The 72,089-nt window shown below is 33.9% G+C and overlaps 3 protein-coding genes and 1 non-coding gene across 6 annotated transcripts; 3 read left to right on the top strand and 1 right to left on the bottom strand.

Moving 5' to 3' along the window:
• The first annotated feature begins 35,663 nt into the window (after positions 1-35,663).
• Positions 35,664-37,244, top strand: LOC107894936 (uclacyanin 1). Of its 3 annotated transcripts, none has more exons than XM_041084913.1 (3): positions 35,664-36,058; positions 36,149-36,812; positions 36,927-37,244. In XM_041084913.1, exons 1-2 carry the CDS (start codon positions 35,899-35,901, stop codon positions 36,763-36,765), a joined length of 777 nt encoding a protein of 258 aa, XP_040940847.1. In that variant the 5' UTR covers positions 35,664-35,898; the 3' UTR covers positions 36,766-36,812; positions 36,927-37,244. The 3 variants fall into 3 exon arrangements, with proteins under 3 accessions (XP_040940847.1, XP_040940846.1, XP_016675591.1); XM_041084912.1 differs by having other exon boundaries at positions 36,921-37,244; XM_016820102.2 differs by lacking the exon at positions 36,927-37,244 and having other exon boundaries at positions 35,665-36,058; positions 36,149-36,919.
• Positions 37,245-38,279: 1,035 nt separating this feature from the next.
• TRNAA-AGC (transfer RNA alanine (anticodon AGC)) lies at positions 38,280-38,352 on the bottom strand. The gene has a single exon. It is a non-coding gene; the product is annotated as a tRNA-Ala (tRNA).
• A 1,375-nt stretch (positions 38,353-39,727) lies between these two features.
• Positions 39,728-40,591, top strand: LOC121212272 (agamous-like MADS-box protein AGL104). Its single transcript, XM_041084718.1, has 4 exons — positions 39,728-39,903; positions 40,012-40,126; positions 40,312-40,380; positions 40,496-40,591. The coding sequence occupies exons 1-4, from the start codon at positions 39,728-39,730 to the stop codon at positions 40,589-40,591; spliced, it is 456 nt and encodes a 151-aa protein (XP_040940652.1).
• Positions 40,592-44,954: 4,363 nt separating this feature from the next.
• On the top strand, positions 44,955-46,601 carry LOC107894935 (uncharacterized). Its single transcript, XM_016820101.2, has 3 exons — positions 44,955-45,298; positions 45,391-45,596; positions 46,249-46,601. The coding sequence occupies exons 1-3, from the start codon at positions 45,200-45,202 to the stop codon at positions 46,433-46,435; spliced, it is 492 nt and encodes a 163-aa protein (XP_016675590.1). The 5' UTR covers positions 44,955-45,199; the 3' UTR covers positions 46,436-46,601.
• Positions 46,602-72,089: the final 25,488 nt, after the last annotated feature.

Below are 72,089 nucleotides of genomic sequence, written 5' to 3'. Positions count from 1 at the left end.
CAGGCTTCTCCTCAAAGGTCAAATCAGTCTGAACTTCAATTTCTGCAACTGGCAGGACATAAGCAGGGTCAGCACGATAACGCCTTAACATGGAGACGTGAAAAACATCGTGAATCCTGTCTAACTCTGGAGGCAATTCCAACTGATAAGCCACTGGGCCTACTCGCTTCAAAACCCGATAAGGCCCAATGAACCGCGGACTCAACTTGCCCTTCTTACCGAACCTTAATATCTTCTTCCAAGGAGAAACCTTTAAGAATACCATATCACCTACTGAGTACTCAATCTCCTTACGCTTCAAATCTGCATACGACTTTTGCCTATCAGATGCTTCTTTTAACCGGTCCCTAATTATTCTGACCTTATCCTCAGTATCAGCTACCAACTCCGGTCCAAAAACTTGTCGCTCTCCTAGTTCGATCGAACAACTAGGTGTACGACACCTTCGTCCATACAGTGCTTCATACGGTGCCATTCGAATACTCGCCTGGTAACTGTTATTGTACGCAAATTCTGCCAACGGCAAGTAATCCTCCCAACTACCTCGAAAGTCAATCACGCATCCCCTCAACATGTCCTCTAGAATCTGAATAACCCTTTCCGATTGACCATCAGTCTGGGGATGGAAAGCTGTACTAAAATTCAATCGCGTCCCCAACGCCTCATGCAACTTTTTCCAAAAGAGAGATGTGAATCTGGGATCCCGGTTAGAGACAATCGAAACTGGGACTCCATGAAGTCGTACAATCTCCGCCACATACAGCTTGGCTAACTTTTGAAGTGAAAAGTCAGTACGTACAGGTATGAAATGGGCTGATTTGGTCAACCTATCCAAAATCACCCACACCGAGTCTTTCTTTGATGGTGTCAAAGGCAACCCACTCACAAAGTCCATGGTTGCCCTCTCCCACTTCCAAAGTGGTATCTTCACCGGCTGTAACAGTCCAGAAGGTAATTGATGCTCAGCTTTCACTTGTTGGCATGTCAGACATTTTCCTACAAACTTCGTTACTTCTCGCTTAAGTCCAGGCCACCAGTATAATTCTCGCAAGTCGTGATACAACTTATTCCCTCCAGGATGCAAGGCACATAGTCCCCCATGAGCTTCCTTCAATATTGTCTGCCTTAAATCAGAGTCCCTCGGAACACAAATTCTTCCTCGGAAACACAGAACTCCTTCGCCATCTAACCCAAACTCAGAAGTTTCCCCTTCCTTAACTTGTTGGAAACGAGCGACCAAAGACTCATCATTCAACTGCTTTTCCTTAATCTGATCCACCCAGGTTGGCCTCACTTGCAACTCAGCCAACAGACTTCCATCATCATACAGACTCAAACGAGCAAACATTGCTCTCAGATCAGATACAGCTCTACAAATTAGAGCATCGGCTACCACATTAGCCTTGCCTGGGTGATACTCGATCGAACAATCATAATCCTTAAGCAACTCAATCCATCTCCTTTGCCTAAGGTTCAGCTCCTTCTGAGTCAACAAATACTTAAGACTCTTGTGGTCTGTGTATATAATACACCTCTCCCCATACAAGTAATGTCTCCAAATCTTAAGTGCAAATATCACTGCCGCCAACTCCAAATCATGAGTAGGATAGTTCCCTTTGTGAGGTTTAAGTTGTCGTGATGCATATGTAACCACCTTACCCTCTTGCATTAACACGCAACCCAAACCCACGTGTGATGCGTCACTATACACACTAAAATCCTTCCCAGACTCCGGCTGAATCAACTCAGGTGCTTCAGTCAGAACTTTCTTCAACTTCTCAAAAGCTTCCTGCTGCTTCTTAGTCCATACAAACGGTACTCCTTTCCTTATGAGTTTTGTCAAAGGTGCTGCCATCATAGAAAAACCTTCCACAAACCTTCTTTAGTATCCTGCCAGTCCTAGAAAACTCTGTATTTCTGACACTGACCTAGGCGGCTTCCACTCCAAAATCGCTTTAATTTTTCGAGGGTCCACCTTAATCCCCTCAGCAAAGACCACATGTCCTAATAAGGTTACCTCCCTCAACCAAAATTCACACTTGCTGAACTTCGCAAAGAGTTCCTTCTCCCTTAATACTTACAGCACTATACGGAGATGCTCATCATGTTTCGTTTCAGTTTTAGAATATACCAGGATATCGTCAATAAAGACGACTACGAACTGATCTAAAAATGGTTGGAACACACGATTCATCAGATCCATAAACACTGCAGGAGCGTTCGTCAGTCCAAATGGCATAACCAGAAACTCGTAATAACCATACCGAGTCCTGAATGTCGTCTTTTGGATATCTGCCTCCTTGACCCTTAACTGATGATATCCAGATCGAAGGTCGATCTTGGAAAATAAAGAAGCTCCTCTAAGCTGGTCAAATAGATCATCAATCCTTGGCAGTGGATACTTATTCTTAATCATCAGTTTGTTCAACTGGTGATAATCAATGCACATCCATATCGTACCATCCTTCTTTTTCACGAATAGCACCGGTGCTCCCCATGAAGACACGCTTGGCCTAATAAAGCCCCTATCCAACAACTCTTGAATTTGAGCATTTAACTCTACTAACTCCTTCGGTGCCATCCTATACGGTGTGATAGACACAAGCGCCATTCCAGGCAACAAGTCTATTCCAAACTCAACTTCTCGATTCGGAGGCAATCTTGGAAGCTCCTCCGAAAAAACATCTTGGAACTCCTTTACAGTCTTAACCTTATCCACTGCCAGTCCCTCCTCTTTCGACTAACTTACAAATACCAATTAGGCCTCACAACCTTTCCGAATCCATTTTTCTGCTCTTAATGCCGACACCACATTAGACAAATAATCCCTTCTCTCACCTATCACCATAACCTCCTCATCCTTTGTAGTTCTTAACACCATTCGTTTAGAAGCACAATCCAGAGTCGCCTTATGCTTAACAAGCCAATCCATTCCCAGAATGAGGTCAAACTCTCCGAACGGTAACTCCATCACATCTCCAGGAAAAACCTTGCCTTGAGTTTCTAAGGGTACATTCCTATACAGTTTGTCTACCCTAACCGAGTGACCCAAAGGACTTAGTACAGATACCCCACTCACAATCTCCTCAGAGCAGTCCAAGTTGTCCATAATCCGTTCTGTGGCCTCCAACCAATATTCCGCCATATTCGGCGCTATACCAGACACGCCCTTAAAGTTCTTCGTTCCGTTAGTCCCGAAGTCATTCAGAAATAGATCCCTGAATTTCGTTGCCCGAACTTGCTCCGGCAACCCTTTCCAGAACACGAAGCATTGCCTGTGACAGGGCATCATCCTCGGCGGCCCTATCATACGGCTCATTCTCATCCGTCGGTGGTGGTCGTGCTACTCCAGTGGGTATGTGTTCAGAAGGCGAAGTTCCAGCTTGAGTACTACCTCGGCCTCGACCACGACCTCTTCCCCGAGTAGCTCTCGTACTCATATCGATTTATCTTGATTATGAATTTTTATGCATCAATTCAATATTCCAGTGTTTATTACAGATGTTTTATGAATCAGACAGTAGTTCAGAGTTTGTTTTCGCAGAATCGAAGTCTAGCTACAGTTTCAATCTCTTATCAGATTTTCCTATAGTTTTAGTATCATCCTATCTAGAGTGTCCTAGTAGGGTTTCAGTACAGACAGATAATTCAGGAAAATATTCAGAAAAATTCAGAATACTTACAGACTTGAGCCGGAGATTCGGAATGCCACCTTCTAAAGATCTAAAATTTGAAAATCAAGTTTTTCGCATTCTTTATAAAATTTTCGCTTCCAAAAATCTTTATTTTTGTAAACCCATTCCAGAGCCGAGTTGTTGTAACTGGGCTCTGATACCACTAAATGTAGCACCCCAAACCCGGCTCAGACGTTATGACCGGATCCGACATGCCACATCAAAGCGTTCAAAACATTTTATATTGTTGGTCCAGAAAAACTTACTTAGTGTTTTAAAAGATAATTTCATTATAGGTTAAAGTGAATGGAAGCTGTGCACCAGGTAGGAAACCGAAAAAGAGGTGGTGAGTCCATCAGACTGCTTAAGTACCAAGCTCCCTTCGGATCCAATCCTAGACATGCATACCGCCATTGCCACACCTTAACGTCATGGATATTTCTAGGAAACCGATTTGATTAAGTCATTTTTAGGAAAAGTAATTAATTTTAGAAAATACTTTCATTGCGGAAGCTTTGCTTGTTGTCGTGTTATTTTGAAATCAACTGTTCTTTTTGAAAACGAGCCCTAAAGCTATCCAATTTCAACAGTTAAAATAAGTAATACCTATCTTAGTAATATATATTAAAACCATTAAAAATAATTAAGCGGCCTTATTACATTTAAAAACCCAAAACTTCAAACGTAAATAAAAGGATGTCCAGTTCACCAGAAGAAAATCAAACTTTCAGAACGAGTGGTCACTCCGAATTCCCTCACAACTCCAAGCCCACTATGGTTGGGGATTTCCTGCGTGGATGAAAATAAAAGGGGTGAGTTTGGGGAAACTCAGTGTGTAAGGAAAACCCATTCAAAGCCCAAGTCAACTCAAGCCTATTGGGCCTAAGCCCATTCAGGTAACAGTGGTACTGGGCCAGAGCCCTTTTCAGATTACAATAAAATGGGCCTTAGCCCCTTATTCAGATAACAGTATGGCCCATAGGCCCATTTCAAAATACATGCAACATCAATAACATATGCAAGCCCATTTGGGGAGACTACTCAACCCACCAACCACTACACTCCACCCGTACCAGCCATATACTCCATGTGGGGAATAGCTCAACCCACCCAGCCCAACACTCCACAGTTGCAGCCTTGCTGCTCAGTTAACAGTAAATTGAGGCAAAGCCTCCAGTACGTGGACAAGCCACTTTTAGTACTTCCTCCGTCAATATCCCAATCCCATGCATCAGATAATAACAACATGGTATGCAGTAAATAACAACAGTCAAACATGCATTTAGGTCAATTTAACCCTAGGGGTATTTCGGTAATTTATCTTCTAGGGGTAAAACTGTAAATTTTCCACTTTTAAAGGTATTTCAGTAATTTATCTATTTTAGGGTTTTTCATGCATATTCTTACTTTTCACGTACTAACAGAATCACGTACCGAGGGTTCTTACCGAATTGGGCCCGTTGGCCCATCATTCCAATTTTGGCCCAGTAAGCCCAAAAATATCGAGGGCACAGAAATCATGCACTTTGCAGTCCAAACATTGCAGCTTACTAAAAACATTAATCGATTTACCTCACGAGCATTCGCACACTCGCAAATCTACAAAATACCGGTTTTTGGCATTTCGGCTTTTCGGCTTTTGCCGATCTAGACTAAGAAAGAGGGTGTTAGTTACACACCTGCTTGCGACGATATGCTGACGAGATCCACACACGAACCGCCTACAATTGGATTACTAACACGTTAATCTAACTATTCAAATACAAACTACGTATTAGCTCCTTACAATATTCGTCCAACCACACCTACAGATCATAGTAAGCTTATAAGAAATCAATAAACAACTCATTAACAAATTTTTGTCAATGTTTACCACATAATCATAATTTCACTGCAAGCTGTCTTCCTGAGCAACAATCACTAAATTATTTATAACTGGAGCTACGAAACTCCAAATCAAGTGCCATTAATTTTCCATGAAAATAGACTCATATATCTTCTATCCATAAAATTTTTAGAATTTTTGGTATTGCCAATCAATACCAGATTTTTCTTAAAGTTTCCCATGTTTCACTGTTTGACTAATCTGACCACTCTTCATTTCAAATCAAATTTCTCATTTTACAGAATTCAAAATATATTCTCGTTTATTTCATTTGAAACTAAACTCATTAAGCTTTAATTACATAATTTATTCAGCTTCTAATTCTTCTCCCACAATTTATGGTGATTTTCCAAAGTCACGTTACTGCTGCTGTCCCAAGCAGATTTATTACCAAATCACTCTTTCATACACCTATCTTGCATGCATGTTATTTAAACATGTATATCACCAATCAATCATCACATATCTATGATTTTTACTTAAGCATAATCTCCATTTCATCATTTTAAAGCACAACACGTTAGCCGATTTTTCCCTTTAGCATCTAAGGCACATGCATGCTCATTTGTTTGGCTCAACTTCACATATCTTCCATTTTTCATCAAAAGAACATGAAACAACAACCATTTCCTTCATTTTAATTCATGACCAAATGCTTACAACACAACTAAAAACCAAAATATGCTTCAAGAGTTAAGGTAGAATCAAGATGAACTCATGAACCTCAAAATAAGAAGCAAGGTACCAAGAACTTACCTTCAATTTTCCTCCTCCTAATGACCGAATACTCAAGAGCTTTCTCCTCTCCTTTCTCTTCTCTAACTTTCAGCTATGATGAACAAAGATGGACAAGACTTTGTTCTTTTCACCCCTTTTTCTTTTAATAAAACTTCATATTTCATCCATTTAATTCTTTAATACAAAAGACATGAAATTCTTATCATGAAACATTTACCTAGCCCATTATCATGAAACATTTACCTAACCCATTATCATGGAACATTTACCTAACCCATTATCAATTTGTATCAATTTGTACCATAAATTATGGATATCAAGTGCACATTTTGTCTACAACAACATGATGGCTGGCCACTTCATGTAAAATGGGAGGTTTGTCATGCAAATCCTCCTATTTTGCACTCCTATTTATTTGGCCACTCCTATTTATTTGGTCACTTCAAACATTTTCACATAGGTCCTATTTCATAATTTCACCCCCTTTTTCTTATGGAACAAAAAAATTAACTAAAATTGCCAGGTTCTATCTTAAGCTTGGGCCTTCTAGAGGCCCACTAACATAATTAAACCTATGCCAATATTCACAGAATTCCCGAAAATTGGGGCGTTACAAAATTTGCTAAATAATAATATGTATGTCAAATATTGGCATAAAGAGGAATAGTCATAATAATAACTTAACACAAATTAAATTAATTGAAATTTCTTTTAATAAAAAAAACATGTATATATAATTATCATTATTAGATTTTAGTTGTAAAAATAAATGTGCAAATGTTACCCAAAGCAAATATTTCATCTAGAAAATAAAATAAAAGAATTATAAAAATACGTATACCGTATATAGTTTAACGAGAGTTATACGGCCAAATTATATAAAGTCGAAATGACGTGAACTTCACTATGAACTCGTAGAAATTCGTGCTGATAACGTGTTATAGAAAAATTAATAAAACAATAAATAAAAGTGGATGAAAATACAAGAATTTTTTTCTCGTCTTCTTTTATTTCACTCAAGTAAGGAGTCTATTTATAATTTATAATTAGCATTCAATGCAATAAATGAAGCTTACTTAAGTGCTTCATTAACTCATATTAAACATTGTATAATGAATGCTAGGTTTTACCTAATAAATGGGGGTTAGAAAATGGACATTCACATTTATTTATAACATAAACAGATATATACAGCAATATTCTTGTTTAACTGAAATAAATGATTATTGAAAAAATTCAACAGTTCTTTCTTTAATTGAAATCAATCCAAAATGCAAAATGCCAATCATTTTTCCTTTTTTTTTTTAACATTTGAATATTATATGAAAAGGTTTTATTAAAGCAAACATTATTTTATATGCCTTTCCAATTATTTAATATATATCATTTTCTATATAATTGATATGTTATTTTTTTAATCTAAAACCTTCAACCATGTCATTGATATATTTTCGCAATTTTATCTGGGTTTAGGATATAATAACTTATTTTTTAGTGATGTTGAAAATAGTGCTTCTGAAACCCTATTTTCAATGTTCGAGTCCATACATGTTATTATTTAATATTTACGAGGTTAATATCAAGTTTAATTAGAGTTTGGTTCTTTAATTTTGTTAATTGAATAGTTAACTAAGGTGCAAGTGTAATGAATCTAACGTAAGTGGTGTTGGAAAATGAGATACCAAGACCTCGTTTCCTTAAATCGAGCCCATAAATATTTAATATAAATATTTGACTTATTGTATAGGTGAATTGAATTTTGAATAGGTCATTTTTTCGAATTAGTGACTAATCGTAAAAGTGATAAAAGTTAATCGCTATGAAATTTTAATTAATAGGAGGACCAAATGGATAATTAGTGTAACACCCCTCACATAATCTAGTTGTCGGACACGAGTTACAGGATGCTACGTCTGTTATCGGAACAGTTCGCGTCCAAAAACTCAACATAAATTCATTCAATCCTCATTTCTTAATATAAATACATGTACCATACGTTAGTCAAGTAAAATCGAACTCAATTGAGCTTAAAGAAGCTCTAACTTTGACTCGAGCATGAATAAGGACCGAACTATAAACTTTTCACCTTTGAGCATAGGTATCGATACCCAAATCAAGTATCGATATTGTCTTTAACTTCGAAGTTCCAAAAATCAAGTTAAAATACCCAAGTATTGATACCAAAATTAAGTATCGATACCGTTATAGCATTCTGACATTTTCTAAATTTTGGACATAAGTCAATTAGTATCGATACCAAATTGGTATTCTGTCGATTTTGTATATTATTCATTTGGTAAATTACCAATACTTTTGCCTATAGTATCGATACTTTTTGTTAAAAAGCCAAGTAAATCACATTTTGGTCACATTCCATGTCAAAAAAAAATTAAGATCATAAAGCACTTTTGAGCACATTATTACATGTACAACACCAATTCAAAACATACAAATACACAACAATCCATTCATTCTTAATGTATCATACTTAACACTTAAACCATCACCTATTCATATACAACTATATCGAATAAACCATACATTTCATCATCTCATACCATCATATTTCATATCATATCATACTCAAATACCATTTAGATGCCATTCACATATCTCACTATATTATCAACATAACTAACACATATTTGAACCTTGAACTTATAAGATTTGAACATTTAACAAGGGCTGATTCAAAAAAATCCAAGTGACAAAAAAAACAGCTATATACATGCCACATAATTTTGTCTAAAACATTTAAAAGACTACCAAATCGAAGGTTAGATCGTGTGAGCTCCAAAGTGATCTGATCGCCATATTCTGTAAACGATAACTACAAATAGAGAAAACATAACAGAGTAAGCATTACAAATGCTTGGTAAGTTCATAGGTTTTAAAACAGTATACTCACCTCAATTCACAATTAACATATCAAATTAGCTATATGAATATTGTTTCCTATTACCACATTTCACAATAACAAGGTGAATACACCAAATAATTGTAATACCCCAAACCCGACCTAGACATTATGGCTGAATCGGGTGATGTCACAAGAAATGGGTTTTGGAAATCATGTTGACTTGGTATAACATCAATCTTTGAAATTTACTAAAAACTACAAATTAGTCAGTTTCTTTACCAAAATTTATTATAGCGGAAGCATTTATCGTTATGGTTTGAAAACACAGTTGCGTTTTTAGAAAAACCCTTATTTGCTTAAAAACGTCGTTTAATAAACCAATTTTACCAAAGTAATCGAATTGCCAACAATCTAAAAATAACAGTTAAAAACCAAACAGTCCAGAGAGTCCCCAAAATTACAACTCTCAAATAGTCCAAAACTTAAAATGAACCAAAAGTATTAAATTTAACTGTTTTACGACATAATGGTCACCGTTGTGTCATTATCGTACTGATCCACCTAAGTTTGTGGATTACCTAACAGAACAGACAAACATATGTGACTTTACGTAAACTCAGGTTGTAACCCAGCAGAATTAGACAAGTAAACATACAGAAACATTTCAGACAATCAGATACAGAATTGGCTTATGCCCATCTCAGATAAGTTACAGAAACAAATGTTCAGATCAGATAATAGATTCAGATATGAAAAGTCCTATCCCCATCCTCTACACACCAACTTTGACAATCACATCACACCATGTGAGGTTAAAAACACCCACCCACCTCTACACACCACATTGTGTCATTACGACACGTATCAGATATAGTGCATCCATGCTGCCAAATAATAGACGATGATCGCCATACAGAACACTTCCTCCATCAAAATAGAACCCACCCCACAATCACATACAGAACAGATACAGAATACATATTAGACATGCTCAACATGCTATGTATAGATATCAAAATAATCAGATATGCATGGCATAATCATACTCAGAACAGATTATCAGTCTATCAAATCTACAGTTTTGGGGTTTGGTTAGCCCTTACTGACCCTAAGATAGGCCCATAGTCGATTAGGGCGACCCATGCGAACATCGAACAAATTTTAGAACTTTGGGCCCACATTCCCATGTGGGCCCACACGCCCAGATTGGTCTTGCCCTTGTGGCCCACACGGCTTGGCCTAAGATTCCACATACTCATGAGTCATACCTGTGTGGGCCCATACGCCCAACTTGGCCAAGCTCGTGTTGCCCACACGGCTACACTTGAGCCATCACACGGCCGTGTATTGCGCACAGTCATGCCTTCGTCGACCACACGGTCGTGTCTCGTACATGGCCTTTCACACGGGTGACCACACACTCGTGTGGCGCCGATAATGCAGTTTTTCAGCTTTTGTCAAAACCTTATTTTTTGCATTTCGGGTACACACCTGGTATGATTTCGCAGCAAATGCAATTCCAAGACCACCAGAACCTAAAATTGATACAGAATACCAAGTCAAAATCAGAACAAACGCAAAACTAAGAACCCCTAAAGTTAAGGTGCTCACTTTAAGCGAACGATGTTCCACAACACCTAAATCACTGAAGAATTAAATGCCTCTTGTGATCCCCCCTAAACCGTTCAATAGCAATCACAATTAATCTAGCATTCAGATAGTTGTAGTGTACTCTCCACAACAGAAATTTATGAGATCATAACGAGCTTAACAAAAATAAAACTACTTATAGAATACCCAGAAGCAGATCGATTACCCTTCTACACTTCAATCAAAAACACAAGAACAAAAGAACCCCAACCAAGAGAGAAAGAAAAGGGGTGGCAAAAGATTGAGAAGAAAAAGAACTTGAGAATTTGGGAAAAACGTCAAAAATAATGCACATGAATTTCGGCATGAGGGAGAAAAGAATTTTGAAAATAAAATCAAAATAAAATATTTTGATAACTCCCCACTAACCCACTACATCTCAACCACCTCAGAAGTTTGGCTCGACCGAAACTCTAACGCATAACCGAACAAAAATATAATATCCTTGCTCACGAAAGGATTCGAACACAAGACCTCCAACACACTAACTCCTTACCACTCGAACCAACAGGCTTATTCTGATGTGAAATTATAGGCAATTAAGTATAAGCCTACAGAACAAAGATAGGGCTTAATTCCAAAAACAACAAAATTTGCTAAAGTTAATGTTTGAACTTAGGACCTCTCAGACACTCTCAGAACACTTGACCACTGAAGCAGATACATATTTATGTCAAATTTATACAGAAGTAGAAATTGGAAAAATTTACACAGAACCCTCTAAAAGATATTTTGACCTCGAAATTTACCTGATCAGAACCGATAAGGATACTATTGATGCATCGAGTCCTCAGGTTCCCATGTGGCTTCCTCAATTCCGTGATTCCACTACAGAACCTTCATTAACAAAATGGACTTCCTCCTCAGAATCTTAACATCATGATCCAGTATCTAAATCGACTCCTCCTCGAAAGTTAAGTCCGATCTAACCTCGATCTCCTCAATAAAGACTACGTGAGATAGATCTAACAAGTATCGCCTCAACATCGAAACATGAAAAATATCATGGATATGGTCTAGCTCTGGAGGTAACTCCAACTAATAAGCAACCGGTCCCACACGCTTCAGAATCTAATACGACGCAGTAAACCTAGGGCTAAGTTTGCCCTTACGACCGAATCTCAGAACCTTCTTCCACGGAGAAACCTTAAGAAAGATAAAGCCCCCCACAGAGTACTCAATATCTCGTCTCTTCATATCTGCATAAGATTTCTATTTGTCAGAAGTTGCCTTCAGATGATCCTAAATCAGTCTAACCTTATCCTTAGTCTTAGAAACCAACTTAGGACCCAAAACCCGACGTTCACCCAACTCAATCCAACAAAGTGGAGTAGGACACTTACGACTATACAGAGTCTCATAAGGTGACATCTGAATGCTAGACTGAAAACTATTATTTTAGGCAAACTCAACTAGTGGCAGATAATCTTCCCAACTACCTCGAAAATAATCACACAGCTCTGAAGCATATCCTCCAATATTTAAATCACCTTCTCAGATTAACTATCGGTTTGAGGATGGAACGCAGTATTGAAGTCCAACCTCGAACCTAGAGCCTCATACAACTTTCTCCAGAACCAAGAAGTGAAGCGATTATCTCCATCAGAAATGATTGAAACAGGAACCCCATGTAGTCTCACAATCTCCAAAATGTAGAGCTTCGCTAGCTTCTGCAGTGAATAGTCTGCCCGAACCGGGATAAAGTGAGCAGACTTTGTCAATCGATCTACATTGACCCAAACAGAATCCTTCTTAGTAGGTGTCAAGGGCAACCCACTAATGAAGTCCATCGTTACACACTCTCATTTCCATAAGGGAATCTTAACAGGTTATAGCAAACTCGAAGGCAACTGATGCTCAGCCTTAACTTGCTGACACGTTAAACATCAAGCAAAAAAATTAGTAACCTCACGTTTCAAACCCAGCCACTAGTACAATTCACAGAGATTCTGATACATCTTATTACCACCGTGATGCATTAGCATAAGGACTACTACGTGCCTCCTTTATAATAAATTGTCTCACATCAGAATCATTTGACACACAGATCTACCTTCGTAAACACAGAACCCCATCATTATTTAACCCAAAATCAGAAATAGTACCACTTTCAACCTGACGAAACTGAACACCCAGAGTCTCATCCACTAACTGTCTATCTCAAATTTGATCAATCCAAGTCGGTCTAACTTGCAACTTGGCTAACAGACTCCCATCATCAAACAGACTAAAGTGAGCAAACATCACCCTCAAATCAGACATTGCTCTTCAACTGAGAGCATTGGCCACCACATTAGCCTTACTAGGGTGGTACTCTATAGTGCAGTCATAATCTTTGAGCAGTTTAATCCAATGGCACTACCTAAGGTTCAACTCCTTCTGAGTAAAGAGATACTTGAAGCTCTTGTTATCGGTATAGATAATACACCTCTCACCATACAAATAATACCTCCAGATTTTCAATGCAAAGACTACTGCAGCCAATTCTAAATCATGCGTTGGATAGTTTCCTTCGTGTCTCTTAAGCTGACGGGATACATAAGCTACAACCTTGCCATCTTGCACTAGAACACAACCCAACCCAATGTGCGAAACATCACTATAAACCACAAACTCCTTACTAGATTCAGGCTGTATTAGAACAGGAGCCTGAGTCAGAACAGACTTAAGCTTCTTAAAACTCGATTACTGTGCATCAGTCTAGACAAACGACACATTCATATGCAGAAGCTTAGTCAAGGGAGCTGCAATCAGAGAGAATCCCTCAACAAACCAATGATAATAACCTGCCAAACCTAGAAAGCTACGAATCTTAGACACGTTCTTAGGTTGTTTCCAATTCAGTATAGCCTCAATCTTCCTCGGATCTACAAGAATCCCCTCAACGGAAACCATATGCCCCAAGAAGTTTGCCTCTCTCAACCATAACTCGTACTTACTCAACTGAGCATAAAGCTGCTTTTCTCGGAGAATTTAAAGCACCACTCTAAGATGCTCGTCATGTTCATCCTCAGTCTCAGAGTAAACCAGAATACCATCAATGAATACTACAATGAACTGATCCAGATAGGGCTGAAACACTCGATTCATTAGATCCATGAATGCGACTGGAGCATTCGTCAAACTAAAAGGTATAACTAGGAACTCGTAATGTCCATAACGAGTCCTAAATGTAGTCTTATGAACATTAACTTCCTTAACCCTCAACTGATGATACCTAGATCGAAGATCAATCTTGGAGAATACAGAAGCCCCTCGAAACTGATCAAACAGGTCATTGATTATCGGAAGTGGATACTTATTCTTTACAGTCAATTTATTCAGCTGTCGATAATTAATACACATCCTTATGCTCTCATCATTTTTCTTAACAAACAGAACTGGTATTCCCCATGGAGACACACTAGGATGGATGAAACCACAATCCAGAAGCTCTTGCAGTTGAGCCTTAAGCTCAGTAAGCTCTTTCGACGCCATACGATTAGGAGCGATAAACACTGGAGCTGTACCCGGAAGAAGCTCAATCCCAAACCCAACCTCTCGATTCGGAGGTAGACCTAGTAACTCCTCAGGAAAAACATCTGGAAAATCCTTTATAGTTCTGATATTCCTAATAAAAGAGTCCCTAGAATTAGAAACACTGACGTAAACTAACGCCTCATACCCTTTCCGAACTATTTTCTCAGCCACAAGAGCGAAGATTACATTGGACAGATAATCTCGACGCTTTTCAATTACAACCACTTCCCTATCATCCTCAGTCCTCAGAACGACCCTTTTAATTGCACAGTCCAAACTAACCCGGTGCTTTACTAACCAATCCATACCCAGAATTAAGTCGAACTCCCCAAACGGAAGCTCTATCAGATTTTTCAGAAAAACAATACCTTGCACCTCTAACGGAACATCTCTATAGAGTTTACTAACCCAGACAGATTGCCTCAACGGACTCAATACAATGATCTCACTGGAAGTGCTCTCAATAGAAACCCACAAGTTTTCGGATGCGGTACTAGCTATGTATGAGTGTGTAGAACCTATGTTTATCAAAGCATTATAAGGTATATCAAATATAAGGAACGTACCGGTGATAACATCTGGAGCGTCTCTATCCTCTCGGTGTTGTGCAGCATATACCAATGCAAGCTGTCTCGTTTCTGTCTGATTAGCACTTCTGTCCGGTGCTTTCTGTCCACGACCCAAACCATTACCACATTTAGCCAAACCATGGGCCCTAATATGGCTACTGAACTGCCCTCTAAGGCTACACAGAACCCAGAGCTTGCGTCTGATCTGTCCGCTATTGACAGTTTCTAATACAGTGCTTTAACGATCCACCCCAATCCTCTTCTAACACTCATCCGGATGACGCTTACCACAATCACCGCATGGCTGCAACCCAACTAGAGCAACAGGAGCCCCCACTCTAACTGGCCCATCAAATCTGGCATTTTTTTAGGCCCCGAAACAGAACTAGAGGGTTCTGAATCCTTCTTATTTTTACATCTCTCATGGTCTTCTGTTTTGGCGCTCCATGCTCTTAACATCATCGGCGATCTTCACCTTCTCAACTAGAACCGCGAACTCACACTCCCTATGTGGAGTAGTTAGTACCCTCAGATTATCCTTCAGTCCATCCTCAAATCGAACGCACCTCTTATACTCAAACGCCACCATGCCTCGAGTGTAGCGCTCAACCTCAGAAATTCAACCTCATGCTCGGCCACAAATCTATCCTCTTGCGTAAAATTCATGAACTCATGCCTACGAGCATCCACATAGCTCACTCCCACATACTTACTCTAAAATATGGTCTTAAAGAAATCCCAAGTTAAACGATCAGGTTGAGTACCCTCATGAACCATTAACTACTACTGATATGCCTCGCCGTGAAGTAAGGAGACTGCACCCTTAAATTTCTTCTCGGAGGTGTAGTCTAAGTCATTCATAATCCTTTTTGTGGCTTTCAACCAGTACTCGGCCACATTAGGGGTGACTCCAGTGACACCCTTAAATAGCTAAGCACCATTAGACCGAAGTCGTTCAGTTATTGACTCATGGCCCCCAGATCCAGAATGGGGTCCAACGACCCTCTCTAATATCCTCAGCATGGCTTGGAATAGTGTGTCATCCCTAGTTGAGCGACTCTGAGACCTCGTCTCAGTAACAGACAATATTGGTGTCTCACTCATATCCAAATTTGGCATACTGCCCAGAGAGGAAGACTCAGCTCGAGCCCCTTTACGGCCCCTTTCATGGCTACGAGTACCACGTTCGTGAGTTCTACATGCGCTCATTAAAAGTTTTATGCATCAGTTCTAGTTATTTATTAACATATGTTTAATGCATACATTCTCGGAAGTTTAGCATTATTTCTAAAAGTTTCAGTCTCTAACTACTCAATATAGTTTAATAAAGTACTAATCTATAGTGTTTTCAGAGTTTTCTATCAAAATTTTAGAAATACTTACAGGATTAGCGTCGAAGACTTGGTGTATCACATACTTCCTAATTTACTAAAAATATTTATAAACCATAATTTTGGAACCCAAAATTCACAGTCGAGTTTTGTAACCTGGCTCTGATACCACTAAATGTAACACCCAAACCCAGCTTAGATATTATGGCTGAATCGAGTAATGTCATGGGTTTTGGAAACTGTGTTGACTTGGTATAACATCAATCTTTAAAAATTACTAAAAACCACAAATTAGTCAGTTTCTTTACAAAAAATTATTATAGTGGAAGCCTTTATCGTTATGGTTTGAAAATGCAGTTGTGTTTTTAGAAAAATCATTATTTGCGTAAAATCATCGTTGTAATAAACCGATTTTACCAAGGCAATCAAATTGACAACAATTTAAAAATAACAGTTAAAAACCAAACAGTCCAAAAAGTCCTAAAAAATTACAACTCTCAAATAGTCCAAAACTTAAAATGAACCAAAAGTATTAAATTTAACTGTTTTACGACATAGTGGTCACCTCTATGTCTCCGTCGCACTGATCCACCTAAGTCTGTGGATTACCTAACTGAACAGAAAAATAGATATAAGTTTACATAAACCCAGTGTGTAACCCAGCAGAATTAGATAAGTAAATATACATAAACATTTCAGACAATCAAATACAAAATCGGCTTATGCCCATATAAGATATAGTTACAGAAACAGATGTTCAGATCATATAACAGATTTAGATATGCAAAGTCCTACCCTCATCCTCTGCACACCAACTCTGACCATCCCATCACACCATGTGGGGTTAAAAACACCCACCCACCTCTACACACCACATTGTGTCATTACGACACGTATCAGATATAGTGCAGCCATGCTGCCAAATAACAGGCGATGATCGCCATACATAACACTTCCTCCATCAAAATAGAACCCACCCCACAATCACATACAGAACAGATATAGAATACATATTAGATATGCTCAACATGCTATGTATAGATATCAAAATAATCAGATATGCATGGCATAATCATACTCAGAACAGATTATCAGTCTATCAAATCTACAATTTTAGGGTTTAGTTAGCCTTTATCGACCCTAATATAGGCCCACAGTTTATTGGGACGACCCATGCGACCCTCGAACAAATTTCAGAACTTTAGGCCCACATGTCCGTGTGGCTTGTCCGTGTGGCTTGCCAGTGTGGGCCTACACGCCCAGATTGGTCTTGCTCATATGGCCCACAGGGCCTGGCCCAAGATTCCACACGCTTGTGTGTCATACCTGTATGGGCCCACACGTCTAACTTGGCCAAGCTCGTATGGTCCACACGGTCGTGTGCTGCGCACGGCCATACTTTCGTTGACCACACGGTCGTGTCTCGTACACGAGGGACTACTCGCCCATGTGGGGTCGATAGTACAGTTTTTCAACTTTTGCTGAAACCTCATTTTCTGTATTTCAGGTACACACATGGTATGATTTCGCAGCAAAGGCAATTCCAAGACCACTAGAACCTAAAATTGATACAAAATACCAAGTCAAAACTGGAACGAACGCAAAACTAAGAACCCTTAAAGCTGAGGTGCACACCCTAAACGAACGATGCTCCACAACAGCTAAATCGCTGAAGAATTAAATGCCTCTTGTGATCCCCTCTAAACCGTTCAACAGCAATCACAATTAATCCAGCATTCAAATGATTGTAATGTACTCTCCACAATAGAAATTTATGAGATCATAACGAGCCTAGCAAAAATAAAACTACTTACAGAATACCCAGAAACAGATCGATTACCCCTCCACACTTCGATCAAAAATGCAAGAACAAAAGAACCCAAACTAAAAGAGAAAGAAAAAGGGCGACAAAAGATTGAGAAGAAGAAGAACTTGAGAATTTGGGAAAAAGGTCAAAACAGGAGAGAGAAAAGAATTCTTAAAATAAAATCAAAATAAAATATTTTGATAACTCCCCACTAACCCATTACATCTCAACCACCTCATAAGTTTGGCTTCACTGAAACTCTAACGCATAGCGAACAAAAATATAACATCTTTGCTCACCAAAAGATTCAAACACAGGACTTTCAACACACTAAATCCTTACCACTCGAACCAACAGGTTCATTCTGATATGAAATTACAGGCAATTAAGTATAAGCCTACTAAACAAAGATAACGCTTAATTCCAAAAATAACAAAATTTGCTAAAGCTAAAGCTTGAACTTAGGACCACTTAGACGTTCTCAGAACACTTGACCACTGAAGCAGATACACATTATGTCAAATTTACACAGAAGCAGAAATAGGAAATATTGAGGCGTTACAATAACTGAGGCATAAACATTTCAATCCGTATGAATCAATCCCATTCAGTGCCATTCAATCAAACCCATCAATTACTTTTCATTTACATCATTTTTATATCATATAACCATTTCCAAATATAGTACATATCATCATTCATTCATTTCCTTTTTGCATTAACCAATTAACCCGATGAATTATAATAAATAGATACAGATATGCAGGTACCTAACATATTAACACCAAGAGTTTCAAAAATCATCAATGGTAATATTTTAAAACTTTAAAATTTTACAATTTTACAATTGATCCTATCTGGCCCAACAAAAGGGTGAGGGGGGAATGCTTACAATAATATTAATGACATTATTTGATAATTAAATCCGAAAGAATTCTAGATTCCACGTACCTTTATCCGTTATCATTTAGCTAAGTAAACAATCCAAAAAAGTAGCCTGAGAAGGAATTTGCTTAATTAAAGGACATGGTCCCGAAATCTAAGGATCTTCCTAACATCGAATAATATTTCCATCACCTACTAACCATGCTAAATGATCCCGAAGTAGAGCCTAGACCCTGGATAAGCCTTTCCAAAGAAAAGAGCATCTATTCCTTGAAATATTTTTCGAAAGTCTCTCCTTCATGCTATATTTAGAACAAAGAACCTAAACCCACAAGGCATTATCCTTTGCAACTAGGTTGAAACCAAGTTTCATTAGAAAGAAAGTATTTTGACTCCACAATTGTTTAAGTCCAAGGCCACCACAACAATGCGATTGAAACACTGAACCCTAGCGAATAAAAGACATATTCTTCCTACTGTTGGAACAACCCCAACTGAACTTTCTGACCATGTGTTCAATCTCCTCACAGATTCCTTTAGGAATCATCATGGACTGCATAAAATAGGTAGGAATTGATAGCATAATCACTTGCGCTAAAGTAGCTCTGCCTACTAGAGAAAGTTGTCAGGCCTTCTAGCTCTGCAATTTGTTTCGAACCTTTTCCACCACAAACCTCAGGGTACTTTTAGTGACTTTTCCATGCAACAAAGGAACCCCTTAATAATATCCCAAATTCTCCGTTATTTGAAAACCAAGCATATCATTTATCATTCTTCCTAGATCCTCCCCAACTGCACTTGAGAAAAAAATATTCGTCTTTCTAGCATTAATCCTATGGCCAGAGAAAGCACAAAAATGCTCTAAAATGTCTTTAAGTAACCTGACTTGTTGGACATCTGCTTTGCTAAAAATAACCAAGTCGTCTATAAAGTTAAGATGAGATAAAGCCAGTCTAGAATGAGATAGTCGAATAGGACATCACTTGCCTATGGAGACTTCAAAATTAATGTCATGTCCAAGCAATTCCATGCATAGTTCAAAGAGATAAGGAGATAGAGGACAACCATGTTGAATTCCCTTGACAGGCCTAAATTTCTTTGTAGGCACTCCGTTCCACAAAACTTGCATGGTAGAATTAGAGATAGTAGACGTAGTAACATTCTTGAGAAAATTTGGAATACTTATAGCCTGAAGTGAGGCATCAATAAACTCTTATCGCACTTGTCATATGCCTTCTCCAAGTCAATCTTAACATCGTCCATTGCTTATTATTACATTTGTCTTTTATAGAGTGTATGATCTCCTGTGTTATAATGGTATTATCCGCAATACTCCTACCTGCTATAAATCTTTCTTGCTCTTAAGCAATTATTTTGTGAAAAATAAGATTAAACCGATTGACTATAACCTTTTATAACCAACTTGTATAGGACTGAACACAAACTAATTAGGCGAAATCGGATAAAACTCTTTGTTAACTTTGGTATTAAAATAAAAATATTTGTTTTTTGCAAAAATTAGATAACTATCATATAAAGTTTTATTTAAACAAATCTAAAAAAATTATTTGTCCAATAAACACTTTTTTTTTAATAACTAACTAGCTAAAGAAATTTAAAAAAATTAAGTAGATTAAAAAATATACTAGTGAAATATTTAAAGGTCGTTTTTCAATAATTTCATCGGATCGCAAAGGTCAGCTTTTAAAATACTTAAAAGTTGTCAATTGACTTAATTAAATATTTCAGAAATTAAAATATTACGTAATAATCCCCTATAAAATTTAAAACCTTTCAAGAAGGGTAATTTTAACTTCATCATCATTTTTAGTATTTAAATACACTATTTAATTTGAATGATAAATAATGTGGTTATAGTTTTTTTTTTACTTCATTTAAATTGAATTGAAAATATTCATGCAATAATTAGTAATTAAAATTAATTTAAAAACGTAGAAAAATAGAATTTAAGACAAACTACTATCACAATATCTATATTACAAGTAGTTTAATTATTTATAATAATTTTTTAATTTCAATTTTATATGTGAAAATGAGATTTATTTTTTCTATTATTAATATTTTACAAATATATATATATAACTTTTAGACACCAGCTAAAAGGAAATGTACTGCACTGATAGTTTTCAAATACCACTACAATATATATTTATCAAATCAATTATTTACATTATATAGAGCAAAATGAAAATCTGTCAAAGAAATCATTTATGACCACTTCTTAAGTTGTTTCGTTGAAAACGCTAATTATAGTAATTCACATTTTACAAATATTACGGTGTCCAAATGCCAAGCATTATTATTATATTTGCAATTTAATTCTATTATTGAATTTTAATAATTGAAACATATTAATGATATTGTAGCAATTTAAAAACAATGAAAATATAAAAACTTTTATCATGGGTATATATATATATAATGTTGATTATAATTCTATGTGTTAACTTGATGATCAATAATATTTACCGCTTCAGGGGTATTTGAGTTCAAGTCATACTAATTGTGTTTGTTATTTGGGTTTTATCTTATTATTGTAATTCGCCAAAAAATATATATTCACCTTAAATTAGAAACAAACACACGAAATCTAACCATTTTTAAGTAACGAAACAATTATTTAATATTTTGATAATATTCTTAATGCTAAACATTTAAAATAGTACTATAATAGTTTATAATTTCTTAAAAAACAAGATTACTGATAAATTAATTAAAAAAAATATTCAATACTATTTATAAATATAACTAACAAATGTAAAAGTTTATATGAAATTAAAATATAATACTATTAAAAATTTAAACCTGTTTAACAACAGAATTGATTTTCCAAAGCATTGTTAAAAATATATTTTTAGAAAGTATAAAAGAAAAACAAGGTTATAAACTTTTTAAATTGTTTAATTTTTAATAATATTTAAAACTTCAAATGTATATATTCGAAAGAAACTTTTTTTAAAAAAAAGTATTGTTTAGCATGCTTACATTTACTTGAATAAAACATCTTAATCAAAATGCAGGTATGTTTGATTTGGAAGAAGATTCTCAATTCACTAATCCCACCGCTTACCATATTACTTTAATAAAATTCGTTGGCTTGCAATCTTTTTTTTTTAAGGATAATATAAAATGTTTAATGTAGTATTGGTTTTTCGAAAATATTTAATATGATATTTAAACTATCAATTTATGTATTATTTAATACTTGTACTATTACAAATGTCCAATGTGGTATTTGACCTATCAATTTGTATATTATTTGGTTCCTGTACTTTCTTAAAATGTCTAATGTAGTACTTATACTTTAAATGTGTTCAATGTGATACCTAAACTATTGATCTGTAAATTATTACAGTACCTAGAGTTAACACCCGTAGTAAATACTAAATCAACCAATAAAAATTCGACATGTGAATTGTTTTTGTTCTAAATTATCAATTCTACATGGATAATATAATATTATGTGAAAAAAAAAATTGATAGCAGAAATCATATTATTCAACCTCCCATTCAAGCTCACTAACTTGAGCTAAGAGACATAAATTTTGAGAAATTTTAGCTTATATAAATTTTGGAAAATATTAGCAGCATTTAGGGTTTTAAAAAGTTGAAAAAAAATATGACTTAAAAATTGATGTTTTTTTCCTTTTAAAGTTAAACTTATATAATTTAGGTTTATTTATTTATTTTAATTTAATTTAATCCCATTCCATTTTTTTTGTTTTATTTATCTTTTCACATAACATTTGTTATATTATTCACATGGGATTAGTGATTTGGAAAAAAAATTCACCTGTCTAGTTTCCATTAATTGGTCTAGCATTTATTAAGGATGTTAACTCCATGTATCATAATAATATTATATTGAACATTTTCAAAGTATAAGTACTGCACCGGACATTTTTAAAGAAAATGTACCACATCAAACATTTTATGAAGGTATAAATATCAAATAATACACAAATTAATAGTTCATGTATCACATTAGACATTTTATAATAGAACAAATACCAAAAGTGACATAATCCCTTTCTCTTTAATATATATATATCCTTTATATAAAATTAGTTGTATGGAATATATTTATCTTCTTGATATATATAATCTAAATTCGTAATGATGAAAATTTTTAAAATTTTGAAATTTTAAGTGTTTAGATTCGAGTTTTATCATGTATATTATGTATAGGTTTTTAGTTCAAGATAATTTTTTTATCAGTAGAGTTAGAACGAGTTGTGGATCCATCCATATTTATAAACAACTAATCTAAGTCTATTTATTTTTCAAAATCTAAGTCTTAGACCTTGTCTATATAATTTTTATTTTTAAAACATTATTATTTTTATTCAATATGCAATAATTATATATGTTATCTATTTTATTAAAATTTTAAACATAAATAACTTAACATATTTTTTAATCTTTATTTTAGAGTAGTGGCTTTTTTACTAAAATAAATTAAAAAAATTATTTATCAAAATAGGTTGTCAGCCCGATTATATACGAAAATGGGGTGTTTTTTTCATTCACGCCTATCTGACAAGAGCGAATGATTATTTTATATTAATTTTTTTTGTTTTTTAAATAAAATTTTATTTTTTTTATTTTTATTAAAAATATTTAAATATATATACAGGTAAAATACGGTTTAACGGGTCAAAATACGGGTAAAAAGGAATCACGCTGTCGAATAGGCGCGATTAATCGCGCCTGGTAGATAGGCGCAAATGGGCAGCCCAAACAGTGCCCCTTCAGCTGCTGCATGCTGCCCACGGCGTTGGCCCTGCTGCCTGAATAGTCCCTCCCTGCAGCCTCTGCATGCATGCCCCCCTCCCCAGCTCCATAGACCAGCAGTTGTTGCTGCCCATGTTACCGTTTAGTCCCTTCAATGGGAAAAAGTTGCAAATGGGGGACCTTATAAGTATGGTCCCCCAAACTCCATCCACACACCGGAAGAGAGAAAAAAAAAGAGAGAAAGGAGAAGAAAAAAAGAAGAAGAAGAAAGAAAAAAGAAAAAAAATGTAATGTATTTTTAGTAAATAATTTTGTTTATAATTTAAAGATTTAATTAAGATATTGTGATCTTTTTGTTATTAATTATTAATTATAAAATATTTATGTTTAGTGTTTATAGTTTTGGATTAATATTTTGTATGAATGTATTTTTTTGTTTTTTATAATTATTTTAAAATTAATTTGTTAGTAATTTAGGATTATGTTAAAAATTTTTGTGTTTGTAATTATTTTAAAATTAATTTATTAATAATTTAGGATTAAGTTATAAATTGTTGTGTTTAGTTTAGTATTTAGTGAGTTTAACATATAAGTTTATAAAAAAAATAAAAATCATTTCATTTTGAAAATGAATTTGGACAAATGGTGTTTAAGGTCATTTAAATTTTTTAAGTTATTATTAAGTATTGGTATGTTATTATTTGATTTTAGGCCAAACAATGAAAATTCATATTTAGCCTAAGCAGATGTGGATGCTTGCTTACTCTATCTTGCAAATATTATTTAAAAATACTCTGTTAAGATATCATATAAAATGTAACTAAGTCGAAAAGCGTAAATCTAAACTAGGCTCAAAGTAAATCAAGCTATTTGATTCGTAAACATATTTAAAATTGAAATCTTTAATTTTATCTTTATGTACATATTTGATACAAAATATATTCAAGATTTTTATATATTTAAAAAATCATATCTTCATATAATATTTGAATATGTATTAGATTACATATTAAATCAAAATTTATAAATTAAATTATACATTTTAAGATTTATCTCAAATTTATTCTCAAATTTCTACTTTATGGGAATCGAACTAGCTCATTCAAATTCAATAAAAGTAATAATTATGTTCAAAAATTCTTATTTCATATTTTTCCACGATCAATTTACAAAGTCTACCACCATGTAATTATAGTCAGCAATATTTCTAATCTTTTTATTCTTTTTTTCTAGATAAGGGCACATCTTTATTACATCAAAAAGTAGATAAATAAACCATCAAAATTAAGTCTGATTATTGAAGAAGCATAATATCGACTCACATATTTAAACAAATATCGAGCCCATAAAGAATGATTATTATTTTTATTTATTTGAAAATCAAGTTAAAAATTATACAAACCTATTTTTTTTAAAACTTTAGCATATACATACAATATGATTGGGACCATAAAAGAAACAATACGATTGGTAACTTTCACCTGCTACAAAATCTAGAATATTGATATTGTATTCACCAATTATAGGAGCATAACAAATACTTCATTTATATGCCGTCTAATTAAAAACCTCTAAATTTATAAAATTATCATTTGATTTAAGGATTTGAGAATTACCGGTATTGGAAAAAGTTATAAAATCTTAATTCAAATAACTATTATATATAATTAATTTTCATGTGTTTGATTTTTCAATAAAATATTTGAAAAAGTTATAAAGTATTTGTTATGTAGTGTAATTTTATTTTATTTTTTATTTATTTGACAATTTTTATTGATTTATTAAAATATTGACTAAATTTGTTGTTATTTTTATAGATTGTTTGTTTGAAAGAAACTAACCAGGTATGTTTCTATTTCTATTTTTATTTTTTAATTCGTATGTTTTTATGTTTATATAGTTTATATTAATTTTAATTATATTATTATTGTAATCTAACATAATTTTTTTTATTGTAGGTAAATTATGGGAAATTATTAGATATTTTTCGTGTTTTGTTTCTAAAATTTAAAATAATTTATTATATTTTTTAAAACAAATTAAATGAATTCATTGTTTTAATTGCAGATTTGCAGCAAATGAGTTATTTGATTAATAATAATAATCACATATCAAGTACTATTAATGAGATGGTAATAAATTTTTTATTTGATACTCATGTTATTTGCGGAATTAAATTATATTGTATTAACTATTTTGCTAATTTAATAATGTCAGGGCCAATACCGCGTATTAAGGGGCCGTGTTAATAGTGTAGGGTTTCTGCCAAATGAACGCCTAATACCATACTTGGAATTAGCCGGGTTCGGTTCAGCGGCATTGGTCCGGACTTTTGATCTGGGATACGACTTGATTTCCACTTTAGTCGAGCAATGGCGTCCGGAGACCCACACGTCTCATTTCCCATGCGGGGAGTGTACCATCACTCTAGAGGATGTTGCACTATAGCTCGGGCTTCCCATCGATGGGAATGTGGTCACGGGAGTAAGTTTGATCTCTAGGTCGGCTACCCTTTGCTATGAATTACTTGGACGCTCGCCAAGTGAGGGGAAATTTACCAGTTTGAGGTTTTCATGGCTAAAGGCCTATTTTGAGCATTTGCCGAGTACTGCCAATGAATGGGAGGTGATGCAGGCTGCTCGAGCTTACATTATGCACCTTATAGGGGGTGTACTCATGCCAGATGCAAACGGCAGTATGGTTCAGTTGATGTACTTACCCCTATTATCCAATTTGCATAACACCTGTTCATACAGTTAGGGGTCTGCAGTGTTAGCCATGCTGTATCGCGAACTTTGTCGGATGACAGATCCTTCTGCGATGGACATAGGCGGATGGCTCATACTACTGCAATCGTGGGCACTTTACCCGATGCCATTCTTGACATCCATTAGTCATCAATCATATATATTTCCACTCGTTAATAGGTGATGAATTTTTACTCGTTATAAGAATTGGTTGACTTTTTTTCAAATTATATTGTTCTAACAATTTGTTTTCCTTAGATGGAGCACTAATCCGGGTATCGAGAGGTCGTACACGGTTTCGATATATTGTATAATGATTGAGAATCATGCTGGAAAAGGGGTAAGTTTTTCCAATATAAACTTAATTTTATTATTTTATCTCACTCTACCCGCATTAATAAAAAAATGTTATTAACTGTGCAGTTCGTTTGGAAGCCGTATTTCGTTCTAGAAATTATGGCGGTTATTCCCTCATCTGCCCACGTCCACTCAAACCTATGGTGCATTAGCGCACATGTTATCAATTTTCATATAGTGGAGTGGTATCATGGTGATCGAGTACTCCGGTAGTTCGCTTGCATACAGTATATCCTGACACTGCCAGTACAATTGGGGGATATCCATTGGACGAGCAAGAGGGGGCGTATGGAAATAATTGGGGAGAAGTGCATGAAGAATATATGATGATGTGGAATAACCGATTAGGGAGGGTACCTCAGATGGATCGTACTTTGGATCTACAGCCCTCGTTAGAGTACATACAGTGGTACTGTGAGATAGGGAAACCATTTTTATTTGGTGGGCCTCCGCATACGACACGAATTGGGCAACCGTTTTCAGATTCGCATCACGCACCAGAGCCAGAGTCGGAACTACACTCTGGAGTTAGTTCTTATCATCCAGATTTAGGGGGCAATGACTATTTCCCAGGCTCGTTAGACCACAGATATCATTCAGAGTTTGATATCTTCAACCCACTACCACATCAGTTCTCCAGTCATCCTGGCTCGTATCCACCTCAGTGCTCCGTTCCTTTCAGCCCGTATCCACCACCGTATTCCACTCCTCCCGGCTTAAGTTCATCGATGGCGTTTGAGACATATAATTTTTCATCTATGTTTCGCACACCCCCATATATGGATGAAGAGAATGTTAATAGTCATAATCACCCGCAACGTGAACGTCGAGCTCATATACCCCTAGAACGACACCATCAAACCATCAATTTTAGGGGATTTTGTAATATAAATAACTTCATATTTATTTATGTAATGAATATTTTGGCATTTTAATTAATAATTTAATTTTTTTTTGCAATTTAAATAGTTAACTTTGTATTTATGTAATGACTTTATTGCCATTTTATTTATCAATTTTATGGTTTTTTTATTTATTATTTAAATAAATAAACTTTATACTAATTATGTAAGTCAAATTAGATTAACTGCAACAAATTGTTGACAAATTTGTGATTCAATCTTTTTAACATATCATGAACTACATCTCAATTTCTACCCGATTGCGACGATTGTCCAACATGGTAGTTTCGAAGTGGGCATTTACTTCGATTATGACCGGCTAATCTGCATACGCCACACAGCTTTCCGTCGAATTTCTCCCTAATGTCCATTTCGTTATAGATTCTGGATAATTGCGGATGACCTTTCGGGTTCCTACATAACCCTTTATGTGAAACAAGCTCGAAGGTCGTCGGAGGTACCTCCCAAGTAGATAGGTCAGGAAGCACGGGGAACTCGTTCTCCCAAACACGCAACGTGCGTTCGAGGGTGTACACTTCATAGATAAATTGTTCTACATTGAGTGAAACTTTAGCACAAGCTGCCACAACATGTGCACATGGATAATGAAGTGTTTGAAACCTCCTGCAATCGCATCGTCTGTTTCGAAAATCAACTCCGTAGGATCTAGGTGGTATACCGGGTCGACGACAGATAGTCTCAGTAACTCAAAACGTTTTATTACGTCATGAATATACTTCTACAGTCATTGACCTCGCCATCCGACGGTTTGTAGCAATTGCATCCCTGACATCTTCTACAAACACGTGTCCCGCCTCCATTTGGCTAACTTGTTGTTGACCCATTCTTGGCATCAAGGTAGCCAACCTGTAGAATGTAGCTGAGAAGACAGATGAAATTGGAAGATGTCGTGTTTTTAACAACACAGTGTTGATCCCCTCTACCAAGTTTGTGGTCATTTGACCATAACGAAAGCCCTCGTCAAAACTTTGAGCCCATTGCCACGGCTCTATAGTACCCAACCACTGTCGGAAAGATGTGTTTGTTTGACCCTCCATGTCGCTCTCAAGTCGAGTCAGTCTTTGACGAAAAATGTGTGGCTCTAACTCATGCGCTGCATATGTATTAAGAAAAGATAAGTTACAACACTGCCCTAAAACATTAAAACTTATATTGAAAAGATAAGGTAATATTTTACCCATTCTCACAACTTGTCTCTTCTAGTCTGCATTCTTATAATCTCGCTGGAAGTTAGCCGTGATGTGCCGGATACAGTAAATGGATCTCCATGGCACACCGGAACGCTAATGGCGGAAATTAATCCTTTCCCTCTATCAGAGATGATGCAAATATTATCGTTGCTAATAACATACCTTCGTAGGTTGGTAAGGAAGAATTCCTACGATTCCATGTTTTCCTTATCGACGATGGCAAATGTTATCGAGAGCACGTTCCTATTGTCGTCTTGAGCAACCGCAAGAAGTAGGATCTATGTATATTTTCCATATAGCCAGGTCCCATCTACTTGCACAAACGGCTTGCAGTGGGGAAATGCGCCCACACATGGATCAAACATCCAGACCATTCGATGAAAAATTCTTTTTCCCGATTGTAGTTGGTTATCCGGCCCATAATAAGGTCGTGTCTGCAACTCAATGACAGTCCCCGGCACGTACTCCCTCATAGCGGCTATCCATCCCTGTAACTCGTTGTACGATGCATCGAAACTTCCGTACAATTATTCCATTACCATTTGTTTAACTATTCATGCCTTTCGGTATGATACTCGATATTGGAATCCTGCCTGCATTTTGGCAATCAATACCGAAACTTTAATGGTAGGCATGTCTTTCACCATTGGCATGATACACGTACAGATAGTTTTTGAATCAAGTTTTCGATAATCTTCTGTCATACGTGTTGAAGTGAATGTGTGAGGCCCAACAAATTTTCGTATCTCCCACATCTGCGACTTCTGGATAAATACAGATCGTATCCGCCAATTGTAGCCTTCCGCCGACCTCCAACACTCTCGAATGTATAATGTCGGTTTAGACGTTACAGCTTTATAGTCTACTGATATATTCATGCTATACCACTTAATGAAAAAAACGCATTCTTCCTTACTTTCGAATCTTTGGCCCACGAACAACTCCTCAGGATCAGAATATACAGCCATCCGGTGAACAGGTAGTATTTCAGGGTACTCTAGAAACTCAGCTGCATGTGCCGCATCGGGGTTTATCCGAGACATGTGTACCCCAGGATTATTGTGTATCACAATACGATGAACCTGGTTCCTGACTGAAGACGCGTTAACGTTTCTATGATCATTCACGCATTCGTCGTCAATATCATCCGGGACCTTGTCTACGTCAGGATCACTCTCACTATCGACTTCGTGATCAGAAGGATCACTACTATGGTATACATCATCACCAACCACATCAGTCTCGAGTGCAGCATTAAGATCAATATCGATCCCGTGTGTAGTTGATTGACTATCAACGTACGATATCGGAACCACCATACACGGCTCTTGAGCTCTATCTTCTTCACCTAATGAAGTGGGATCTTCAGTTGCCTCTATATCAGCTAACTCAGCAAATAACTGAATCGGTGTATTTTGGTTGCTTTGAGTCCCACAATAAAGAGCGACCATTGTCTCCACGTCTTCATCGTCTACGAGATCCATTTCGATGAGTTTTATGGGATCCGTCGAAACTGGAAACTTGTAGAAAAGTTTCGACATCTTTCTCCCACAACGTCTATAAATTTTTTCACTAATTTTTTCCTTCATATCGTCAAACGAGATATTTTTATTAAATCTCATTGCTATTTGTTTGCGACATTCAAACATACATCCCACGGTTGTTGCCAAAATTTCTCCATCGAAAAAAACACATACAAAAAACTGATTCTCCATCTTCAATACTAGATCTGTTAAAAAAATTTCAAAATTTTCAAAACAGTTTCGAATAGCAAAAAAAAAATACATAAAATTTTTAATGCAAAAATTTTCATTCATAAGCTAACAAAATTAATAACCTAACAAAATAGCTTTCAAATAATAAAATTACTAACAAAACTTTACATTCTATTTACAAAAAAATATACTAAAGTACCTTATCCTCCTCGTTTTCTTCTCCATTCTTTTTTTCTTTTCCCCTATCTTCTTATTTCCATTCAACTTGCTATGCTAAAATTTGTGTATGTGTTCATTTGATTTTCGGGGGTATATATAGGGGAAAAGGTAAGCACGTGTGGGCCCCACCATTTGCGCCTCTGATATAGGTACAACCATTTGCGCCTCTGAGGTAGGCACAATCATTTGCACCTCAGAGAAAGGCTCGATTAGTCGTGCCTCTCAAGTAGGCGCAACCTGTATTCGTATTTATATGCGGGTCATACTGACCCAAAAATAAAAAAAATAATATTTTATTAAAAAAACAAAAAAAAATTAATATAAAATAATCATTTGCGCCTGTCAGATAGGCGCGAATGAAAAAAACACCCTATTTTCGTATATAATCGGGTTAACAACCTATTTTGATAAATATTTATTTTTTAATTTATTTTAGTAAAAAAGCCAAAGTATAGTATAGTATAGTATAATATATTTAATTTAATATGATATAAATTACATACTATATATAAAACACAAAGAAAAAAAATCATGTATTAACTTGTATGAAGCTATGATTAAAGCTCTTATCAGATACCTATTTGGCAAGAGTTAAACCCATGTTACCCATTCTCATCCCCAATATGGTATAAAAAATCATATTATAAACATGAAAACGAGTTAACTCGAACTAGGTTGAGCTTCGAATATTAAAACTCGAGATTGGCCTATAGATTTAAATGAGCTTGATTTTTTTTTCTCAAGCCCATTTTGAGGTATTTGAGGCGCGTAGTACAATCATTGAACAAATGTAGTCTCTAGATTTATTTTAGTATAGATATGTTTGTGATTAGTTGTGTATTATGATAGTAGTTATATGGATGTATTAATAGTAGTTAATTAATCCTAAAAAGAAGTTCCTTTTATCTATTCCATCTTCTTAAATAATATTCTCCCTTAGGCAGGTGCAACCACTAAAATTCTTCATATTTGTATTCAAAATTAGATAATAAAACCACCCCTCCCTATTTCTTCTTCACGCAGCATTTTGGTTGAGTAAAATCCAATTCACTTCGAGAAAGGATTTTAAAGTTAAACTCAATTTTAATCAAGTAAATGATGAAAAGGTCATCATGATCCAATGCCTAGAAGATTCCTAGATTTTGATTTTCATCATCTTAGTTCTGTAACTTAAACAAAACTGTTACTTTTTTTGAAAATAAAATTTCTCAATTTTAACTCATACCCAACAATAGAGTTATGCGGTTATTATAATAGTTAAAAGGCATCTCCAATTTTATGGAAAATTTTATTTAATTATTCATTTAATTTGTTGTATTTTTAATTTTTTAATTTGTATATATATTTTTGTCAAATCACCTAAAAATGGTTGAAAAAATTAATTTTTTTTTGTTGATGTGCATACACGTAGATTGCCATATAGATGACACGTAAATATTTAATTAATTTTTTAAAAAATTAAAAATTAAAAAAATATATAAAAATTATCCTTAAAAATTAAAAAAACATTAAAATTATTTAAATATGAAAATTATAAAAATTATTTTTTAAAAAATTTAATGTAACACTCGGATTGCTAATAACCCAGAAATTTAGAATAATTAAGGGACTAAATTGAAAGAGACTACAAGCTGACGGCCTATATTGGAAGAAATAGGATAGCTAGAAATCGATTTGGACATGGTTAAGATTCAATTTTGGTTCGGTTAGGATGGAACCCTCCATTTCCTTTGTGGGAGACATTATGATTAGCAATGGACAGTTCTTCTAAGGTCAATGTTAGTGCTTGAAGGGTTATAAATAGCAAGGAGATGGCTACTAGAGAAGATTTTCTTCCCAACTTTGTTTCACGTTCTCCCGTTCTTCAACTTCTTTAGTAGCTCGAAGAATGAGTAGCCATGGATAGTTCTACGTAGAGCAAACTTCATGAGGATAGAGCTGAAAAAGTAGGGAAATCAGCAAGTGGGTAAGGTTCTTAACCCTTCTAAGTACATAAAGTAAAGTTTATAGACACCAGAACTATTTTAAGGGTTCTACATGTTTTTGGAAAAATGAGTTTAAGTTAGGAATATGGAGTATAACCCATGGTTTTGGTTGGAATGCTTAGTTGCTGCCAAGAGAATGGAAGCTCTAACGTTCAAAGTTAAGTTATGGGAACGATAAGAATTTATGTGAGTTTCTAAGACTTCAATCCTGCAGTCAGGTTTAATACAGTTTAAGCATGCTATGGTTACATAAGCATGAAAGATAATGACATGAGCATGCATTCTATGACTGTGGGAAACCTCAAGGGGATGAGGAGAGAACCTATTAGTTATCGCCTCGAACAAAGCTCTAGGCCTTGTGGAGGGAACACTGCAATGTTCAATCATCAATGTTAGGTGGTGTAAAGGAGGTAATGGGATGATGATTCAGGAAATAAATCATGGAATAGTATTTACTATAACAACGGTATCAACTGATCCTTCAAGGCAACACCATGACGACGGTATATGGCGTAAGACCATAGATGAAAGACGTCATAGCAGTCTAGTATGTGGTATATAGCATAAGACCATTGATGAAATATGTCATGACAACACGGTACAAGGGATAGCTATATGACGTAAGACAATGGATGAAAGACGCCATGGCGGCAAGGTATAAGGTAATTGGTATAAGACCATAGATGAAAGACGTTATAGAATCTAGGTATGATGAGTAAAACCATGAATGAAAGACGCCATGGCATCATAAGATAGTACGCTAGGATGGCAGATCGGTGTAAGACCATGGATGAAATACTCCATGGTATCTACAGAGTAAGTCCACCCGGATAGCAAACACGAAATAGAGGTCCGCCAAGACAGTAAACACGAAACAGAGTAAGTCTACTGAGACAGTAAACACGGGTAAGTCTACCGGGATGAGAGAAAATAGATAAGAAGGGTATAAGACCATATCTTGGCTACAGCAACCTATAAAGTCCACTAGGAAATAGATGCAGAGGGAAAGTTAGCTAGGACCTCAAGTGTGGGATATATGACCAGTGCACTAAGAACAAGAAACCACGCGGGTAGAAAAAGAGTTAAAGAAAAAGTATGAATATTGGTAAGTAGACCTCGAGAAATCCGCCAAAAGTGATTAAAGTAATAAAAAGAGGTAAGGATTAAGACATTGGCGAAGACCCAACAAGAACTAAAAGAAGATAGGTCAAGTGAGAGTAGGCTTTGTTAAGAAAATGAATGAAAGAAAATTATCCAAGGATCACAAGATAGGATCCGCAATCAAGAACCACTACGAAGGGTGCAAAGAAGGAATCTGAAGAAAGTGAATGCCCTTGTAAGGAGAAAGTCTGGTGCGAGAACTCCGCCACAATGACAGCAGTAATGAGGGAACAAGCAAATGAGATGATAGACTCGTATAGCCATATGACAATAAGTTAGTGGTTCATTTCGAGGACATGTAAGGTCCCAAGTTAGTCATAAGCATAAGGTGGATTACTGGAGTAATCCTACCATGATTATCAATAGGATAGAACAAGAACAGGTTCACCAAAATGGTGGGTCATGTTGAAAGGCAACACAATATGGAAACGTCAACGAGTCTTTTGAGACTATGGTATGGAAAAAGGGAGTTTGCTAAAGGATTGATTCGACTAGGAAAGTTCGCCAATGTAGGTATGACCTAAAAATACGTAGGCAAAAAGGCACGAAAGCTAGTATAGAGGAACAACATGGCAAGGCATATAATGGAGTAAGATAAAGGTCATAGAGGATAGAACTCACAGTTATAGCGAAGTATCTGGGATACGGTCAAGTAAAGAGTTTAATCAGAGGAAGTTCTTATGGTAAGCCAAATAGCTCGAAGAATCGGGTGAAGTTTATATATAATGTTGTGTGGGAACTCACTAAGTTTATTTGAACTTATCGCAGTGTGTTGATGTTCGCAGGACTTGAGAGAATGATCAAGGACTTCAAGGAAAGACCAAGCCATATGGAACGATGAGATCGAGAATCGTGCAAAGTTTAAAGTCATACACATAGGAAAGGGGTACCACTGGAAGCTTCACCACAATATCAATAATAACGAAGCCAGATAGCACACCTAGAATCTATATTTTTAGGACTGCTAGACCTTAGCTAAGTTTTAGGAATTTCTTTGTAAACAAATAGTCTAGTTAGGAATTGGAATTGTAAGGAACCAATCATTTAGCGGATTGAGGCCTTTGATGTAAGAATTATTATTTAAATTTTACTATTAGAAAAGTTCATATTTAGGTTGTCTTATAATAGTTAAGTTAGAAAAGTTAAGAATAAGTGAAAATTAAGAATAAGTCCATTTGTGACGCTTTATACCTGGATTCGGTGGATGGGTTAGGTATGAGGTGTTACATTTAAAAAATAATTAAATGCTGACATGTTATTCACGTGACAATTCACGTGTATGTTATGTCAGTAAAGTTAAAAAAGTTAATTTTCTTTCATTCATTTCAAGATGATTTGACAAAAAATACAAATTTAAAAAATTAAATGAATGACTAAAATATTTTTTTTTGTAAAGTTAAATTCAGAATCATTACACCTAATTATTGAGCTGAGGGTCACTTTTTAAATGGACTCTTACTACCCGTGCTTTTACCATTTTATTAAACAATTTTTCACTTAAAATTATATTTCTGATTTTGTTTGTGATTTGTGGTTCAAGCCACTTCAACTTTTATAGGATTTAGCTTTTTTTCATTCTTAGATATAATTGGATATTTATTTTAACTCAAATGGAATCATTTTTCTCCATTAAAATTTCTTTTCATTCCACCCAATTCTACTCAATCCATATTTCATGTTTCACATTCAACCCACATGAATCTCTTATGAAACAAATTCTGTAAAAAAAAAAAGGGGGGGTGGATTTGGTATCTTGAAAGAAGCTGGCATTTGCTAGTGTTCATGTTCCTTAAACCAAATCCAACTGGTAAAATTATTAATAAACTAATCAATGTTCTCTCTCTATATAATGCAGTTCCTAATTCAAACCCAAATCAATTCTATCATATTCCATATCTGTTCCATAATCAATTTTAATTACGATTGCAATGGCGAGGACATTAGTATGTTTGGCTGCCACTGCCATGTTGGTCCAGTTAGCCATGGCAGCAAATTACACAGTTGGAGGTGCTAATGGAGGCTGGGATTCAAGCACTGACCTGCAAACTTGGGCTGCATCACAAAAATTCGCAGTAGGTGATAATCTGAGTAAGTCACATGGAACTATCTGTGTATTACATGCTGTTATGGTGCTTTAAAATTGATCTTCGAGTTGATATACCGGTTATTTATCTGCAGCTTTTCAGTATACTCCGAACCACGATTTGGTTGAAGTTACAAAGGCGGACTATGATTCGTGCCAGACGAGTAGCCCGATTCGAACTTATACGGACGGCAACACAGTTGTACCTCTCACTTCCCCAGGGAAACGGTACTTCATATGTGGAACGCCTGGACATTGTAGCGAAGGGATGCAAATTGAGATAGACACACTAGCAACATCTCCTACAGACCCACCCTCGGCCTCTCCAGCTCCGGAAACTTCTCCCTCGCCAGCCGAAACTCCGGAATTGGCTCCGGAAACTTCGCCTTCTTTCCCACCATCCGTGTATCCAGCTCCCGAAACTTCTCCCATGCCAATGGAAACCCCGGAAATAGCTCCAGAAACCTCGCCTTCTCTCCCACCATCCGTGTATCTGGCCCCCGAAACTTCTCCCTTGCCAACAGAAACCCCGGAAGCAGCTCCTGGCAGTCTATCTTCTGATGTCGTTCCTTCAATCGAATCGCCTGGAACCTCATCTTCTCGCAGCGATCTTTCACAACAACCACTTCCTTCATCAGCTAACACGAACAGCTTCCGGATATGCCTCGGATTCGGGTTTGGCCTTATGTTAGTGGTGCTTTTGGCACTCTAAGCCTCAGGAGATTACTTTCTTTGGAAGTAACCTTCAAGTAATGTCATGTATGTGAATTTCTTTTCTATTCTGTCCTGTGTAATGCTCGATTGTGTGGCTCATTTCGGAAATGGATTCTTAATATTTTATAAAATGATTGTGTTTTTGATTTGAAGAAGCAGAAAGCGATGGAAGTTGGGTGTTTGTAGACGGAATGTGTAGCACATAAACAATGTGACATTCACAGGCATAACATAAGGAAGCATAAGAAGAATCGATTGCAGCAGTTGAAACCAAAAAGCAGTGGCATGTCAGAGATAAATTTCTTACCATAATATGAAAGTCACCCATTCTCAATTGAAAATTACCTTTGAATTAACTGGCTAGTATATATATATATATATATTGGTGAAAAACTGGCTAGTATTTTACAAGCATTAAAAAAACACCAATCTTTTACAAACTTCTTCAAATTGATAAATATTTACATTCTAAAGCTTAAAAAAAAAAATAAGCTACCAACCTTGAACCAATTAATAAATAAGCAAAAACAGTTTCCACTTTCCACCAAAACTGCACCGCAACAGAAGCATAGAAAATTAACTTTTTTCAAAAAATGAATAAATTTTAAATGTTTCAACTGAACATTGATTAAAAATTAAAAAGCATAGCAATTAAGAATTTTTAAAATTAAAAATTAAATTTTAATTCGTTTTGTTTAAATCTTTAACTTTATTAATTCAATCTAAATCTTATTTGTTTGCAACATATATTTTTATAAGTATATTTTGATCGAGTTCTATTATTACTATGACAAAAATTTAAAAAAAAAATTAATGTCGATGGTTTGCAATCAAACTTAAAATTTTAAAATTCAAAAAAATAAGAAATATTAAATTAATAAGTAATAATTAATAATAAAATTTAATCAAACAAATTTAACCACTACCATTTAAATTTATATCAAAATTAAAAATCTAAAATTTAAAAAATATACAGTAAAAGTTACCAACTCAAATTCCAAAACTTAATTTATATTACACACTATTTTGACAAAAAAAATTCTCATGTAGTATAACGGTTGGTTTTTTTTTTCTTTTTATGATGAAATTAGAATTTAGTCTTAATATTTTTATTTTAAAAAATTTAGTTTTTTTTTATTTTTTATATTTCAAAATTTAGGTTCAACAGTTAATATTATTAGTAAGATTATTTTGTTAAATTCACGTTTATTATAATGTCATTTTTTAGTTATATTCTTACCAAGTGAGTATTCTTTTGTAATTTTAAAATGTCACACTAACAAATTTAATCAAAAAAATTAATGGTGTCAATAATTAGACCTAAATTAAAAAAATTATCAATATTAATAATTGGATCTAAATTTTAAAATCTAGACAAGACTAAATTCCAAAAATAAAATTAGAATGAATAAATTATAATAACCCTGTAAAGAATACAAAGCCTGACATGTTTCAACTTCAAAATTAAAATACAAAACCATAAAATGTCAAAAATGGAGTCATTAACAGAAATGGAGATGCGGGGTATCGATCCCCGTACCTCTCGCATGCTAAGCGAGCGCTCTACCATCTGAGCTACATCCCCCTGATGATAAATTGCCATTGGTAAATCCTTATTACCCAATTACTCCCTGGGCAAAGTTCATGTACTCAAGGAATCTGGAAATGGGGTATCCGACTTTAAAGTTGTATTGATGAACTGTTTGGAGTTTTGTGGATCCCACATCTGTTTTTTTCTTCTTCTTTTCTCCCTCGATTTCTGGTATGGTGAGTTTTAACGCTCCTTTTTTATGAAATGACAAAGTGTAACGCTTGTTTTGATTATTTGCAGTAGGTGGGTCAGTTACTGAAAATATTCCCTTTTTCTGGTGTTTATCTTCTGTATTTTTTTTAATTATAATTTCTGTTCCATGTTTCAACAATTTCCGTTTAATTTTTCTGATTTATGGTACTTTTATATGTGCAACGGCGTTAAACAACTATCTCATTCAATGAAAAAGATGGATGATTGTGTTTGATGGAGATGGTCACAATTAGATTTTGATGTTCAAAAAAAGAATTATCTTAGTCATTGGAATAATGGGTCTTCTCCAGTTTGCTGCTTGTCCTTTCACCAGTATAGGATGGTCATAGCACAAACTATTATACTAATGAAATACCTGTTCATTAAATTCTATGGTTTGTTTAGATGAGTATATTGATGTAGAATTAAGGTCCTTAATAATGGAGCTAATTTGGTAACACATGGTTTTTAATTAGTGGTCTCAACTCAACTAGGAGGTTACATAATTGGATTCTCTCAATGCTATTTAACGCTATGTAACTGTTACTAGCCAAATGTTGTAAAGAGGAAGTCCAATCTTTAGGTGAAGGTTTATCTGAGTTGATGAGATATGTGAAATGACATTCTAGAACAATGGACTGTCGAAACCGAAGTGGTCATAGGAGTTCTTGGTGAAAATTATGTCTTGCCTGCCTTTAATCATTGATACCGAACATGGATTCCTTCGAACTGCTGAACTGTACTTGTTTCGTTAAGAACGAATCTTCTTTTACGATTTGTACGGTTTCATTACGGAAATGCCACGCGGAGCATGTCAATCTGTTGGTTTCAGTTGGCAAACGCAATTGCTGCTTTTTTGGACAACACCCATCAAAGCCTCAAACCATTCTAATGATATTGTTTTATGTTTGCTTTAGTTAAATTCTAATTTTAGGTTTATATCATTTAAATTTATATTTGGCATAGGTACAATTTTCTCCGGCGTTTTTACAGTGCCTAAGAAAACCCCTTAGTGATTATGATTGAGGGACTTTTCACCATGCCTGTTTTACCTTCTTCAGTGGCCCCAAAATTTAATGCATATGCTTCCCTTTTCATCTTTATAAACTCCATTTCTCTTAGTAACCTACAATAAAATTTCTTCCTATTCCATTTTATTACTCAATTTCCTTTCATAATGGCTAAAAAGATGAAGAGAAGTGGCAATTCTAGGTCTTGGCGGATTACTTACGTAAAACGTAGGGAAAGCGTTCTCAAGCAGCCCGCTGAATTATCTATGTTATATCATATAGATGTTGGACTCATGATGTTTTCTCCTACTGGTCAATTTACCAGTTTTGCTCACAAGGGAAGGTTGATGAAGAATCTCTAATAGATAATAATGTTATTTTTTTCTATGTTCTTGTGTTTTTTAAGTTTTAAATGCATCTTGTGATAACATTTTTCTTATGCCTTCTATAGGGTCCAGGATATCTTTCTTCGTTACTTGGACCATAATGATGAACATAAAGAGTGTCTTTTTGATCTTTGCTATTTTTGTTTCATAAAGAAATTTTCACAAACAGCTAAGCTGAGGGTTTACTAATATGTTTGCATTGTCCTTGTCTGTGTTTCGGCCTCTGGTTATCCCCATATTGATTTCTGTAACCTCTTGAAAATGAAGCGGTAGTCTATATCTCTGTCTCTCTTTTTTCTCCTTTGCCCCAATTTTCGAGATTGTTTTTATCTTCCTATTTTGCCTTCTATTACTTGTGCTTACAGGTCTTGTACGAAAGCTTGAAGCGTTTGAAGTACGAAGCAGAAGTACTGGATAAATTAGGAAGGTATCATGTCTTTTGCTCCAAACATGCACATTCTTTTTTATGCTTTAATTTATTTCTATCTCACAGTCGTTCTTTCTATTTTTTCACATGATTTATCTGCTGTTAACGCAATGCATGTGCAGCATAGAGTTAAAACAAACTCTGACTCACTTGCCGGTCTTTTGCTCCCTAACGATGATAGTTCCGATAACTTTCCAGTTTTGCTCTTTTTTTCTTAGGCTCTTGAGAGAAAACTCGCTGATCTCAACTGGAAAAAAAATGAAGCCGAGAACAAGATGAGGTCATCAATTTTTTAAATATTTTCTTGTAGCTGGGAATCTTGACTATTGCTTGTGACAACTTGGTATAGTTTCTTATATGTTTCTCTTTAACAGGTCTTATAATCCTGATATGACAAAGATCCTCACAATTTCTGAAGCTGATCTCCACCAGCAATTTGTTATGGACGCAATTCTACGAATTGAAAAGTTGAAAGTGAGTATATTATATTTCCGCTGGTCATTTTTCCCCTGGTCTAATGAAGGCTAATATCAGCAATCTTATTCTTCTTCTTCTTTTTAACCTGTAAAATAAAAAGTTGCTTGAGCAAAAGGTTTCACCTGCAAAGCCAAATCATGTTGACGTAACTTAAAGAAAATGGGGATAAAACAGGGAGGACTCTATCTAAATCAATTTCAAGCATTTTCTGTTTATTGTAAACAGCCAATTATTGTTACATGTAATTATTCCTTCCATGTTTGATTTTTAGATGTCAGGTTCAACAGCTGAAGGAGCTGCAAGCTCAGGAACAGAGAGGTATAAAATTTTGTCTTTTCCATATGGTTCCATGAAACTGTAAATTGTCAACTCAAAACTTATGAACGCTGAAATGAGTTTTGCCGTCGTATTATAGGACTCAGCTAGCTGATGATCACAATGATGAAAACATCGAACAACCGGAACCTTCAGCAAGTGAAGGTCACTTCTTAGAGGTGCAAGTTTCATAGAAGAGCACAGCAATGTTGCGGATACCAACTTAAGTTTCTCTAAGTTTATATGGTTTTCATAAAAGCAAACCGTTGTTAATTACTTCGGTCTAGTCAAGCAGTTGTTCCCTTTATTAACAGTGTCGAGGGTTTAAGGTTTAAAGCCCTCTTCTTAGGTTTCTTTAAATGTATGGATATAGAGTAAAAAAAAACTCGGTAGGGTTGCTAGCAGTTCTTGCTATATTGTACTCCATGTCTGAAGTCTGAGACTTCGAAAATAGTAAGTTTTTATTGTTATTTTGAATATGGTTTTCTGTAGACGTTCTGTTGAAAATTATCTTGTCTGTTGAAAATATGGGTCGACTGATGCGACTGCTGGGTCGTTCCGTATTTAATAACAGTGACTTTAACCTATTCTATTAAGCCGGTTGCAGAGATGGCTTTTGGTGGAACTGTTGGTCAGCCTTGCTGCCTGGGTATACCCGGACCAGTGTGTAACTGTATGTGGTAATAGGCATACACTGAACAAGGCTCGAAACATACTACAGCTTTTAACTATACATCTTTTACAAACGAACTTTATAAGAAAGAAAGTTCTACTTCATCAATATTTGCAATTTAAAGCTGAAGTTAAATTTCACCAAATACAAGAAAAAAATTGCACTATACAAACTTACTATTTTGAAACAAGAAGAATTGAAAGAGTAGAGAAGATAGAAACTGAGAAGAAGAGAATTCAAAGAGGAAGAGAAAATAGAGAATTTGGAGACGACAAGTGAATGAATCTGGTAGAATGAGATTTCACCTCCATTCCTTCTATCTTTAACTGAAATGAATGAGGTTGCTAAAAGCCGTTACAACCAACTATAACAAATTTCACCCCAAAACGCCACGTTTCATTAATTCCCCTGCACCAGTCGATCCATGTCCTGAAGGATGAAAAGAAGGACACTTCATCCGAAGATCATGAAAATTCTCCCAAGTAGCATCCTCAGAAAAAGCATTAGTCCAATCAACCAACGATTTTGTAACTGCACTATTCCCTCACTTCACCCACTTCCGTCTGAAATCCGAGCAGATTCTTTCACCATACATCCATCAGATGCAACTATAGGCAACTCAACTAGATGCACAACAACTCCCTTGAGTTGAGAAACATGAAAAGTGGGGTGCACTTTGGACCCTTGAGGTAACTGCAACCTGTAAGCTACCTTGCCTACATTGGCCACTATTGGGAAAGGCCCGAAAAACTTAGGAGCCAACTTTTGGTTGCCTCTTCTTTTTACTGAATGTTGCTTGTAAGGCTACAGAGTGCAAAACTTCTGAATTATTGATGAGAAATTTTTTTAACACACGAACAGAATACGAATAATTACTTGATAGAGGCTTCAAGGCATAAATGAAGTTACTATTTTTAAGGTTCTATTTGCGCACTATGCTTAATATGCAAAAGAGTTTGAAGATATAATAAAACATTGGAAAATTTGTTTTTATGGGAACTGAGGCAATTCTTAGTAGATAAAGGTGGAGAATTGAATCATAAAATTATAGTTTCATATTTTACTCCATGAGACCTTTATAACGGTATATTATATGCTCAAAATGGTTGAGTGATTAATGAGAAATTGATAATCAAAGTAAGCTACTTGGAAATATTGTAGAGGAAAAATAAAAGCTTAGATCCCACATTAGTTAAATATTAAGTGTGAGATGTATTTATATATGTAAACTCTCTTAAAAGATTGTTGTATAACTAAGCTTGTAATATTATCTTGTGTTCAAAAAGTGTAGGTCCAAAACCTAATCGCACGATATAGGCGATGAGAAATGTCTAAACCAATTTGGCTTAAATGGTCTTATAGATATTTTAGCCTAAGTTGTCCTTGTAATTTAATTAAGTGATAAGCACGTTTGAATTGTTATATAATTTCGATTGTTAATTGGTTTAGTAGTGAAATTTGATAAAATCGCCATGAACTGAAGAAAGTATATATATACACTCCCCTAAAAGAAAAAATGACTAATTAATAGGGTCAAGTCTAGTTTTTTTTATCAAAAATATGTAAATGTTACGCGAACGGGATTTGAACCCATGGCCTCAAGGTTATGATATTTTTCTCTTACCGAAACACTGTTGCTCTTAAAACTTTTCCTTTTCTTCTTCGTGAACATTCTGGTGACATTTCGTAAAATCTCTATTCCTCCTCCTGATTTAAACTCTTATTTGATTTTAATTTTAATTATTTTTTTCGTATTTGATAAATTAAATATAAATTATTCTATCCTTACTTTATATGTGTTTATTTATAATTAATTTATTTTGTTCGCTAACGTGTTTCGTTTAATATAAAACTCAATGAGTATTTAATTTTTGCATTGACAAAAATAACTTATCAAGCTATGAGTAAACTATAATAAAAAATTAATTTCTATAAAAAAAATTACAATAGTTCTTTATAGAATAATCGAAAATAGTAGTAGATAGAGAAATAATAAAAAGAATTTTTTATATCATTCAAATGAATTAAATATCATCCCTATTTATAATAAAAAATTTAATTTTTTAATAAATATATATTTTTTAAATAATAGATATAATTAGGCTTTTGGTGAGGCTGTTTATAAACAAGGGCTTTAGTTCCACCCAAATGTTAGCAGCCTTGCTGCCCGAGTATAGCTGGACTTGTGTGAAACTGTTTATTAACTAGATGTGGTAATAGGCATACAGTGAACAAAGGCTTGAAATATGGGGTACAGCCGAGCTCCACCGATTTTGAGCTCAAACTCACCATCATATTTTACCTATTTCTTCCTCAGGAGTCCCACATATACCACTTTTTCCTTTAACTGAAACATGAGCTTTATTGTAGTAAAACACAAGTTCTTCATCAGCTAATATGTTTATATGTGTTATATATATATATAAATTGATGGATCACATCCAATTATTCTAACCATCTCACCTTTTCCCTCCTAAACGTGCCACACTGCAACCATCATGTTGATGCTATAAGTACTTGAAAAGCTCCCAAGGAGCGAATCCCATATGAGTTATGTATTAAAACTTGGTTTTGTAATATGTGCTCACATCACTTTTAAATATGTGAGGGGTTCTTTTAGTGGACAAAACACTGAGCTTTAATGGTTAAAAGCCGACGCAATGCGTTGCAGGTGAAAATGAATCGTGACATTTAGTTGCAATGTACCATTGAAGACAATAAGCCTTTGAGTGAGGAGCGATATCCTGACATCACTTTTAACTTGTAAAATGTCTTCGATTAAACTGAACCAAAACGTACAAGTTGATGTAAAGGCCCGTGCTTTTGATTTTTATTACAAAATTAGCATCATAAACAAGGAACATTGTTTCTCCCATCAGCGATTCCTCATGGCATACAATAAATTTAAAATCCCATTATCATATCATTTTCCTTTTTTTCTTTTTTCTGACAGGATGAACAAGATCTTTGAAAAATGTCAAAAATTCAAAGAACACATTAAGGGGGGGGGGGGCGGGGGGACATTGATAGATGCCCAAGGCACTGTCCTGTATGAGCTGATTTATACCCTACTTTTCTTTCTTCCCCCCATCAAAGGAATCCAAGACACAAGTAAGAAATTTAAAAGAAGACAAAGCAAAAAGGCAACACTAAAAAGCATAGCACTGTATTTGACAAAAGAAACTTTTTTGGCTTTCATATACCATTACCAGCTAATCCCCATTTTTACATGCTTTTAGATAACTTTACCACTCTTTATATCTCTGCTTAACCCTTTCTCCCCCACCTTCGAATCAACCAAACTTGCCATTGGCTATCTTCAAGTGCTCTCTCATAATAAACTAAAGAACCAAAAAAAAAAATGGTTAAAGTTGCAGGTGTTTTGGTTTGTCTTTTGATTGTGGGCATGGATGTTGGAGCAGGGATACTTGGCATCCAAGCTGAAGCTGCACAAAACAAGGTGGCTTGAAAGACTGCTGCATTTTGATTCCATGGGCAATATTTGAGGGGGATTTTTTATACTGTTTTTTGGTTGGTTTGTGATTTTGACAGGTTAAGCACCTACGGCTGTGGATATTTGAGTGCAGAGACCCGAGCCATGATGCTTTCAAGCTAGCGTTGGGTGCAGCAGCGTTGCTGACACTAGCCCACGTACTTGCTAACCTGCTTGGCGGGTGCATGTGTGTTTGTTCTCAAGAAGAGTTTCAGAGCTCTTCCACTAACAGGCAACTCTCTGTCGCATGTCTCATTTTCACTTGGTATGTCTACGCATTTTATATTTTTTCGATTCCCATCCTCTCCATTAACTCATCCGAACTTATTTCAATTTTCAACCTTTTAACTCAAAATAATCCAAGCAAGTAAAGCTTGAGTGACAAACTGAGAAACAATCCGATCAAACTAGAATTGTCCAAATCCTAAGTAATCCTACTTAAAATACTCGGTTTATAAACTTGAACGACCCAAGTACTAAATGACTCAAAGCCGAAATTTACCCAACTCTAAAGAAGTTGAGGGGAAAACTTAAATGAGCTAACCATAAATGATCTGACTCAAAATAATTTAAGTCTAAATTGATTCAGATTCAAAATTATCTAAACCGAAACAAATTAATCTAAACTTAAAAAACCTTGATGACTAAACTTGAAATATCCAAACCTTAAACTAGTTAAAGAATAAACTTAAATTATCTAAATTCAAAATAACTCGAACTTAAAATAATCTATACGGTAATGATCAAAAATATTAAAATTCAAATTAACCTAACCCAAAACCAACCCAAAACGCCCAATTAACCATGCCCTGCAAAAATAAAGCAGTAGAAGCATCTTTGTGTTTGATTAAGATTAACAGTAGTTGTAAAATTGTTTCTAATGTGGATAGTTGATGTAATTTTTGGGGGTTTTTCAGGATAATATTAGCCGTTGGATTGTCGGCGCTGGTGATTGGGATATTATCAAACAACAAATCCAAGGGTTCGTGTGGGTTGACGCACCACCATTTCCTTTCGATTGGAGGAATTTTGTGTTTCGTACATGGGCTGTTTTCTGTTGCTTATTATGTTTCAGCCACTGCTGCTAGTGATGAAGGAAAGTAAGCAATATATATAATCTTTAAAGTAACTTTTGTTTGTTTGTTTAATTTTTAAAACCCAAAAAGCTTTAAGGATCATTGATCAACTATCACTTTCCTCCTACATGTAAAATCATTTTGTAAACATCTTTTGATGCCATTATCAAATCTTGTAGGACAGCTGATCATCATACCTCATCTTTTGATGCCATTATCATTAATTTTATTATTTGAAATTTTGTAAATCTTTTTTTTAATACAATCGATTCTTTTCTAAAAATAACTCAATTCAATTAATTTTAACGATTTTTAAAATAACTGAAATTTTAAATATTTTTTAATTTTGATTTTGTTTTTCTTATATTTTAAGTTGATATAATATTGCATATGTCATAATAAGTCTATTATATAAAATTTTGAAATTGGTAAAATTTAAGCCATAATGACAAGTGTAGCTCTCAACATTCACTCTTTTTGTTAGTTCGGCCATTGTTATTTTTTTGAGCTAAATTTGACTATTAACTTTCAAAGAAAAGTCAAATTGTTGTTTTAATAGAAATGATTACTAAAACATTAATTTATTTAACAATGTTGATGTGGCAACCCGCATGACAAATCATATGTACCTCATGCTGACATGTCACTATTTGTCTTATATGTTATGTCACGAATAAATTTAAAATATAAAATAAAAATAATAGCAAGAAATACATGTGGATTGTCATACAGGCTACCATTTTAAAATTTTAACATTTTAGTCAGTATTTTTGCTAAAATATAGCAATTCAACTCTTTAAGGTTAATTGTCAAACTCAACTCTTTTTAAAATGTTAAGGGTCAAATTAAGCTTAAAAAAAATAAAGACCAAATTGATAAAAAAGTATAAATGTTAAGGATTAAATTTATCATTATATCAATATTTAATGACTATCATTTGATCATGATTGAAATTTCAAAATTCAAAAAATATAAAAATTAAAAATAATTAAATTAAAGTACAAGGAGTAAATCTATAACTTATTCGTAGTATAGTGACTAATAATAAAATTTGAACATTAATATTTAATATAATAATAGTTTATGATCTTTATACAATACCAATTAATGATAGAATGTCATCATTACTTGTAACACCTCTAACCTTTATCCATCACCGGACAATGTTACAGAGCATTACCAGACTTTTCAGATAAAAAACAGACATTACATATTATTTAACGTACATTTCATAAATCAATCATATTGTCCCTTATATGAGCCCTCGAGGCCCAAAATATATGTTAGAAACAAATCGGAACTAAACTAGGTACTCAGAAAATTTTTCGGAAAACATAAAAAATTTTCAATGAAATTGGGGACATACGCCCGTGTGACCAGGTCGTGTGGCTCACACGGTCAAGAGACATGACTGTGTCTCAGGCCATGTGAACATTAGAAATAGGGGCACACAACCGTGTCCAAATTTAGGTGCTTACTGACTTGAGTCACACGGCCAAGCCACACGCCCGTGTGCTAGACCGTGTGAGCATACTAACTTGCAATATTAAGGTGCAGGGGTCACACGGCCAAGTCACACGCCCATATGCTAGGCCGTGTGTCACACACCCATGTCTCTGCCCGTGTGAAAATACTTGAGCATTCTGTTTTGAAATTTTAAAATTGCAGGGGACACATGGCCAAATCATACGCCCATGTGTTAGTTGTGTGTCTTACACAGTCCAGTCACACGTCCGTGTGTCTGGCCGTGTGGACTCAAAATGAACCTTAAACATCAAGTTTATCATTCCCTGCAATCATGAATACCAAACAACTCAAAATCAATTGTTCAACCAATTTAAAACAAAATCAAATATCTTCAAAACATGTCAAAATAATCAACCTAGATGTCTAACCAATGTACCCTCATAGGTACCACAATCATATTATCAAAACATATTAATTTAAACATCATTCAAATCAAATTTGTAAAGATACCAAATTCAACCTAATTTTGCCTTTATCATGTTCATTTATGCAATAATTTAAAACATGTCAAATTATAGCCTTAATATAACACATACTCATATATATAACCAACAAATATGAACTTATAATCTTATTTACAGTCAATCCACAAAATAGTTAACAATTAGACGCCCTAGGTACATACCGACACAAAAATGAATAACATCACCACGTTTGAGTTTGGGACCGTTGTTGGATGTTGAATCGGCAGTCAAACTTTAAATACCTAACCTGTGCACAAAAAACAAAATTGTATGCTAAGTACAAACTCAGTGGTATTTCTATAATCCGAATATTTAAAAGTAAGGTAATATAATATGCACATTTAATCATACAATAACAATAACCATTCAATTAATCAATCCATAAACAAATTAATCATAACATACGCAATTCTCATAATTTGCTATCTCAAATAATTTTTCACGATATGATACACAATTTATATGTCTCATTTCTATTTCACATTCGGTATTATCTAATACCATTCATAATATCACTTCATTTAATTACCTTTATTAACACGACTCGGACTCGTACGGATACACTGATCCAACCAAAATACACCAGTTTGGTATCCAGTACCTTATCGGATAATTCGAAGTAATAAGTTGACACCTAGTGTCCCATGCTAAATCAAAGTAAATTGGCACTCAATGCCTCATTGAATCAATCTAAAGTAACAAATTGACACCCAGTGTCTGACCGCCTCGAAGTTGAAGTAATCCTGAACCAGTTCAAAGAACAGAAAAAATTGAGTTGTTTCCCTCAATACGAAAAAGAAGCTCACTTTCTGCAGAAGGAGTACGAATTACTTTTCCAAAATTTCCAAAACGTACTAAGCCGAGTACATATGAAATTTTTCTGGAAATCAAAAGGCAAGAAGCTGAGAAAAAGAAGAAAAAGGATACTGAAGTAGCTAGTGAAAGTGAAACATACCAGACAAAAAAGAAACTTGGTAAGAGACCAGTCTTAGAAGAATCTCTACCAAAATCACCCACATACGGGAGAGGATAAACACAGGGACTGCAAGAAAAAAGAATTTGTAGCAAGTATGCTATATCAAAGCACAGACCTCTCCTCTTAGGTCATTCAAACAAGTACTGCCTTTTAGCTACAAATGCTTAATTCAAGAGGCATATATTATCCTCAGCAATATTGTCATCATTGATCAATATTTCAATATTTATGATGTGTAAGATCCATTATATGGCAAGCACAAAGCATACTATATTGCAATTCATTGTTAACTCGTTTACTAGACTTTTGAGAAGAAGAAGATTTAGAGAATAGAGAGAATTTAGAAAACCATGGATAATATAACACACTGATATCTTATTAGAAGAAGACTTGATTTCTTAAAAGATGATAACATCTTCCTTTTATAGCTAAAGGAGATGTAATACAACAAAATAGCAAATAGTATAAAGCATAAAACTAATAGTACTTAAAGTAGTACAACCACTACTAATACAAACATTATTATTAATGCTATTGACATAAAGTAGCTAAGTATAAGCATAATCTTTTCAGCTGTTAGCATTTGAGTGGGGATATTGTGCACTGTCCATGGAATCTTCACAATTTTCAATCATGTCCATTTCTTCATCCATATCCTCATTATCTTCTTTTTCTTGATAAGTGTTCACCTTGGAAAGATTGATTTGACTACAATACCACGAGTACTCTTGAGACCATTTTGAAGGATTTGGGATATTTTCGTAATAGCCTTAAATAGCTTTTAAGATTTCTTTGTGATAAAGTTTATACTTTATCGACCATGTGCCCTAAGGAGCATTGATATCATAAGGAGGCCATATCTCAAATGGAATGATTCTATTGAGTTGGCAAAGGAATTTTTGTATACTCCTATAATGGTAGTCAGATCTTCTAATATCATCATCAAGGACCTTGTGAATCCATGCAGTAGGAAAGGATCCTAACTGAGTTGATTTTCCACATTGAACAAGACACTAGGGTTTATAAAAGATAATGATCATGTAATTTCCCTTGTTCTCTTGATAATATTGATTAATCATATTTAACCATTGTGTCAAAGGATGAAACCAACATAAAAAAGTAAAGAAATTTTGATGCTCGGGTTCAATGTTTCCTCTAATGGCCTTTGTCAAGTAATAATAAAGATTAGGAATCAAGAATTATATAGCAATGTGGTAAAGATGAGTGAGGTTCCATAAGAACCATTTTAATTCATCAGGTTGTTCTACAAATTCAAACTTAATTGGATGGATAAAAGGATAGTCAAGATGCACACCCCATGGTTTAAGGATAAGTCTCTAAAGTTTTTAAAGACTTGAATTTGATATTCAAACATCATTCCTTTGGACTTTAGATGAAAATTTCTTTGTTCAATAAGGGTCATGACTTCTAGTGGGAATTCTGGATTGAAGTTTGGAGCAACAGGATGGGATGTAGGAAAAGTAGAAGATAAAGAGGATGGCCTATACATCATGATAGGTCTGGGCCAAAAAACTCTTTTGTGAGCAAAAACTTCAGTTTTGGGCCTAGAAAGGAAATCAGCAAGAACATTTTCCTTTCCTTTTATGTGCTTGGTGTCAAATTTGAATTGTAAGAGCCATTCAGCCTGTCGAAGAAGTTGAGGGTGAGGGGCTACTTTTTGTTTAAATTCGAGCATTTGAGGGAAAAAAGGACATGTCCATCTCAATAAGAAAATGATATCCCATAAGATGAAATTTAAATTTTGTAATACCTTTTTTGACTGCCAGAATTTCCTTGAAAATGGAGTGGTAATAAATTTCTACTTCTGAGAATCTTCTACTTTTATAACCACAGAGGTGTCTCTTGCCATTCCTTTCTTCAAATAATATTGCACTCCAATATTTGTCACTAGCATCTGTCTATAAGATCCTTTTCCCATCAGAAGGAATTTGGAGTGGTGGCAAATTTTGTGTCAATTCTTTTAATCTTTGAACAGCTTTTGTATGAGAGGATGATTATGAGGGGTTTCTTTCTTAAGCATTTTTCTCAAGGGTTAATATACTTAGAAACTTTAGGAATAAAATCTCTAAGGTAATTAACAATCCCTAAGAATTGTTGTACCTGTTTTAAGGGCAGGTTTTCAGATGGAAAATTAAGAAGTTCTTGAGCAATATGAGGACTTGGAGAATATTGACTATCTTTCAACTACATTCCCAGGAATTCAATTTCTGATTTGTTTATTTGCATCTTCTTCTCTGAAAGCATTATCCCATATTTAGAAATAAGGGACTTGAAGTCTTCAAGAAGTTGAGCATGAGATTCTTTATCTGAGCTGTAAAGCAAGATATCATCAATGTAGACCAAAACATTTTTCATAAGGGGCTGGAAAATTTTTATCATCACTTTCTAAAAGAGTGAATGAGCCATTTTTAAACCAAATATCATTACTTTCCATTGAAAGTGTCTGTTAGGAATTCAAAATCCTTTTTTTGACCTGTCATCAGAATGAATTCCTAGTTGACAAAATCCCGCTTTGAGATCAAACTTGGAAAAAACTTTTGCCTTGGCCAAACTTGAAAAAAGTGAATTTCTATTTGGTAGAGGGAACTTGTCATCTTGAAGGAAATAGTTAAGAGGTTGATAATTTATTACCAATCTTAACTTTCCTCTGATTTGTTTGGATCTCTTGTTCACATAGAAAGATTCACATGCCCATTGGAAATTTGATGGTTCAATCAGAACTTGCTGTTGTAGTTCTTTACATTCTTGTTCTGCTAGCAATAAATGATTTGGATTCATTCACATATGGCTGGCCTTTTTTGGATTGATATCTTCATTTTTATTGAATGGCAGATTAATAAAGAATTCTGGGTTTTTCCACAAAATATTTGGGCATTTTTTCAGGAATTTCGAGTGAGAATCTACGTATGATCGGGTTTTTAATTCCTGAATGGTTTGGAGGATTTTTTCAGATTGAATGGCAAAAAGTTTAGGTATTTTCATAAAAGGTTGCAAAAGATTTTTAAATCTGACTCCCTCAAGGAGTATTCTCAAATGTTGGGCTTTTATGTAAAGGATAAAACCTACTACAATATTTTTTCCTAGAAGTTTTGAACCCAGTACCGTAAATCTGACACAACAGCCTGGGAAGAACTTAGTAGTAATGGGCTTACTAATCATATGGGTAGTAAAAGGATAATCAGCAGCAGAGTTAAAGTACTTTACATGGGGTTTCCACCCTTTTAAAAGTAAAACATATGGATTCATAATGGTTTCAGTTGTTCCAGTATCTATAAAGGCAATTATAGTAATAGTTTTACTATACTTGTCTGAATAGATTTTAATTGGTACCTGAGGAACTGGAACTATATCACTTGATGTTCTTTGAACTTAAGCCTGCATCATTTGAATGTCTGAATAATCTAATTCTAGTTTTGAGAATTCATCGAGATAAACAGGAATATCACAAATTGTTCTGTCTGAGGGTTCTTCTTCAATAGAGCAAATAGATTTTATATCATCTTCTTCCTGTAACTTGATTCCTGATTGTCGAACCATTTGTGCAATCTTTATAGCTTTCTTTTTATTATTTGGACAATCTTTTGAGAAATGTCCTTTTTTATTGCAGATGTAACATCGATCAAATTTTTTTGTTGTTCTTTGCTTCTTCTTAAGATATGTCCATTGGGGTCTTTTCTTTCCTTTCCATCTTGAAATATTTTTTGAAAAAGAATTTTTTCTAAAATGTTTCACAATAACATAATTTGTCTTTTGCACATTTGTATTTTAGATGAGATTCATCACAGGCTTTATTAATTTTCTTATCACCATAGAGAAAGTCCTTGAATATCTTTCTTCTGTTGCAGATGTCTTCTAGAGCAATAAAGACTTCTTATTGAAGTTCTCTAACTGTTAATTAGAGAATGTCTTTATTTTTTCGCTGGAGGGCTTGGTTAACTGCAACTTGAAGTGGTTCAGGAATAGATGAAAAAATAACTGGCTTAAGGTTCGAATTTAAACCCAAAGCACAAAATAATCTGGTCATTACTTTGAAGTGCTTTGCTAAATCTTTTTTGCTATATGAACAACACTTTCTCTTATAGAATTCTCTTCTTTTCAATATCAACAAATCTTCAAGGTTACCCACAAAATGCTGTTGTATAGTTTTGATTGGCTGAGCCAGATCTTGCAGAACTAGAAATTGCATCGGATTTTGCTGATCAATAGCATTCCACCAATCTCACAACATTTCAGTAAATCTGGAAACAAAATTTATAAGGATATTGTAGTTTCTATCTTCAGTCAACTTATGAGTTTCTAACAAAGAATGAAACTCTTGGATTCTATCTGGCCATTTTTTCTGGTAGTAAGTTGTCAAGAGTGAAAGTGGTTCTTCCAATGGAAGTCTTTTGTGTAGAGTAATGTCTTTGTGGTGCAGAAGATGATTCTGGCATTTCTTCATCACTTGGTTTTTCCACTTTAGTTGTCTGGAAGGCCTTTTGGAGGATTTCATCCTCTATTTTTGTTTGTCTTTCTGATGAGGATTCAAATTCTTTTGATGTACTTGAATTTTCCCGCGAATTAGTTTCAGTGTCTGATTCTTGTTCTTGATTTTGTAAGGATGAAATTCTTGGGATTATAGACTCTTTGTAATCATTTAAAAAGATTGTTAAAGGATTTTGATTTCCATTTTGAATCATCAGAGACTTTGAAACTTGCTTTGGATGGGGTGATTTTGGTGGAGATTCTTCTAAGACTGGTCTCTTACCAAGTTTCTTTTTTTGTCTGGTATGCTTCACTTTCACTAGCTACTTCAGTAGCCTTTTTTTTCTTTTTCTCAGCTTCTTGCCTTTTGATTTCCCAAAAAAATTCATACGTACTCGGCTTAGTACATTTTGGAAATTCTAGAAAAGTAATTCGTACCCCTTTTACTGGAAGTGAGCTTCTTTGTCGTATAGAGGGAAACAACTCAATTGTTTATGTTCTTTGAACTAGTTTATGAATTTTTCCTGTTTCTTGAAGAATTCTGATTTGGTCTTTTAAATTCTGGATTTCCTTTTCTCTCTGGGCAAGATGAGAAAAGAAATCTTGTCCTGGTACTGTTGGTTCTTTTGCCACTACATCTAGTCTTTTTTGTAAAAGATGAATAAGATCTCTGACCATTTTGGTGTTGTCATTTACTTTTCCTTCAACAGCTGAGATCTTTGAATCAATCTTTTTCAAGGCATGATTTTGAGCAATGACATTCTCTGTCTGCCAATTGAAAGTAGCTTCTGTAACACTTATCTTTGTTGGTGTACCTAAGATATCCGTTCGGATTTTTGAAGGGAGTTTTTGTACATGAGTATAGCTTTTCTCAAAATATTCTTCAAAAGGTGGAAATTCTTTGTCATATGATGCTTTTAACGAAGATTGCATCATACAGACAGTAGAAATTTCTGGTTGTTCAGGGAAAGGATTTTTTCTAATCCATTTGTTAATTTTCTTGTAACAAGCTGTGAAAAAGGCTTTTGTTTTCTTGAAATATTTGAATTTTGTGTATAAGGTGTAAAGGATGGTTTTGTAGTAGGAAGAGAAAGATTACAAGGTTCTGAGGGAACCTTTTTGTTTGGTAAAGAATTGTCAATTGAATAATCTACAAGGTAAATAAATTTACCACTATCTTCACCAAATGGACCAATATCTAAATCTCCTTCCATCTATCTTCTGTAGAACTCAGATTGAGTAGATTTTTTGTTCTTTTACTTCTCTAGCTTTGAAGCAGTATTGTCCATACCATCAATCTAGGCACTCATTCTGTCATCAGCACATAGTTCACATGAGCAGCTAAGATCCCAAGGACAATGTCCAGTTTTTTATCTTTAAACATATACAAAGGCTTTCTATTTGCAGAAAAGCTTTGTATTAGATTTCTTTTTGGACCAGGTTCACATAATGGAAAGCAACAATCTGGATCTTCTCGATCATGTTCTTTCGCTTGGATTTCCACTGGCTGCATCATTAATTGTGTAAGGAAAATATTAGAATCTTTAGAACTGTACAAATTACTATGATCAAACTTTATCTCTGTTGTTTCATCTCCCTTTGATGTGATCTTGATTTTTGCCGATTGGATTCGTTGGCTATGTTCAAGCAGTTGTTCATAGCTAGTAACCCACTTTTCTAGAAGAAGTTTAATGACTTCATTTCTTGGAATCTTTCTTGGAACATGAACACAATGAGGTTGGTCATTTGTGTTCACAGATATCAACAAAGAATCTTCTGTTCCATGTCTTGACAGGTTAAAGGCATGATCTTGAATCCTGTAAACAATTTGGTAATGAAGAGCAGCAGCTATAGCTAATGCCATTGTGGTGCTCCTGCAATCTAAATTTGTACTTTTAAAGTTGTAGTTAAGTTGGGATCTGCTAACGCCATGGTGAAATTTGGGAAAAGCGTGACCATCACAAGTCCTGAATTTAAGGTTGCTTCAATAGTAGTACAAGCATTTTGATATTTCAAATATCTAGAATCTAGTAATGCTATTCTTGCTACTACAGGTTTTCCAACTGTACCATGATAGTTTAAGACTAGATGAATAGTTCCAAAATGGATGTGAGTATATCCTGCTCGAGCCCATTCCATTGGAAATTCTGCAAGGATCTCCAAAGTAACAAACTGTTCAGGTGAAGTTGCAGTTATGGGATAACTATCAAACCTAGAGGCTTGAATATATTCCCTCACTTGTTTAGAAGAACCCTGTATCAAGGTTCTAATAGACTTGATAGGGGAAAACGGAGCCTTTTTGTATGCTGCATAACGATTTACAGTGGGGAGATTAGTAGGTGCTGCAGAACGATTTACATTAAGGAGATTAGTAAGTTGAACTTTATCTCTTTCATCAAGATATTCTATCTCATATAGAGATGAAATCTTTTTAACTGAATGAGATTTTAAAGAGAAATTATGCATTGAAATGGAAGTAGAAGAGGTTGAGGGTCTTGATAAGATTTTATCAGCCATTAAGATAATCCTCTCTAAATCTTACTATCTTAACAAAATTCAGTAAATGAGTTTTATAACCTTACTGGGTCTGATACTAATACGGGGGAGGATAAACACAGAGACTACAATAAAGAAGAATTTGTAACAAGTATGCTATGCTAAAACACAGACCTCTCATCTTAGGTCATTCAGACAGGCACTGCCTTTTAGCTACAAATGCTTAATTCAAGAGGCATATGTTATCCTCAACAATATTGTTATCATTGATCAGAATTTTAATATTTCTGATGTGCAAGATCCATTATAAGGCAGGCACAGAGCATACTATATTGCAATTCATTGTTAACTCATTTACTGAACTTCTGAGAAGAAGAAGATTTAGAGAATAGAGAGAATTTAGAAAGCCATGGATAATATAACACAATAATATCTTATTAGAAGAAGACTTGATTTCTTACAAGCTGATAACATCTTCCTTTTATAGCTAAAGGAGATTTAATACAACAAAATATCAAACAGTATGAAGAATAAAGCTAACAGTACTTAAAGTAGTACAACCACTACTAGTACAAACATTATTATTAAATCTATTGACATAAAGTAGCTAAGTATAAGCATAATGCTTTCAGCTATTAACATTTGAGTGGGGGGTATTATGCACTGTCCATGGAATCTTCACTATTTGCCATCATGTCCATGTCTTCATCCATATCCTCATTGTCTTCTTTTTCTTGATAAGTGTTCACCTTGGAAAGATTGATTTGACTACAATACCACGGGTACTCTTGAGTCCATTCTAAAGGATTTGGGATACTTTTTTAATAGTCTTGAATGGCTTTTAATATTTCCTTGTGATAAGGTTTACACTTTATTGGCTATGTGTCCCAAGGAGTATCGATATCCGAAGGAGGCCATATCTCAAATGGAATGGTTCTATTGAGCTGGAAAAGGAATTTTTGTATACTCCTGTAATGGTAGTCAGATATTCTAATATCATCATCAAGGACTTTGTGAATCCATGCAGTAGGAAAGGATCCTAACTGAGTTGATCTTCCATATTAAATAAGATACTGGGGTTTATAAAAGATAATTATCATATAATTTTGATGTTCAGGTTCAATGTTTCCTCTAATAGCCTTTGTCAAGTAATAACGAAGATTAGGAATCAGGAATTGTATGGCAATGTGGTAAAGATAAGTGAGGTACCACAAGAACCATTTTAATTCATCAGGTTGCTCTATAAATTCAAACTTAATTGGATGGATAAAAGGATAGTCAGGATGCACACCCCATGGTTTAAGGATAAGTCCTCCGAAGTTTTTTAAGACCTGAATTTGATATTGAAACATCATTTCTTTGGTATTTGAATGAAGATTTCTTTGTTCAACAAGGGTCATAACTTCTAGTGGGAATTTTGGATTGAGGTTTGGAATAATAGGATGGGATGTAGGAAATGTAGAACATGAAGAGGATGGTCTATACATCATAATGGGAAAATTCGACACCAAGCACATAAAAGGAAATGAAAATGTTCTTGCTGATTTCCTTTCTAGGCCCAAAACTGAAATTTTTGCTTACAAAAGAGTTTTTAGGCCCAGGCCCATCATGATGTACAAACCATCCCCTTCATCTTCTACATTTCCTACATCCCATCTTGTTGCTCCAAACCCCAATCTAGAATTCCCACAGAAGTCATGACCCTTGTTGAACAAAGAAATTTTCATCCAAAGACCAAAGAAATGATGTTTCGATATCAAACTCAGGTCTTTAAAGACTTTGGAGGACTTATCCTTAAACCATGGGGTGTGCATCCTGACTATCCTTTTATCCATTTAATTAAGTTTGAATTTGTAGAACAATTTAATGAATTAAAATGGTTCTTGTGGTACCTCACTCATCTTTACCATATTGCCATACAATTCTTGACTTCTGATCCGTTATTACTTGACAAAGGCTATTAGAGGAAACATTGAACCTGAACATCAAAATTTCTTTACTTTTTTTATGTTGGTTTCATCCTTTAGCACAATGGTCAAATATGATTAATCAGTATTGTCAAGAGAACAAGGGAAATTACATGATCATTATCTTTTATAAACCCCAGTATCTTGTTTAATGTGGAAGATCAACTCAGTTAGGATCCTTTCCTACTGCATAGATTCAAAAGGTCCTTGATGATGATATTAGAAGATCTGATTACCATTACATGAGTATACAAAAATCCCTTTGCCAACTCAATAGAATCATTTCATTTGAGATATGGCCTCCTCTAGATATCTATGCTCCTTGGGACACATAGCCAATAAAGTGTAAACCTTATCACAAGGAAATATTAAAAGCCATTCAAGACTATTAAAAAAGTATCCCAAATCCTTTAGAATGGACTCAAGAGTACCCGTGGCATTGTAGTCAAATCAATCTTTCCAAGGTGAACACTTATCAAGAAAAAGAAGACAATGAGGATATGGATGAAGACATGGACATGATGGCAAATAGTGAAGATTCCATGGACAGTGCATAATACCCCCACTCAAATGTTAATAGCTGAAAGCATTATGCTTATACTTAGCTACTTTATGTCAATAGATTTAATAATAATGTTTGTACTAGTAGTGGTTGTACTACTTTAAGTACTGTTAGCTTTATTCTTCATACTGTTTGATATTTTGTTGTATTAAATCTCCTTCAGCTATAAAAGGAAGATGTTATCAGCTTGTAAGAAATCAAGTCTTCTTCTAATAAGATATTAGTGTGTTATATTATCCATGGCTTTCTAAATTCTCTCTATTCTCTAAATCTTCTTCTTCTCAGAAGTTCAGTAAATGATTTAACAATGAATTGCAATATAGTATGCTCTGTGCCTGCCTTTTAATGGATCTTGCACATCAGAAATATTAAAATTCTGATCAATGATAACAATATTGCTGAGGATAACATATGCCTCTTGAATTAAGCATTTGTAGCTAAAAGGCAGTGCCTGTCTGAATGACCTAAGATGAGAGGTCTGTGTTTTAGCATAGCATACTTGTTACAAATTCTTCTTTATTGTAGTCTCTGTGTTTATCCTCCCCCGTATTAGTATCAGACCCAGTAAGGTTATAAAACTTATTTACTGAATTTCGTTAAGATAGTAAGATTTAGAGAGGATTATCTTAATGGCTGATAAAATCTTATCAAGACCCTCAACCTCTTCTACTTCCATTTCAATGCATAATTTCTCTTTAAAATCTCATTCAGTTAAAAAGATTTCATCTCTATATGAGATAGAATATCTTGATGAAAGAGATAAAGTTCAACCTACTGATCTCCCCATTGCAAATCATTATGCAGCATACAAAAAGGCTCTGTTTTCCCCTATCAAGTCTATTAGAACCTTGATACAGGGTTCTTCTAAACAAGTGAGGGAATATATTCAAGCCTCTAGGTTTGATAGTTATCCTATAACTGCCGCATCACCTGAACAATTTGTTACTTTGGAGATCCCTACAGAATTTCCAACGGAGTGGACTCGAACAAGATATACTCACATCCATTTTAGAGCTATTTGTCTGGCCTTAAACTATCATAGTACAGTTGGAAAACCTATAGTAGCAAGAATAGCATTACTAGATTCCAGATATTTGGAATATCAAAATGCTTGTATTGCTACTATTGAAGCAACCTTAAATTCAGGACTTGTGATGGTCACGCTTTTCCCAAATTTCACTATGGCGTTAGCAGATCCTAACCTGACTACATCTTTAAAAGTACAGATTCATATTGCAGGAGCACTATAAGTGGCATCAGCTATAGCTGCTACTCTTCATTACAAAATTGTTTACAGGATTCAAGATCATGCCTTTAACCTGTCAAAACATGGAACAGAAGATTCTTTGCTGATATCTGTGAACACAAATGACCAACCTCATTGTATTCATGTTCCAAGAAAGATTTCGAGAAATGAACTCATTAAACTTCTCCCAGAAAAGTGGGTTACTAGCTATGAACAACTGCTTGAACATAGCCAACCAATCCAATTGGCAAAAAGCAAGATCACATCAAAGGGAGATGAAACAACAGAGATTAAGTTTGATCATAGTCATTTGCATAGTTCTAAAGATTCCAATATTTTCCCTACACAATTAATGATGCAGCCAGTGGAAAGCCCAGCGAAAGAACATGATCGAGAAGATCCAGATTGTTGCTATCCATTATGTAAACCTAGTCCAGAAAGAAATCTAATACAAAGCTTTTCTGCAAATAGAAAGCCTTTGTATATGTTTAAAGGTGAAAAAATTGGACATTGTCCTTGGGTTCTTAGCTGCTCATGTGAATTATGTGCTGATGACAGAATGAGTGCCTGGATTGATGGTATGGACAATCTTTTCCCTGAACAATCAGAAATTCCTACTGTTTGTATGATGCAATCTTCGTCAAAAGCATCATATGACAAAGAATTTCCACCTCTTGAAGAATATTCTGAAAAAAACTATACTCATGCACCAAAAATCCCTTCAAAAATCCAAACGGATATCTCAGGTGCACCAACAAAGATAAGTGCTACAGAAGCTACTCTCAATTGCCAGAAAGAGAATGCCATTGCTCAAAATCATGCCTTGAAAAAGATTGATTCAAAGATCTCATCTGATGAAGCAAAAGTATATAACAACACAAAAATGGTCAGAGACCTTATTCATCTTTTACAAAAAGACTAGATACAGTGGCAAAAGAACCAGCAGCACCAGGACAAGATTTCCTTTTCCATCTTGCCCAGAGAGAAAAGGAAATCCAGAATTTAAAAGACCAAATCAGAATTCTTCAAGAAACAAGAAAAATTCTTGAACTAGTTCAAAGAATAAAAACAATTGAGTTGTTTCCCTCCATACGACAAAGAAGCTCACTTCCAGTAGGAGTACAAATTACTTTTCCAAAATTTCCAAAATGTACTAATCCGAGTACGTATGAAATTTTTCTGGAAATCAAAAGGCAAGAAGCTGAGAAAAAGAAGAAAAAGGCTACTGAAGTAGCTAATGAAAGTGAAGCATACCAGATGGAAAAGAAACTTAGTAAGAGACCAGTCTTAGAAGAACCTCCACCAAAATCACCCACTCCAAAGCAAGTTTCAAAACCTCTGGTGATTCAAGATGGACATCAAAATCCTTTAACAATCTTTGTAAAGGATTACAAAGAGTCCATAATCCCAAGAATTTCAGCCTTACAAAATCAAGAACAAGAATCAAACACTGAAACTGATTTGGGGAAAAATTCAAGTACATTAGAAGAATCTGAATCCTTATCAGAAGAAAAATAGAAACAGAAGATGAAATCCTCCAAAAAGCCTTTCAGACAACTAAAGTTGAAGAACCAAGTGATGAAGAAATGTCAAAATCATCTTCTGCACCATAAAGACATTACTCCACACAAAAGACTTCCATTGGAAGAATCACTCACTCTTGACGACTTACCACCAGAAAAATGGCCAGATAGAATCCAAGAGTTTCATTCTTGGTTAGAAACTTGCAAGCTGACTGAAGATAGCAACTACAATATTCTTATGGAATTTTTTTTCAGATTTACTAGAATGTTACGAGATTGGTGGAATGCTATTGATTAGCAAAATCAGATGCAATTTCTAGTTCTTCAAGATTTGGCTCAGCCAATCAGAATTATACATTAGTATTTTGTAGGTAACCCTGAAGATTTGTTGACACTAAAAAGAAGAGAATTTTATAAGAGAAAGTGCTGTTCATATAGCAAAAATGATTTAGCAAAGCACTTCAAAGTAATGACCAAATTATTTTGTGCTTTGGGCTTAAATTCAAACCTTAAGCTAGTTATTCTTTCATCTCTTCGTGATCCACTTCAAGTTGCAGTTAACCAAGCCTTTTAGCGACAAAATAAAGACATTCTCCAATTAATAGTTAGAGAACTTTAACAAGAAGTCTTTATTGCTCTAGAAGATATCTGCAACTGAAGGAAGATATTCAAAGACTATCTCCATGGTGATAAGAAAATTGACAAAGCCTGTGATGAATCTCGTCTGAAGTTCAAATGTGCAAAAGACGAATTATGTGATTGTTGCACTAAGAAAAAGAAACATTTTAGAAAACATTCTTTTTCAAAAAATACTTCAAGATGGAAAGGAAAGAAAAGACCCTAATGAAGATATCTCAAGAAGAAGCAAAGGACAACAGCAAAATCTGATCGATGTTACATCTGCAATAAAAAAGGACATTTCTCAAAATTTTGTCCAAAAAATAAAAAGAAGGATAAAAAGATTGCACTAATGGTTCGACAATCAAGAATCAAGTTGCAAGAAGAAGATGATATAGAGTCTGTTTGCTCTATTGAAAAAGAACCCTCAGACAGAATAATTTGCGCTATTCCTGTTTATCTCGATGAATTCTCAAAACCAGAATTAAATTATTCAGACATTCAAATGATACAGGCTCAAGTTCAAAAAAATCAAGTGATATAGTTCCAGTTCTTCAAGTACCAGTTAAAATCTATTTAGACAAGTATAGTAAACCTATTACTATAATTGCCTTTATAGATACTGGAACAACTGAAACCATTATGAATCCAAATGTTTTACCTTCAGAATGGTGGAAACCCAATGTAAGGTACTTCAACTCTGCTGCAGGTCATCCTTTTGCTACCCATCTGATTAGTAAGCCCATCACTATTCAGTTCTTCCCAGGCTGTTGTGTCAGAACTACGGTACTGGGTTCAAAACTTCTAGGAAAAGATATTGTAGTAGGTTTTGACCTCTACATAAAAACCCAACATTTGAGAATACTTCTGAGGGAGCCAGATTTAAAAATCATTTCTAACCTTTTGTGAAAATACCTAAAATTTTTTCCATTCAATCTGAAAAAATCCTTCAAATTATTCAGGAATTAAAAACCCGATCATGCGCATATTCTTACTAAGAATTCCTGAAAAAGTGCCTAAATCCTTTGTGGAAAAACCCAGAATTCTTCATTAATCTGCCATTCAAGAAAAATAAAGATATCAATCTAACAAAGGCTAGCCCATATGGGAATGAATCCAGATCATTTATTGTTAGCAGAGCAAGAATGTAAGGAACTACAACAGCAAGATCTGATTGAACCATCAAATTCTCAATGGGCATGTGAAGCTTTCTATATGAACAAGAGATCCAAAAAAATTAGAGGAAAGTTAAAATTGGTAATAAATTATCAACCTCTTAACTATTTCCTCCAAGATGACAAGTTCCCTTTGCCAAATAGAAATTCACTTTTTTCAAGTTTGGCCAAGGCAAAAGTTATTTTCCAAGTTTGATCTCAAATCAGGATTTTGGCAACTAGGAATTCATCGCGATGACAGGTCAAAAATAGGATTTTGTATTACTAATAGACATTTTCAATGGAAAGTAATGCCATTTGGTTTAAAAACGACTCATTCGCTCTTCCAGAAATTGATGATAAAAATTTTTCAACCCCTTATGGAAAATGCTTTGGTCTACATTGATGATATCTTGCTTTATAGCTCAGATGAAGAATCTCATGATCAACTTCTTGAAGACTTCAAGTGCCTTATTTCTAAATATGGGATAATGCTTTCAGAGAAGAAGATGTAGATAAACAAATTAGAAATTAAATTTTTGGGAATGGAGTTGAAAGATAGGCAATATTCTCCAAGTCCTCATATTGCTCAAGAACTTCTTAATTTTCCATCTGAAAACCTGTCCTTAAAATAGGTACAACAATTCTTAGGGATTGTTAATTACCATAGAAATTTTATTCCTAAAGTTTCTAAATATATTAACCTTCTGAGAAAAATGCTTAAGAAGGAAACTCCCTCATGGTTATCCTCTTAAACAAGAGTTGTTCAAAGATTAAAAGAATTGACACAAAATTTACCACCACTCCAAATTCCTTCTGGTGGGAAAAGGATCTTACAGACAGATGCTAGTGACAAATAATAAAGTGCAATATTATTTGAAGAAAGGAATGGCAAGAGACACATCTGTGGTTATAAAAGTGGAAGATTTTTAGAAGCAGAAATTCATTATCACTCCACTTTCAAGGAAATTCTGGCAGTCAAAAAAGGTATTACAAAATTCAAATTTCATCTTGCAGGATATCATTTTCTTGTTGAGATGTACATGTCTTCTTTTCCCCAAATGCTCAAATTTAAACAAAAAGTAGTCTCTCACCCTCAACTTCTTCGATGGGCTAAATGGCTCTCACAATTCAAATTCAACACCAAGCACATAAAAGGAAAGGAAAATTTTTTTGCTGATTTCCTTTCTAGGCCCAAAACTGAAGCTTTTACTTACAAAAGAGTTTTTTGGCCCAGACCCATCATGATGTGTAGACCATCCTCTTCATCTTCTACATTTCTTACATCCCATCTTGTTGCTCCAAACCTCAATCTAGAATTCCCACCAGAAGTCATGACCTTTATTGAACAAAGAAATTTTCATCCAAAGACCAAAGAAATGATGTTTCAATATCAAATTCAGGTCTTTAAAAACTTTGGAGGACTTATCCCTAAACCATAGGGTGTGCATCTTGACTATCCTTTTATCCATCCAATTAAGTTTGAATTTATAGAGCAACCTGATGAATTAAAATGGTTCTTGTGGTACCTCACTTATCTTTACCACATTGCCATACAATTCCTGATTCCTAATCTTCGTTATTACTTGACAAAGGCTATTAGAGGAAACATTGAACCTGAACATCAAAATTTCTTTACTTTTTTATGTTGGTTTCATCCTCTGACACAATGGTCAAGTATGATTAATCAGTATTGTCAAGAGAACAAGGGAAATTACATGATCATTATCTTTTATAAACCCCAGTATCTTATTCAATGTGGAAGATCAACTAGTTAGGATCCTTTCCTACTGCATAGATTCACAAGGTCCTTGATGATGATATTAGAAGATCTGACTACCATTACAGGAGTATACAGAAATCCCTTTACCAGCTCAATAGAATCATTTCATTTGAGATATGGCCTCCTCCGGATATCGATGCTCCTTAGGACACATGGCTGATAAAGTATAAACCTTATCACTAAGGAATCTTAAAAGTCATTCAAGACTATTACGAAAGTATCCCAAATCCTTCAGAATGGTCTCAAGAGTACTCGTGGTATTGTAGTCAAATCAATCTTTCCAAGGTGAACACTTATCAAGAAAAAGAAGACAATGAGGATATGGATGAAGACATGGACATGATAGCAAATAGTGAAGATTCCATGGACAGTGCACAATATCCCCACTCAAATGCTAACAGTTGAAAGCATTATGCTTATACTTAGCTACTTTATGTCAATAGCTTTAATATATAATATATATATACTTAACATTTAAGTTTTATTATAATATTATATTATATATTTTAACTTTAAGTTTTATACTGCCTCATTCAATAGAATTGGAATAATTTCTTATTTAGTCCCTTTAATTATTCTTTAATTGATAATTCAACTTTCACTCTTTATGCAATCTAGTTTAATTTATAATTCAACTTTCACTCTTTATGCAATTTAGTCCTAATTATCTTATTTCATGCAAATTCACCTAACTACACAACTAGCTTCGTAAATATTTTTAATAAATTTTTACGAGTTTGTTTTTCAAAAACGAGGTCCCAAAAAACACATTTTCAGATACCTGTAACTGTCGAGTCATTACATTACTTGTCTATTGAAATGGGTAAACATTTTTTTTTCGTTTTGAAGAAAGAAATAGGAATAGTAATACATAAATATGACATATAATACAAATAACATATATAATACTACAAATTGTTGTGCATGCTGCTATCTACAAAAAGTTCAATAGAGAAGAGCAATAAACTTATAGTAACTGCAATATTGGAATGATTTAGAAACATATTAGAGTTGCATAATTTTTATCAATTGTCGATAATTACATCATAATTCAATCATCATCAAACTAATTCGATAATAAGCTATTGTCAATCAATGAACCATTGCCAATAGCTCCAGGGGTGGAGCTAGGGGTTGGTAAAGTCTTCAACCCCTTTAAAATGGAAATTTTTACTTTTAACCTTTTGTTTGTAAAATTTTAAATTATAATAATAAAATTACACTTTGAGTTTTGGATATCAAAAATGATAAAAATTTGATTTAATCCTTTGAAAATGATAAAGATGCTATTAAAATGGTAAAATTGTATTTTTACTATCGTAAAAATATAGAATTTAATTCCACCAAACAAAATTCTGGCTTCACCCTTGAATAGCTCCCATAAGACCTACGCATTAGTGATGCATGAAAAGTCAAGTCTCAAATGACTTATCTTCTTCCCTATCATCTTGGAGTCCAATCTTGTAAACATCACCATAGTACTCTATCATAAGTGGATTTTTCGACAATGATTTCCAATAAATCTATTAGCACCCTTCCCTTCACAAGTTTTATGTATGTATCAAAACACAGCTAAAAACTAAAAAAAAAAATCACTAAAACTATTACCTCTTTTAAGAGAAAACGAAATATACAATAATCACCAGTATAATCTTATTTTGAGTTAAAATAAAAAGTTTTAAATTGATATGAACTTCATTAGTGAAATGTGAAGTTGTGGTTATTTAACTATTAATATATAGAATTCTGTGATAACATGACCAGAACTGATTCAATCAGGGAGAAAAGGAAAAGAGAGATGTGGCCCACATTGTTGAAAAATTGGACATTGGAGATTCAAATTGTCAAATGGTTCTCACTTCAGTGTGGACTTTTTGACTGAGCAGATCATATCCCCTGATCTTAGGGCTCTTTACCATCGGAATTCTGAAATACCAGCACGTAGTCGATGGGTTTCGTGTGTATAGGAGAAATTTAAGCAAGCTTCATACAACTACCGAAGCCCACATGACAAAAAAATAGATTTTAAATGAACTACTTTTTGTTTTTTTGAAAAAGTAAAAAGTATGATAATGGCTTCCAGGATAAAATTGTGAAATTATATTATGTACATAACTATTAAAAGAATTAAAGCATTTTATGTTTTGCTATATATTTAATAAAAATTCATATAAAAATTAGGTTATAATAGTAAAGTCTACGTGAAAGTTCAAATTTCTTTATGGTCAAATGTTTATTGATTTATGAAATAAAAACAAAAAAATAAAAACACCCTCATAAAAATTTAAATATAATTTTTTTAAAAAAAATAGTATTTAAACGGAAATGGAACGAAACAAGCAGAGTAGAAATAAAGACAATTGTAGAACAATGATTGATTTTGACAATATTCACTTCTATCTATTCTATTACATTACTTAAATTGACATACACATATATATAAACATCCAATCATTTTAAATAATGTTTATCGGGACTATTGACATAAAGTTAGTTAATGTTTATTCCTCAAATAGTGTCATTACTTCTTTGGGAAAAGAAGTTCACAACCCATGAGTCTTCTACCTCTACGCGACATTGCTTCATCAAGCTTTTGCCTATTAGGAAAATTCTTCACTATTACCTCTCATAGGAGTCTGAGTTGTGTCTTAGTCCTTATATGGCTGATCATTGCAATAGTAAGTTATTGCCTCAACAACTAATGAGCCCCTTCTTGAATGGATTCCTCCTTTTACTCCTCAACCTAGAGGGCATTAGCATATATTCATATATCTCTTTCTTTGGGTTCATTTTTTCCTTACATTTTCGTCTCAAATCAACTCCTTGAAAAATGAATAAACACAAGGCTTTTATTTTTAAAAATTTTATAAAATAAAAATGAAGTGAAATAAAAGGCAACCATCCCAATTTTGATCTCAAGGCCCAAAAGTGGGAAAAATATAAAAATGTGGCCCAAAACTACTTGAAAGGCCGAAAAAAGAATTTAGAGGGTCAAAGCATTTAATCAAGTTTTGAATTAAATTGCATTTAATAATCTCGTTTTCTTTATTAAAATATAGAAAATGTTGTGTAGGATCCATTCCTATTCCTATTCCTAAATAACTTTTATCCATCTTAAATCAAATTTGACATTGAAAATATAGTTTATTGTAAACCTTTTAAATATTTGGGTGTTTACAATATTTTTTTTATTTATTACTTAATTCTTTAATGTAATTAATTAGTATGCTATAATAAATACTTGAAATATTATAAATTATACTTAATGGTTTTCAACACAACCCGCTAATATGACATAAAGTTCATTAATTATGTAAAACCAACAAATATATATAATACCATTTTTAATATAGACAAAAAAAATGTTAAAAATTATTGACAAAGATTAAGTTTTTAGGTTTGTAAATATTAGAGTGTAATTATTATATATTTATTTTATTCTATTTTATAATGGTTGAGATTTGTATGTGTGATAATATTGTATTTATTTGGTAGACTCTAAAAAATCACATATCTTTTCATACATCTAACCTTCAATACATTCAATTGAATTTTGATCGAGTTTCTGAATTATTTAAATCACACTCATTAATCTTCGATTTGATGAATTGAATGGTACGAAGAAGTAATCTTTAAAGTATTATTAACTGGACAGTTGGTCAAACTTTGAATAATGGTCAAAATATTTCTAAATTGAGTAGAGATTTTATCTTCTAACTTTTATCGAAAATCTATTTAAGATGACATAACACAATATTTGAAGTATGAAAAGTGATAAACACATAAAAAGAAATAGAAAAAGTTTCCATTTTAATAGTTATGTTAAATAAAAGATTAAATTTGGGTGAGTAACAGAATGGTGAGATTAAAGAAGAAATGTTATTGTGTAGGTAGGGTAGGCACCGCTTCTGTCCCTATACAACCTCAAAGTTAAAATGAAAGGCATACATAAAATAAAACTAGGTAAATAATGGTCCAACAACAACTATATGTTTTAAAAAACAAAAGAGAGTTGCAAGGTGGTTTTTAGTATTGTTGTTTTCGTGGTTCCCATCTATTTGGAAGAGAGCGAGAGGTTGGCATTTTATCCTTTCCTATGGATCACTACTGTGTTTGATCCCTTACTTTTTTCCACTGTCCACTACTATCCCCTAAATCATTTATTAACCTTAAATCTACTGATTTCTGCTTTTCCAAACCATAATTAATCTTATTTGAAACCTTTTTAACTAGAAAGATATTCCAAAAATTATTTATTAGTTAAAACATTCCGCCATCAATGTACCTCGTAAATCATAATAATATATATATATATATATTTCATACACTACAAATAGAATAAAAGTTAAAGTGAATTTGGGTAATAGACATATTTAAATCCAAATTTGTAATCAACAAAACTAAAATGAATTTAGACACTGAACGGTAATTAATTCAAAGTGTAATTTCTACTCTAGGAATTATAAAGGAGACTAGAAATTTGTAATTATATATATTTAATTCCCTATGTCATATTTAATTGTAATATATAACTATATAATTTTAAATTTTATAAAAATAATTATTATAAGAAAATTATGAAAAATTTATTTAAATAAGTAATAGGTGTCCATTATATTAGTTTAAGAAATTGTTTGGCAATGCAATCATAATAAATTTAATAAGAAAAACACGCATATTATGTAATTTTATCTAATTTCTCTACTATTTCATATTTATTCTGTTATTTCTTCTTTAACATCAACCATATATTCTTTGTCATCATCATTGGTTAAGTATAAATAAATAATAAATATTATGTAATTTAGTTAAATATTTTTTTATGGAAATAACTTAATTAGTTAAATACTTAAAAGTGTTGGAAAATTTATCTTTAGTTAATAAATTTTTAGATCGTTTAAATAAAATTAATAAAATAATATATAATTATATTTTAAAAATAAAATATTATTATATAAAAATAATTTTTTAAAAATGTATTTGTAATTGAATTTGAGTTTAATTTTGTAGTTACCAGCAAAATTACTAAAATTCTCGTATTGTCCTAAAAATTAGGTCTAATTAAACTCAATTCAATAGAATCCACTAATTATAATGGTTATTCAAACTTGCCACAATATATAATTATAAGCAATTACACTCAAATTCAATTATTAAGTAACTTTTCAAATGTAAGCATAATGACTGTAAAAGAATTTTTTCGTGTAATTATATGATATTAAAAAATCAAATAAATTATAACCTACATTTAAAATTACCTAAATCTAAAATATTTAAATTTAAATTTTACCTAAATCGAAAAAATATTATTAAGTAATGCAATTTGAATTAATGGAATCCAAAATCAGCTTTTAAACTTACACATAATCAAAATGAAATTGACAAGTTGGATAAGTGTAATAGAAACCATATGAATGATGGAGGCAGCACGAAAACAGAAAAAAAAACCTGTTTATTTTCCTATAAAGGAAGTGGTAGTGTCCAGATCACAAGATTTTCCGCAGGATTTTCTCGGGAAAAAATGACAAAAAGCACGTCTCTACTTGCAGAACTATTCTCACAGCTCTGCAATCACACAAATAATTTATATATAGATGTTTCACAATTTCATGAAGCTTCAAATCAGAATAACATCACCACATGAATTTTTCTGTTTGGATTTCTTTTTCTAAATATCATTTTCCGAAAATAATATTTAAATTGTAAAGATTTAACTAGAAGTGTATAGTTTAGTTAAAATTGAATCGTTTGATTGAATCAAATTGTTCGATTAATCAGTTATTTATCAAAATTAATTCGATAATTAAAAGATTTTTAATATTTAAAATCTAAATAGAATTTTTTTAAAGAACCTAAACCAAAACAAAATATTTAAAATCTAAATAGAATTTTTTTTTAAAAGATGAATTCATTAATTTATTCAATGAATGGAACTATACAATTTAGAGAGTAAAAAATAGTAAACACTTGTCGTAGATAGTGAAGGACAAGCTCCATCAACACAACAAAGGCTTTAACATCAGCATCAATAGAATATTATGACATGTTGACAATTGACTTTGTCACAACTCAAGCACGACATATTTGGAGTGATTGCAAGCACTTAATACGATAATGAAATCAGCCCCAGATGGTCCAAAGCGGCGAGTAAAATTCAACAAAAGAATCAAGCTTATTAGACAGGATGACAATAAAATCATCCCAAAAGTCACTTGTAAAACTAAATTTACATGCATAAACAAGACTAAAAAAACATGCTATAAGAGCAGACAAAAACTTCTAAAACTGGTGATTTATTAAACAATAGAAAAACAACAAAAAAACATATAAAACTTAAGACAACATGGGTCCAAATCGACACGTGAAATCATTTATTGTTTAGAAATTACTCTCAAACCAGAAACAAATTGAGAAGTTGATGAAGAGCCACCCACTTTCCAAGAAAAACTACAGGTGGCCGGTTAAGTTTTAACGAACAATAGGCACTGTTATCTATCTATCACAACTTGTAGAGATAATAAAGATATCCACAAAATAGATTTACAAACTGAAAAGAGAGAAAACGTGTGTAGGGCATGAAAAGAAGGAAGAAAGAAATGGTTGATGGAAGAGAAAAAAGACAAGTGATAGCTAACCTAGAGGCTGACACGGCCGCTAAGCAAAACAAAAGATAAGAAGTAAAAAAGAGAAAAATTTATAGGATTTTTCATTAAAAAATCTAAATAGAATTAAAGCATAGTAAAAACAAAAGTTAGAATTAAAAAGAAGGTTACAAATTTTGGTTAATGATAATTGGAGTTAAACAGGCGTAGGAGATCAATGTACGTGGTTCTTGTTTAAATGATTGAATAGTGTAAGGGTAAAGATGAAAATGATATTGC

The sequence above is a fragment of the Gossypium hirsutum genome, chromosome A13, assembly GCF_007990345.1.
Source record: "Gossypium hirsutum isolate 1008001.06 chromosome A13, Gossypium_hirsutum_v2.1, whole genome shotgun sequence".
Classification (NCBI taxonomy): Eukaryota; Viridiplantae; Streptophyta; class Magnoliopsida; order Malvales; family Malvaceae; genus Gossypium; species Gossypium hirsutum.
Note: the sequence above shows the minus strand (reverse complement) of the source record. Positions and strands in the feature narration are given on the sequence as shown.

Excerpts from the sequence above, each read along its gene's own strand:
- LOC107894936 (XM_041084913.1), top strand. The coding sequence starts at position 35,899 with ATGGCGAGGACATTAGTATGTTTGGCTGCCACTGCCATGTTGGTCCAG. Across the intron at positions 36,059-36,148 it reads CGCAGTAGGTGATAATCTGA|CTTTTCAGTATACTCCGAAC; the intron begins GTAAGTCACATG and ends ATTTATCTGCAG.
- LOC121212272 (XM_041084718.1), top strand. The coding sequence starts at position 39,728 with ATGGCTAAAAAGATGAAGAGAAGTGGCAATTCTAGGTCTTGGCGGATT. Across the intron at positions 39,904-40,011 it reads AGTTTTGCTCACAAGGGAAG|GGTCCAGGATATCTTTCTTC; the intron begins GTTGATGAAGAA and ends TGCCTTCTATAG. Across the intron at positions 40,381-40,495 it reads ATAAATTAGGAAGGTATCAT|CATAGAGTTAAAACAAACTC; the intron begins GTCTTTTGCTCC and ends ATGCATGTGCAG.
- LOC107894935 (XM_016820101.2), top strand. The coding sequence starts at position 45,200 with ATGGTTAAAGTTGCAGGTGTTTTGGTTTGTCTTTTGATTGTGGGCATG. Across the intron at positions 45,299-45,390 it reads CTGAAGCTGCACAAAACAAG|GTTAAGCACCTACGGCTGTG; the intron begins GTGGCTTGAAAG and ends TGATTTTGACAG. Across the intron at positions 45,597-46,248 it reads GCATGTCTCATTTTCACTTG|GATAATATTAGCCGTTGGAT; the intron begins GTATGTCTACGC and ends GGGGTTTTTCAG.